Here is a 60948-nt window from a genome sequence, read left to right as displayed (position 1 = left end):
TTAATTTTCGATGAAAAAAAGTATCCCTCCTAGAAGCATATAGTTTAGTTCCTCTTTACTAATATCTGGATGACCTTTCTGTGGCATGTCAACTGACCTTGATATGGTGCTCCTACCTATCAAATTTTGTGAAAGGATTGTAACATCCAATTTTAGGGAAATAGAAACCATGATTCTATTCTCTTTTATTTCCTAGAAAGTGGATTATTTTCAGAGAAAGAAAGAACATTTGATAATCTTAAATGTGAGATTCATATGTCTCCAATCTGCAGGAGGTCCATATTGGTAGAGTTTAATTTTTAGCATCCCCAGTAATAGGACCATTGCTGAGAGAATTGTGGGAACCTTTAAAATCCAGAAAGTGCTTAGGTTCGGAAAGACTGTTCTAGATCACAGGTCCTTCAATGTTTGTTAGTTCTTTCTTTTTTTTTTTTTAATTTTCCCAGCTATTACTTTTTAAGCAGCTAATATAGTGTCTGTTTAAACCTAACTCTTGATTAAGGTCAAGAAGACTAAAAACTCGGTCTTCTGAATTGATTGCCCCAGTTCCAAAGCTGGGAACAAATGAAGCTGATCATAAAAAGAATCTACCCATGATGAGTACTGTGGGAACCCAGACATTTGAACCACTAGTACTTTCTCTTGCTTCTATGGCATCTGCTTCGTCAGCCCAGCCTGAGACATCTACATTGGAGCCTCCATTTACTGGCAGGTATTCATATCCTGGCATTATTAAGATTTGCTTAAAAAACTTGGAGACTCCTTGTTTATCTTATAATTGTGTGCAGCAGTTATGATAAGGCAGAAGACTAGCTACTATCTGCCTATCTTAGTTTTCTACCAAGGCAGAGATTAAAAAACAGTATTTACCTTCCGGAGTATCGGCATGCTCACATACAAGTATCTTCAGTAAAGATAAAATATTAGTAAAAAAAATACATATGAATGACTATTATTTCAGTAGCAGTAAGTCCTTCACCAAACAAACTCAATATAATAAATCTCTTTGAAACTTAATACTAAGCAGTAGCAACCTTCCCTACAGTATATTGATTTTTTCCTGGGAAGGCAGCATCTTGAAATTATATTTACTCCCAGAATTTCTTAAGAGAGAGTTGCTCAGCATAGCTTCATATGTTTTTCTTCATTACTACTTTTTTTGTCTGTGAGAGGTCAGCTACATTTTTAAACACCTGAAGTGAATTATTCTTTAAACATTATTAAGTATTGATCCAAATCATCTGAAATAAAATGTGCTATGTTAAACGCGGGGGAAGCGATCAGAGATTGCATGCTTTTTAAAAATATATATATATATTTGACGAGACCTTTGTGCTGACTTCAAGCTACAATTTAAGAATGCAAACATGTAGCTTAGATGTTGTTCTTCATTTTGGAATGATAAAAAAAAAATCCCTTCATTCAAACTCCCACACCTTAGTAACAATGGAAGAGCCTTATTTCTCTGCTATGAAAATTTCACAAAGCATCCAGACTAATCTGTTGGTGCCTGACATCTGGCAGGTAGGCAGAATCAAAGTGAAAGGATAGATAGGATCAAACCCATATCTTCTTTTTTCCCTACACTGTTTTTCTGCTCAATTTCTTCCTCCTTCTCCAGCTAGCTTCCAGAAGACAGTTATTTTTCTAAATATTTGAATTGATAAATGATATAGAGCAGGGGTGTCAAACTCTATTTCATTGAGGGCCCCATCAGGGTTGTGTTTGGTCTCGGGGAGCTGGGGTGGGCATAGTCAGGGTGGGCGTGGCCAGCTTGACATCACTCATGATGGGGGCCCGAGCACTTTGTCAGTGAAAACGGGCTCCCAATATCCGTTTTCAACTGGGACAGCCTCCTGCAATCCTCTGCCAGCTAAAATGGAGCTTAGGAGGGCTGCATGCTAGTGCTTTTCTGTTTCTCTGTGGGCCAGATTTAAGCACCCTGCAGGCCAGATCCCATCCGCAGGCCTTGAGTTTGACACCCCTATTATAGAGGATTTCTGAAATTAAGCTGGGGATTGTGTAAACTTAGACTGACATCTATATTCACTATGGAGTTGAAGACTTCTTATACTGTCGTACTGGCTTAGTGCAGTTCCAATCATACACCTACTGTATATAAATAACGGATGCTTCAACACCCTAATGAGGATGCTTTAAATTAGTACATATGTAACACCAGCCAGTTCCCCAGGCTGGTATTTGGGTCATGTATTTCAATCATAATCCAATGCACTTTTTTTAATTAAAAAGAGATTACATTATTAAGATCAGTGCTTAATAATGCGCTTCAAAGCAATACTGTTCAGGCTGCAAAACGAAGTCTATTACACGTTAACTGGATATAGGTCCCACTGAATAAATTAGGAAAACCAAGTCTATAAAGCTATGTTTCTAATGCTAGCCATTTGGAAGACTTCAGGCAACCTAAATGCAATTTTCCAAAAATGTCAAAGGTAGAAGGATACAAGAATATAAGATTCTGACTTATACACTTGCTAACATAGGCAAATTTCAAGGTGATGTTTCTATTAAGGAACAGTTTATCAATGTTTCTGAAAAAGTTGGTACGTTGGTGTGCTGCTATACCTTTCAGATTAGTTTTGAAATTGTATGCATAACCTCTGCTTATCTACAATTATCTCAGATTTGGTTTTGTTTTCTTCCTTTGGACTGAACCTTGTATCATAGGACATTGCTATCGGAAAATCCATTGGGAAGTTTTTTAACACGTCCTCAAATGCCCTTCACTTCAGTTCCAGTGAAGGCAACAAAACATGTTAGGAGCAGTGCTGCTGTTGCTGTATCTGCCGCTGTATCGATGCGTTCCAGGTAGACATTATGTCGGAAAGGAATATCAGAGAAGCTCAAATAGCACAGAAGCACAGGAATATGTGAGATGTAGTTCTGGGTACTTTTAAGATACGAAATATGCGCTAGCATTCTTAATGCAGTTAATTCAGTGTTGGATCATGTGATTAAGTCTCAATTTATGCCCCCTTTTTTTGGAATAGAGCAATTAATTACATTTACAGTAGAGAAAATTGTGGGGTCCTTGGTTCTCTCAGAACTTGGTTATTTTCTTTCAGACAGTTCATTTACCCAAGCTAGGTAACATCATCAGTGCCAGCCACTGAAAATTGTATCCACTAATATAATCTGTCACATATATGTACACATGTATGTATCTGACCCTTTCTATCCCAGTGAGTAGGATTTTATAATAATTCTGATTTTATCTTGAATTGATCTGAACAAAAACTCAAGTCTTTAGATTTTGTAAAGGAGTTATACTCAGGATATAAGGGGGAATCATTCTAATTATTTAAATGAATTCATAAGAAGGTAATTGAGCAGCCTCCGTGTTTGAAATTTAAATAACTGTTTGATCCAACTTTCTAATTTTGACATATCAATTTTGCTGAAATCCGAATTATCCTGTTGGCATATAATTCTAGCTAGGCAGTCTCCGAAGCTAAGTGGGGCTGGTCCCAATTAGCGCTTCGTCAAGGGACCAGCTGGTAGTTTACCTGGGAAATTGGAAGAGGCCCTGGATTGAATCAGTATAAATTGAACCTAAAGCTTTCTTTATGTATTTTAATAATAGTGCAGTATTTCATGAAATCATTAGGTCATCATATATAATTTCCAAGTTCATAATTCTCATAAACAGTAATATATTTTGCCAAGATATATTTAGATTGAACATGTCTTCATTGATGTGCTTAATATGTCAAGAAAAAAAACCAGGATGAGGAGACTTTTGCAGATTTAGTAAGATTTTAGTGAGATCTGAGGTACAGATTCTTTTATCCAAGATCAGGGAACCTTACTTGATAATATAAGTTGGTTGGTTGGTTGGTTGGTTGATTGACTAGCAATGAATGTTAGTATCGAGGAACTAGAAAATGAAAAAGGCTATTTTCCTTCTCAGTTTTAGCATGAATAGCTTTCTATTTATTTCATTATGATAACTATTTCCTTCTATTTTCTCTTTAAATACTTACTAGACTTCCAGATAGTAGTAGCTATCGTTCTCTGTTGGATGCTCTTCTCATTACTCCTATTATTAAACCCCCACTTCTGGAAAGCACAAGGCCATCAAGGAAATCTACAAGTGTTCTGGAAGTACAAAGGAAACGGAGGTAGTAAAAGTACAGCAAATTGTCTGGGCCACTTCTACCTCATCCTCATATTTGTATCTAACTCACTAGCTCTTTGGATTGTTTTGCATTTCAATCCCACTTACACTATTGTAGTAAAAGTTATACATTTCTTTTTGCTTAAGCTCTTCATTTTAAAAACCAAGAAAGGTATGTCACTGGTTTATTTGCACACAAACTTTTGTGCATGAGTAGCAGTCACTCACTACTAGCACAGTGTCTGTATCGGACTAATGGAGTGGGAGAGAAAAGTCACATTTTAATGTTAAGACTGTGCTAAAACATTTCAGTCATTATAGCAAAATGTTTTATAAATGGCTCGTGTCCATTGCTGGTACCAGTCATGTTATTCAAATCAGGTTAATTTAAGATATTTTAGGTTGGTGGTGGTCTTCCAACTCGTTTTGAATTTATGATGTGATTCATGGCACAGAACCATTTCGCCTTATTTAAAAAGTATGACCTTTCAGTTAACTCCAAGGTGGGAAAATATTACTAGAGTGGAATCAATAGGTCTGGACTGAGGTACTGGCAGAATTCCTCCAGTGTGGAAACCACATGTTGTTCTAAAGAAGTATTCTTAGAACAGAGAGCCTTTTTTTCTCCTATTCCCCTGATATTTTCTGACTTAGTCTGACTGCAATAGTTGGGAAACGGGACAGCAAATAAAAGATTATTCACACATTTGCCACCTACTCCATAAAGCGCTTCACGTTTCCTGGTGGGATGGTGAATTTTGCTTTGTGTCATATTTTCTGACCACAGCTATGATAACATGAGAAACCAACTTTTCTGGCATGTTTTATTTTAACCAACAAAGCAGAGGTTTTGATGATTTAGATGCAGCTCGCTCATTTATTGTGTCTAATACATTAGTTCCTTTGAGACACTTGGATGATTTCACTGTTAAAATGCTTCATAAGTACATATTATTCAGATTATCCAAATGTGAACATATAAAAGCTTATTTTGTGAAAATTTTAAAAACCTTCGTATCTTTTCCATATCAGTGGAAAGTCACTCTTTCTTTCTTTCTTTCTTTCTTTCTTTCTTTCTTTCTTTCTTTCTTTCTTTCTTTCTTTCTATCTATCTTTCTTTCTTTCTTTCTTTCTTTTTCTCTTTCTTTCTTTCTTTTTTTCTTTCTCTGCGTAAACCTTTGTATATGATCCTTTCCAATTCTGCGTTCATGTTACCTTTGAGTTAACGTCATAATGTATGAAAATGCTACTCTCTGTATTTAACAATAGCAAGATATAGAAAACTTTGGAAGAACAAAAAACCTTTTCTACTTGTGAATGAATAAGAAAATAGTGCAACTGTTTTCAACTATAAAATGCAATTTTGCCATGAAAGCAACACATCAACCAAACATAAACTTTATGGCCTGTGCCTTTTAACTAATAGTTATATCTGCCATGTTCTGACAGCACATACAATATATGCTTCTGACCACTGCAATATCTTCTGTAGTTTCGTATTCCTTGCTGATGGCTGCTTTGAACTGAGTGAATCTTTGAAGACTCTGAGAAACAATTCTTCATTTGCTCTTCCTGAATTTTGCTGTAGATACATCCAGAAAACATCGAGTTGTGCATTAGGCACGCCTTTTAGATGACTGTTGCATACAAAGTTTGCATGCCCATGTGTGTTTCAAGAAAACCCTAGGTGGATAAAAACTGATATGTGGTACAGAATTATTTACATGTTGCTACAGATTTGAATGTAAACCACTACTTATGTCCAGTTGCTTGTAGAATCAAGATCAGAAAACAGTGCAGATGTTTTCAATCTATTCTGTGTAATATACATTCTGCAGGGAGTCAACATGGTGTCTCCCACCCACCCATCCCTGGCCCATTCTTGTTTTTGGAATTGTTTCTTCCACTTCCACTGCACACCAGAACAACTAGACACAAGAACAGTTTTTTCTCAAACACCATCACTCTGCTAAACAAATAATTCCCTCAACACTGTCAAACTATTTACTAAGTCTGCACTACTGTTAATCTTCTCATCGTTCCTATCACCCATCTTCTCCCACTTTTGACTGTATGACTGTAACCTTGTTGCTGGTATCCTTACGATTTATATTGACTTTTTCCTAATATGATTTGATTGCTTATTTGTTCCCTATGACTATCATTAAGTGTTGTACCTTATGATTCTTGAGGAATGTATCTTTTCTTTTTATGTACACTGAGAGCGTATGCACCAAAGACAAATTCCTTGTGTGTCCAATCACACTTGGCCAATAAAGAATTCTATTCTATTCTATTCTATTCTATTCTATTCTATTCTATTCTATTCTATTCTATTCTATTCTATTCTACTCTACTCTACTCTACTCTACTCTACTCTACTCTACTCTACTCTATTCTCTTACAGCTCAAAAATAGTCTTAGACCTTTTTGCCTGGGTTGCATGATTGAGATTGCCCCAAAGATTTTTGATAATTCTGAAGATTTTCAATAATAGTCCTGGAAAATATACACAGGCTATTCCAAAATCCTTGGTTTTTTTCCCCATAGGTATTTCATTTTTATTTTATTTGTTAAATAATAATCTGCCTTTATTATTTTTACAAATAATTCAAGGCAGTGAACGTATCTAACACTCCTTCCTTTTCCTATCTTGACTGTTGGAGTGCTACAATGGCTTTGGGAAGCAGACATCGCTCCATTCGTTCAGCACCGTTATAATTTCAAATGGTTGCTGAACGAACGATTGTAAGTTGAGGACTACGTGTGATCCTACTGGCATCTTCGTAAATTTTAATTTCATACAAAAAAAAGTATTTTTGTTGTTTGGAATTATGTTAGAAAGCTGCTTTTCCAAAATGCTCTGTATCTGAGAAAAAGACATAATAGTTTTGAATGATTTGGATTTTCAGATTTTTTTTATCCGTACAGGAGGCAAAACAATCTTGTGTCATTTTGCCTTCTTATTTATCTTCCCCACTTCTATTTTTTTTCCATATGCCTAGCTGTTCTTTCTTTTACTTTAGATTCTGCTAGAACAATGTTGCCTTCAGCAATGTAAATATTAATTTTATAATTTTACAGTTATTTATAAGGAGAGAAATACGAATCTCTTCTGTAGAATTTCATCTTTGTGTTTTTTGTGAGTCTAGCACTCTAAGCATTTTTTATGTTGCCATATCCAGGCAATTTTTCCAAATAGTTTTCTCACAAGCGCAAACATTGTGAAACGATGGTTATATTTTAAGAATACTTTCCTTTGTTTAAAATTCAACAAATTGCAAAACACAGGATATTTTAAAATTTTATTAAAGTAAGTCTTTCAAAAATAACAATTTAGATGTATTTTAAGATGGATTTAAGTGAGGCCATTCTTTAATTTTTAGTTCAAAAGTTGATTCCACATTAACTCTTAAAACTGAAGAAATCTGGATAGCTTCAATCAATGGCCATTTAGAAATAGAAATAGAATAACAGAGTTGGAAGGGACCTTGGAGGTCTTTAGTCCAAACTCCTGCTTAGGCAGGAAATCCTACACCACTTCAGACAAATGGTTATCCAATCTCTTCTTAAAAACTTAACAGTGTGGGAGCATTTACAACTTCTGGAGGCAAGTTGTTCCACCGATCAATTGTTCTAAGTTGCTTCTCTACTTGATTAGTTTCCACCCACTGCTTCTTGTCCTGTCCTCAGGTGCTTTGGAGAATAGCTTGACTCTCTCTTCTTTGTGGCAGCCACAGAGATATTTGAACACTGCTATCATGTCACCCCTAGTCCTTCTTTTCATCAGACTAGTCATGCCCAGTTCCAGCAACCGTTCTTTATGTATCTGAAAAAACAAAAACAGCTTATTGGGGGGTCTGCGCACAGTTCCCTCCCCCCGAGCTCCATTTTCAGTGGCAGAGGGCAGCAGGAGGCCGTCACGGCCAAAATCGGAGCTCAGGTGCCCGTTTTCACTGGAAGAACGCTCGGGCCACCACAGACACCTCCGACAAGTGATGTCAAGCTGGCTGTGCCCACTCTGGCCATGCCCACCCTGGACCCCGAGGTCAAACACAACCCTGATGCGGCCCTCAATGAAATTAAATTTGACACCCTTGTACTAGATGTATACTAGATACTGGTATATTAGACACCAGCTTTTAAAAATACTTGTGTAGGAGATGTTTTTTGAGAAGACTAATCAGAACACACACATCATATTGGGTAATGGCTTTGTGTGTGTCTTTAGCTTGCAAAGGTCATTGAATCAGTTTTCCATTTTAAGGATTTTGCGTTTATGTAATTTACTTATTTCTGGAAATCTTCTAATTTTGGGAACATTCACTTGGAAAAAATACAGCAACATGGCCAGTTCCAGGCCAGACTGTTTATGGGGAAGCCAACTCCTCTTGGCAGAGGGCCTAACCTAGAAGAATTATGACATATAAAAACCAAAGTGGTGGTCCTACTGAAACGTTGGCACTTCCTTAGATTGTACACCCCTAGCAGATGTCTGACTATTTTCTGAAAATGGACGAATAGGTTTTGATAGTTTGCAGGGAAGAGGTATCTGGCTTACTAAATATCTCACAATTGGAATCTAAGTCAGTCTTCAACCTAAATTTCTCCATCTTAAAATGTCTTTCTTCCCTAAAAAGCAATATGGTCTTGCATTGCATTAGATCTTAATTCCTGAATTTGATGCACAGAAATTTAAGTGACTTGGGAAGTGACAGAATGTCTCTTTGTTCCCTTTTAAAAGACTTGTTCTTTAGAAAGAATATTATACTTTAGGACAATGGGAAATGAAACAAAAATTATTATCTGGAAAACTGTATCTGCTTGATAAATTTAATTCTACCTGGGGGAGATACAACAAATGGGAAAGTAGCTAGGATAGGGTTCAGTTCACATGTATCTCATTAACTTTGACTTACGTGTCTCTATTGCTCTAATTTATTAGTCACTGTAGCTAAGTTAAAATATACTAAATGTCATTAATGATGTTTTTTAGTAGTCCATTGCCAGACTGCTACACTTAGTTTTGATTTGATTTCTTGATAACTTAAAGCAAATTTCTTTATCTTGAAACCATGAATACAGTAACTTCACATATAACTTCAGATCAGTGGTGAAATTCAAAATTTTTTACTGCTGGTTCTGTGGGTGTGGCTTGGTGGGTGCGGCTTGATGGGCATGGCAGGGGAAGGATACTGCAAAATCTCCATTCCCACCCCGCTTCAGGGGAAGGATACTGCAAAATCCCCATTCCCTCCCCACTCCTGGGGGGAGGATATTGCAAAATCTCCATTCCTACCCCACTCTGGGGCCAGCCAGAGGTGATATTTGCCGGTTCTACGAACTACTCAAAATTTCCGCTATCGGTTCTCCAGAACCCGTCAGAACCTGCTGGATTTCATCCCTGCTTCAGATACAAGTGCTATGTTATTGAAATAGAGGTAGTTTGTTCACACATGAATTTCTGCTATAAATAAAGTTAGTTAGGTAAGAAATGAAGACCATTGTAGTGAGGACCCATAGCCCAAGTATCAAGGGGGCCTGAAACCTCAAACTAATTCAGATTAATATTTTTTTTGACCACACTGACATTTTGTCTTGTCTATGGCCACTTTTGAAGTTGGCCATTCAGAGTAGAGAACCCCTACTTTTCAGCTTCAATTCAGATTGGTAATTTAGGAATGCAAAGAAGGAATCTTTATCAAGAAAGTAATCAGTGTGTCTCTGCTTCTCTTTATTTCTTTTCCTATATGTGATGCACCTGTGTTTCCCCAAAAATAAGACTGGGTCTTGTTTTCCCCTGTATATGGGAGGCCCAGTTCTTCTGCTTGCTCATGGCGGGGCAGAAGACCACACGGCGCACTAGTACTGCCACCACAAGGCAGGGAGTGGAGTTGCCCCACGCACCTGGCACCGGCTTACCTCAGGGCCTCCGCAGCCAGACCACCCATTCTCCTAGGTAGCTCAGTGGCTAAAACACTGAGCTTATCGATCAGAAAGGTCAGCAGTTTAGCGGTTCGAATCCCAGGTCTCCTCCGTCAGCAGGGGGTTGGACTAGATGACCTCCAAGGTCCCTTCCAACTCTGTTACTGTTACGACACCTGCCTTGCCTTGCGGCCGTGGCACCAACACACCACTTAGTCTCCTGCTCCGCTGCGGCCATAAGCAACCAGAAGAAGTGGGCCGGCAGCCACGTGGGCTTCTGCTGCACATGACTGTCAGTGCTGCCACCATGAAGCAGGTGTCAGGGCACAGATGGCTTGGCTGCAGGAGCCCTAAGGTAAGCCGGTGCGGGGCACGTGGGATAGATCCACCACCCCCTGGCTTGCCTCGTGGCCACGGTGTTGTGGCCCCGCCTTCTGAGCCTATCTCATCGGAGGAAGAAAGCTCCGAACATGAGGAAGAGGAGTCAGCCAGGCCTCCCTCTCCAGGCTCCTCCCCTCTGGCACTGTCTCAGGTGCCGGCCGAGGGAGAGGAGATTAGCCAGGAGCCAGGTGTCTCGGATGAGAGCGAAGGAGAGCCGTCATTCCTGGATGCACGCCAACGAAGGCGTGATAAACGGTTGCAGCAGTTAAGGAGGCGTGCTAGGGATTAGAACTGAGTCACTGGACCACACCCCAGAGACTATATAAGAGAGGGTGGTGGCTGGTAAAACTCCGTGACGAACAAAAACGAACTTTGGCTAGTCACTTGAACAACGTCTGAAGCTGCCGAAAGGGATATTGTTTTTGCTGGACTATTTGCAATGCGTATGTAATTTATGTTATCTATTGCAGTAAAAGCTCTTGGCAGACGGTGATTATATTGCTGCCAAGTTTGAGATAACGACCTGTGTGCATGCCAAGTACTTTCTTAACCCTCGGCTGGCTGTGTTTGTGTGTGTGTGTGGACGGGGACAGATCACACGGCACCGCGAGTAACCAGACGGAATGGGCGCCTGGGTGGCTACGCAGGCTCTTAAATAGGGCTTATTTTTGGGCATAGGGCTTATATTAGGCGCATGCATAAAAACACTAGGGCTTATTTTTGAGATAGGGCTTATTTTCAGGGAAACAGGTTAGCCAACCAGAGAGTTTTCATTTCTGTCTTTTCCCATGCTGTTCAAAGGTTGCAAGATGTAGAACGCAAAATGTAAAACTGGAAGAAGGCCATTGTTCTGGCTGGGGAGCGCCATGGTGGATCCGAATAATTCATAGGGCTGGAATGACATGGATTCTCATTCTTTTACTTATCATACGTTTCGTCTTTATCCAGATGTAAAGGTGTCTGTGCAGAGGAAGGGTGAAAGAAAACGCGCTAGCATATTGCAGTTGGATCTTAGATAAATTAACAGATAGTCCATCTGTTATGGTTAGCAAAATTGTGATTAGATTAAAATACAGTAATTAATATACTCTAAATGGTTGATGGAGACTTTGAAGTTCCAGATAGGAATTTAAATTGAATAACCTGTTGCGCTCCAAAGGATTTGGAGCAGAAGAAAGAGAACTTCCTCCCTCCCTCCCTCTGAACTCTTTCACAATGATGAAAATAGCTTTTACTTGAAAAATATATCCAGTTGCCCTCATGTGAACTCTGGTATCTTTTTGCTGGATATGATAACTTGACAGATGCCCAATGCTTGTGCTCTTTTCTTCTCTTACACCACGATCCATTAATCAATCTCCAATGCACAGAATTATATTAGAAAGCAAACTGCTCTAGAAAGTAGCTGATTTTTTAAAAAATCGACATGTTACCTATTGATAACATTTCCACGATTACTTAAGCATAATATGAAGATTAACCCTGGAAGGAAACCCAGAGGGAATGCAGCCACAGGAACTCAAAATGTTCTCTGTTTTGGTAATGAACGCCTTAGTTCCAATATTATTGGTGTGTGAGGTCTACTGCAAATGTTGACAGAAGGACTTCTGCCAACCTCAACAGGCATAGCGTGTGCCATAAATCAAAAGTTTCATGTGAAGCCAATTGTTCGGCTAAATTTCAGCCGTTCCTCCCTCTAAAATACCCATAGTTTCTAGTTTCATGCCTAGGAGTTTAGCTTTACTAGCATGGCTGAGCCCACTTTTCACATTTCTTTCTGTATAAATTCACATGTTTACATGCTTTGGCAATATAGATAGTTCTCACCTCAGAACCATTCATTTAGTGCAGGGGTGGGTGCTACTTATCTTTACTACCAGTTTACAACGGGACCGTGTGCACTTCTGCGCATGCGCAGATAAGCCATGATGATGTGGCGGGTGGGCGGAGCCTCCCACCAGTTTTACTACCAATTCTATAGAACCGGACCGAACCGGGAGCAGCCCACCACTGATTTAGTGTCTGTTCAAAGTTGTAATGGTACTGAAAAAAGTGACTTATGACTCTTTTTCATAGTTACAACCATTGCAGCATTCCCATGGTCACGTGATCAAAATTCTGACCCTTGGCAACTGACTCATATTTACTGTACTTTTCGAAGTATAAGACACACCTTTCCCCCCCCTAAAAGTGGGGGACCGAATACAGGCATTTTTGGCCTCTCGAACCCTCTGCGCGTCATGTTTTTGCCGTTCCCGGCCCCCAGAAGCACTCTGCAGGCCAAACACGGGTGCGTTTTTGCCACTGGAGGCCTGGGAAGGCAAAAATACAACACATTGAGGCCAAAAACTATTTTTTTCTTTTCCTTCTGTAAATTTAGGTGCGTCTTATAGTCTGAAAAATATGATATGTCAGTTTCAGAGTCCTGGGGTCATGTAGGTTTTTCCTGGCGAGCTTAAGGCAGAAGGTTTCTGGCGAGCTTAAGGCAAACAAACTCAATAGGAAAGCCAGATTCACTTAACAGCCATGTTACTAATTTAACAACTGCAGGGATTCAGTTAACAACTGTGTCAGGACAGGTCACAAAATGGGACAAAACTCACTTAACTGTCTCACTTAACAGAAATTTTAACTGTCTCTTAACTCTAATATAACAACAGAAATTTTTGGGCTCAATTGTGGTTGTAAGTCGAGGACTACCTAATGTCTGGTCATAATTCCATTAAATTTGTGTATTGTTCAGTAGGCTTCGTGCCTGCTATATCTGGGTTAAGATAAAGCAATTTTCTCTTAACCCAGATATTGTAGGCATGAAACCTACTGAACAGTACACAAATTTAAACAAGAGTGGACAAAGAGACAGCAGCAGTCTTTATGTTAATATCAGCAAAATCATACTTGAAGCCAGTTTCATATTTGTTAGCCCATAGACTTAATACAGTCTTCGTTGCAGGACTTCCAAAGCAAATAAATGGGAAAAGGAAAAGGACTTTTCTTGCTACTTTTAAAAAATTATACATGTGCAGAGTGGATCTCGAGAGAGATATAAAAGACTTTCATGACGATAGGAACTTTTGTTCTACTAATCCTTTTGCGAAAACTGCCACCATCAGCCACATGCAGAAACTTAAAAGTCTACATAGCTTTATTACAGGTAGTCCTCGACTTACAACAGTTCATTTAGTGACCGTTCAAAGTTACAACGGCACTGAAAAAAAGTGACTTGTGACCATTTTTCACAGTTACAACCTTTGCAGCATCCCCATGATCACGTGATCAAGATTCAGATGTTCGGCAACTGGTTCGTATTGACAGTAGCCGTGTCCCAGGGTCATGTGATCACCTTTTGCGATCTTCTGACAAGCAAAGTTAATGGGGAAGCCAGATTCACTTAACAACCAGGTTGCAAACTTATCAATTGCAGTGATTCACTTAAAAGAGCCTTGGTGGCGCAGCAGACTAAAGTGCTGTTAAGTAACACCAGCTGCCTGCAATTACTGAAAGTTCAAATCTCACCAGGCTCAAGTTTGACTCAGCCTTCCATCCTTTCGAGGTAGGTAAAATGAGGACCCGATTTGTGGGGGCAATAAGCTGACTTTGTATAAAAAAGAACACCGCTTTTGGGGGGGGGGCGAAAGCCCTACTAAGCAGGTATATACAAAAGTATGAAGGCTATTGCTTAATGCATTGTAAGCCGCCCTGAGTCTCTGGAGAAGGGCGGCATATAAATCGACCTAACCAACCAATCAATAAAAATAAATAAATAAATAAATAAATAAATAAATAAATAAATAAATAAATAAATAAATAGTGGTAAAATGGGGAAAAACTCGCTTAACAAATGCCTCGCTTAACAACAGAAATTTTGGCTCAGTTGTGATCATAAATCAAGGATTACCTGTATTTAGAAAAGATCCCAAGACAGCAAGGCAAACACTCTAATTATTATAATGTATACTTTGAAGATGCTTTTATACAGTTACTTCTTTTCAAGCAGATTTACTAAATCAGACCAATGTTTTAACAGTGAAAATATAGAATTTCCAAAGTGACTTAACCTGTATGCAAACTTAGAACTAAATCCAAGAAAAACTTGTCCTTTCCCAAAATGTAAACTTATTTTTCCCCTAAATTGCTTCAGTTCTCCCTTTTTCTAAATCAGTAGATCTTACCAGTTTTATGTATACGATACACATAGTATTTTCTTGCTTTAAGGCTTGTTAACTTTCATATTTGCTGAATTGAAATTTTCATCAGATAAATGATGGCTATTAAATGCAATCTGTAAAATAATTCTGGCTGCACTAATGTTGGCAGAACCAAACTTTGAGGTGGAATAAATGAACAGGAAGGCCCTCAAATGTTATAGGCTTGGTTTGGCTTTCCTTATTTTAAAGAAAGTGTAATAGGAACACATGGACTGGGACACCATTATATTCATAATCTAAATTCTAAACTTTGTTTTATACACTGTAAAAATGAATTTTCTGGACTTTGAAGAAATGCCACCATATTTATTGTCAAAAACAATCAGAATATTTTCACATGAGCATGTGTTAGCATTAACTGTAAGCTCAGCATTCGGGGTTGTTAGTGCAAGTAGAAAGGCACCAACTTTAAATGAGATATTTATAAATTGCAGTTAATGATACAACTATCTGAAACATAGTTCACAGATGGATGACCTGCAAAGTATAGATTAGGGCAGGGGTCTTCAAACTTTTTAAACAGGGCCAATTCATGGTCCCTTAGATTGTTGGGGGGGCTGGATCGGCTGGGTGGGTGTGGGTAGGTGGGCGTGGGTAGGTCATGTGACCAGGTGAGTGTGGCCAATTTAACAGTCCATTGAACAATGCACACAAATTAAATTTTAATTTGTTTTGCTCCTGGGGGTGTTTTATTTGCATTTGTTTGCATGCTGCTCTTTTGGTTGCCTTTTCCTTTTACTAGATCGTTTTTTCAGTTGTTTAGGAGTCTAGTGGTCCACTTCAGGAAATTCAGTTTTGCAGCAATTCTTCTCAGCCTCAAGGAGCTTGAGAAATCTCTCTCTGTCTTTCTCTTCTCTCACTTTCTTCCTTTCTCTTTCTCTCTCTCTTTCTCTCTTCCCCCCTCTCTCTCTCCCTCTCTTTCTCTTTTTTCTCTCTCCCTCTTTCTCTCTTTTTTCTCTTCCTCTCTTTCGTTCTCTCTTTCCTTCTCTCCCTCCCTCCCTCTTTCTCTTTCTGTGTCTCCCTCCCTCTCTCTTTCTTTCTTTCTGTCTCTCTTTCTCCCTCCCTCCCTCCCTCTTTCTCTCTCTCTCTCTCTCTCATATCAGTGGTGGGTTCCTCCTGGTTCGGCCTGGTTCTCCAGAGCCAGTAGCGGTGACGATATGATGTCACCGAACCGGTTCTGCCCCCTGCTCCCCCCCCACCCCCACGTTATTCTTACCTTTTATTTGGCCCCACCCCAATCTATTGCTGCCTTCTGAGTCCCAGCTGATGGCTAGAGGGAAAAAAAACTGTTTAAACTCTTGCCGCAGGCCTTCAAAGGGCCGCTCTACAGCTGATCAGTGTTAAAAGAAAACAAATGAGTAGATCAGTGCCTGCAAAAATAAATGGGTAGATCGGTACAGCTCTGCAAGCATTTAAAAGCCTGGTAGACCAGTACCTCTGCTAAATCCTAAATAATTGTCACATGACCATCAAGCCTTGCCCACAAAATAAGCCACGCCCACAGAACCAGTAGTAAAAAATTTAGAACCCACCCCTGATATCTATCTATCTATCTATCTATCTATCTATCTATCTATCTATCTATCTATCTATCTATCTATCTATCTTCTGGAGGAGGGGAGGTGAAAAATGGGCCATTTTTGCCCGTCTTTTGGCCTCCTGAGGCATCTGTGCATCCCGTTTTTCACCCCCACACACACACCTCCAGAAGCATTTTGCAGTTAAAACGAGGCAAAAACAGCTCGTTTTTTGCCCAAAAAAGGCCCATTTTTGCCCATTTTTTGGCCTCCTTTCACCACCACCCCCAAGTCCTCCAGCAGCATTCTGCAGGCCAAAATGTTGGGCTTACCTTTCAGTTCCAGCCCGCAGGGCTCCCGAAGGCAAGTCCTGAGCTCTGCTGAAGGGTGGACGTGGAGATTTGGGTGGGGCAACCCCATGGTCCTGCATGGGCTGGATTAATGGCTTCAGTGGGCTGCATGCAGCCCATGGACCGCATTTTGAGGACCTATGGATTAGGGTGTCCTTTGCACAGGTGAGATTCACATACTGTAGCAACCGGTTTGCCCAGCACCAGATATGTGAGTGCGCAGCATCACAAAACACGGCAATTTGCTCAGGGGCGCCATTCACACCTGCGTGCGGTGTCAAAAACACAGCGATATAAGATGGGATTGTGCCCAGGTGGGTGAGCGGGCCCACCTGCTGGTTGCCACTACCACTTTGCCCGAACTGGTCCAAACTGGTTGAATACCACCTCTGGTCCTATGAGATTTGTAGCAATGTGTGCAAAATTGAGAACAAACAGTGAAGGATCAGTCTTTCTGCTAATAATTAAAAATAATTTTCTTTGTATTTATATAAAGGAACATTTTCATTGCAGCCTTGTGCTTGTTTGGGGATTGTGCTAAACTAATATTTTTTTTCTTCAAACAGTGATTCTTTGGAACCCACACAATTTACTACTTATACTGCTGCTGCTGTAAGAAGCATGCCTGAAAACCCAGAAAATGGTGCCAGTAGGCCTATTTCAGCCGAGTCTGGAGCAGGATTCAAGCCCACAGGACCTCAATATGCTGAGAAAACCTCAGGCTGGGAGGCTTCTAAGCAACCAGGTAAATTATTGAAAGTTTTGGTTTGGTTGCTGATTTTGAAATCAAATGTTTTATATACAAATATTGATGATGATACCTGATAAAATTTGATACCAAGTCCAGATTTATGCTTTACTTTGGATGAAATTTTTATTTTCGATTGCAATACAAAACTATAGAAAACAGAAAAGCATATCTTGGCCTCCGCACACCCTGTTTTCAGGCCTTTTTTGGCCTTTTTCAGGCCTTTTTTCAGCCTGTTTTTGAGGCTTTTTTGACCCGTTTTTGAGGCTATTTTCGGCCCGTTTTTGAGGTTTTTTTCGGCTCATTTATGAGGCTTTTTTCAGCCTGTTTTTGAGGGCTATTTTTTCCTAAAATAGCCCCCAAAATGGGCCAAAAAAAGGCAGGAAAAGGGCCGAAAATGGAGCACACATTGTTTTCCTCTTCTAAATTTAGGTGCGTCTTATGTGCGTCTTATAGTCCAAAAAATAAGGTAACAATTACACTTTTGCCACAAGCTACTAAGCCATTTGCAAATAAGGTAACCAGTCTGGCATATAAAACAACCAATATTGTGTTTAAAAAAAGCTTGCTAGATTTTTTAAAAGACGCTAATCATCGCAATAGTCTTGCTGCCTTTGCTGTCACCTGTAGAGCACTATGTAGGAACAAGTCCTCTAAGTTTGATTTTTCAGCAGTATGGATATTCTCTCCTTTGGTATTTGTGAGGCTGCTGTTTCAAAATTTTAGACTTATAGAGACCTTCGCTCTGTGAATGTTAGGTATGAATTGATTTTTCTCCTCCCTGAAAGTTCCACCCTGAACTTTCATTCAGTACAGTCTACAGTGAAGGTTTTAAGCAACAGTAATTTCATGCTGTCGTGTTTTAATCTTTTTTTTTTCCCATTCAATTGAGCTCCATGAACTTTACAGTGCTTCAACATAAGACAGCAGTCTAGAATTAAATTAAATTAAATAAATAAATAGGGTACCATTACACTAAAAATCAAGCTTGTAATTATTGCCCCCCCCCCCCTTATGATCATCTGTAGGTAGAACATACACTTATGCACATAGTAATTTGGTAATTCTAAAACGAGCATACTAGCAGTTTTCAGATCCTCCGTTTGTTTTTCCTTAGGCTGCAATAACACAGCAACAAAGCAAACTTATTAAAAGGTTGACTTCATTAACTCAGTGGGAAATTTCCAAGTGAAAATGTATTGGATTGTGCTGCTGAAATCTAATAAGGGAAGAAAACTATAGGCTGTTAAGCTAAGCAGGTGGTCCTTGACTTATAACCACAATTTGGACCAGAATTTCTATAGTAAACTGGTGCAGTCATAAAGCAAGTCATCACATAACTGGACCTGATTTTATGCCCAGTTTTACTGCATTTGTTAAGTGAATCACTGTGGTTGTTAAATGATTAATACTGGAAAAGTTACAAATCGAAATTATGCTTACTTAGGATGCTCTATCCAGTCATAAATGTGAGGTAGTTGAGAAGTGCCCAAATTGTGATCATGTGACTGTGAGAGATAGTGCAAGGGTCATAAGTGTGACAAAAGTCGTAAAACACTTTTTCCAGGACCGCTACAACTTTGAACCATTGTTAAACCAACAGTTGTAAACTGAATATTACCTTTAATAAATATATTTCCAATCAAAATTTTCAATTCATTTGCATAGTAAAATCATAAATTAAATGTACTTAATTGATTTTTGAGATGCTAATGTTTGACTTTTGTTTTAAGTACTTTCAGCTATATATAAACTGAATATAATATACATGGTTCTTTAAACTTTCTAAATTTAGTTCAGAGCTTTATTTATTTTAGAGTAATATTTTCTTTTGGTCTGGAACAATTTATTATGTGGAATTCAGATTCTTCACAAAAATTGTCAGAATTTATGCAGATTAATTTTCCTGATGTGCTTCTCATCTAAGGCTTTACAGATGTTTTCACGCATGATTTTACATTTTCAAATGGAGTGATGGCAAAACCAGGGGTGGGTTCCACTTACCTTTACTACCGGTTCGCAGTGGGAGCATGCACACTTCTGCACATGCGCAGATCACCCATGTTGATGTCATGGTGGGTGGGCGGAGCCTCCCGCCAGTTCTACTACCGGTTCTATAGAACCGGACCAAACCGGGAGCAACCCACCACTGGGCAAAACTAAGAAGGGAGCAATAAAGACAAGGAAAAACATATTTCTTTAGAAATTTGACAACAACTTCATGTCTGTTTGGCTGTTCTATGTTTTCACACAAAGGACTTTTTGCAAATCATCAGGGATGGTTCTGTGGTTGCGCAATGTGGAGTCACTATCTGACCATTGTAGGAGGGTCTGCTGACTGTAAAACTGTCGGACTGTCGGCTTGTTTTGAACATACACAGAAGAGGTATTTTCAGTATAAAATATCTCTTTGCCATCACACATTTTGTAAGATAAGCACTATGTTTTTTGTTTTCTCCACTGTGATTTTTAAAAGATTTTCTACTCTGAGGTGAAAGATTAAACCAATGCCCCCATCCCTTCCCCTCAAAAATCCCCTTTTGTAGAGGGCAAAATTTGGCAGAGAACTGTTTGGAACTCTCTGTGCTTCATACCAAAAGAAGAAAGACCTTCTGAGTTACTTTTTAAAAATACTAATTTACTCTTTCAGAGTATTTTTAATCTGTTTAGAACTGTTCTAGTTGTAAAGAGAGTCGGTTAAGGTTTTGAACTAGCATAGGCAAAGCCCAAGTTCTAGTTTACCTCAGATATTAGGTATTAGGTATTATTTGGACCAGTCAATCTGTCAATCCAACCAACCTCACGGAGTGACTATTATAGGGGAAAATGGAAGGTGGAATACTAAGTATGCCAAGTGCAGAAAAGAGAGGTTCTAAGTCAATCAATTCGTCAATCAATCAAAAAAAATAAAGCAATTAGATTCAACCACACTTGTGAAAGGATGCATTTCTTTTTTTGAAAAATTACATATTGATAGGGGAAGGATTCATAATGATTTCTAGGTACCAAAATGTATGTTTAATGTGGTAGGTAGTTTTAATTGTGTGGCCTGGTTGACCTATGGCTATTTTTGACAATAATGGGGAGGGGAGGGGGATTTGGAGGTGTGATACCTCAAAGTACCTTGAGGTGGCGATAAATCACTGCATTTGTACAATGGTTTTCTTTTTCTTTCTTTTTTCTCTTTCTAATGGGAAATGAAATGTGGGGGGGTTAACTTTGAAGAACAACTTATATTTTGAGTGCACAATGTTCTTTCATTTATGGTACATTTAACAGAAATGATCTTTAATGTTTAACCTGCAAGGTATTCTGGATGGTGGGAGAAGTAAGTGTGTAGCCCCATGTATTTTATAACACAGGCAGGGCAATATTTCAAATGGTGGTTTGTTTGTTTTTTTAAGTTTCTCACGAATCTCATTGCTTGTAATTTATATTTATCTGCTGAAGTTTTTTTCATTTGTTTTACTACTTTGTTTAATGGAATTAAGCTATTCCCAAGCAATGAGATTAGTTTTGGAAAGCTTGCCTTTTAAACTGAAAAGGACTAATACAGGAGTGAAAAAATATAAGAATGTTTGGGGCAGACAAATCTGTGTTTGGCTGAATATTAAGAGTACAATATAGGCATGTGATTCTGCTTGCTTTTTTTCCCGTCATTAATTATTCACTTTATTACTTTAAAAGATGTTTTGGCAGCAGTGATGCTAAGTGATAACCATATTTCTCCTCAAATTTACCAGAATTCGAGAATCTGATTATAACCAGAATTAAGTTTGGCCTCTATATAGCAGGCTGACGTGATATGTATTGCGATGCTCTGAAACATGCATTTCTTCTTAGGAGGCTTTTAAAAAGATTATTTATTTATGTAATTATTTTGTGTAGCTACCCATCTCACAATGGTAAGCACCTTCACCTCAGTTGAATCCTAAGCTACAAATATTCTTTTCTATCAATAAGCACCTTCTTATGTTGTCTCCCAGGCACCAGATCTGATGTAACAACCCGAGAGACACATATTTTTATAAAGTGGACTTTTAAAGTTTCCCCTCTCTTGAAAAGCATCAATGCAAACCAAGTATTTCAAAACTAAATAAAGAACCAAAGCATTTATTCAAGTCACAGCATTTTATCATTGCCTTCCTATTTCATTCATTGTATCTTAAGCTTCAGTCTCTTAGTTCAGTGGCCCCCAACATTTTTTGCACCATGGCCCAGTTTCAGGAAAAACAATTTTTCCATGGATCAGTGGTGGCGGTGGGGGGGAGGGAAGAATGATTTTGCGCACTATCTAGATCCCACACATGTGCAGACAAAATTTGCTTGCTTGCGTGGCCCAGTTCCTAACAGGCCACGAAACAGTACTAGACCATGGACCAGTATCAGGCCACGGTTAGGGTTGGGGACTCCTGCCTTAGTTCACTGTTTTCCCAGTGTTTGAAAATCTTACAAATTGACCTTTATAATTAACTCATGACTTATTTTATGTTAAAAAAAAAGGTGGAAAACATGAAAGGAGGAAAGGAACCAACAAACACATAGGCATATTGTATATTTATACTATTCAGACCAACATTAAATTCATTATTAACTAGTTGGAATAAATACTGATTGGAATATTTATGGAGAACTAATTCATTAAAGAGTATGTGAAGAGATATCGGTATGTTTATGAATTAATTTTGAATTTTTGATATGGTAATAGCCATATTGGTATGCAATTCAAGGGAATATTTTAATTTCTAAACCAAACCAGTCTTTGAAATGCCAAGTTAAAACTTAAGATTGTAAGAAGCATTCTTAACATGTTTTAAGGCCTTTATTCTTCAATTTGTTTATATGGGGATCTTCCAATCCCAGAGTTCTTGCAAAAACCATCCATATCCAATTTGGCAGAACTTTAAAGTGCTTATAAAAAATACTGTAGACATAAAACTATCCAAAACACATTCCAATAATGTGGGAATTCTACATGCTGCTTATATGCCTGGACCAATTAGTGAAACCAGAACAATGATTAGACTTAACAAGTTGCTGCTTTGTAGTGTTAGCTGATGCAGGACTAAATGTGCTGCAGAGAAGTGAAGAGGGTGTTATTTGACACAAGGGTGGGTTTGGGCACAATCGCAACCATTTCGAAAGACTGGATGTTGGTCATTCATCACAGGACTGCCAGCATAATATAGCCCAAAATATAACATCTATTTACTGTATCTGAATGCAAACAGATATGTTGTTTCCTCTAACTGATCCAATATATGAATAAAGATTCTACTTATCTTTATTCTCTTAATGGAAAAACATTTCCAAATAACGTACTGAATTTATCTCCCTGTTTTAAATTTCCAAATGCTTTTATTTGATACGAGGCTGAGCAGCATTTTTTTTTAAAAATTAGGATGGCAGTGTGGGGCTGGTTTTTTATATATACAGTTTGTAATTCATTTAATAAGCTTTTAAAGAGTGGACAGTTGAGAAGACCACAAGTGCCAAGGGTGGCAAACTACAGCTGTTTGGCTAGAATTCAGTACTTGTGAAGTTAAATTCATGGGATTAAAACCCATACAACATTGGCGGATTTGATTTTGACTTAGTTTTTACAAAGATTGTTTGCTGTATTCCATCATCATCAAATCTTTATTTGGTCATAGACCAGCAGCATGTATTTGCTGTATTTTGAAATTGAACAGGACATTAATTTAAATAAAAATGTCATGAAAGAGCTGAGTACATTTAAAGTTCAATAGCAACATCAGAAGAGTTTGTTCCTGAGAAATAGACAGCCCAGTATTAATAATACAAAATTGTTTTGCCGTAGCACCGGCTGGGATAGGTTAATGAATGTGAATTCCAGTGTAGCCAAGCAAAGTATTCTGAAACCACACCAAAGCTCTTCGTAAACATCACCTGTTGAAGCTGGGGCATTTCCTTGTGATGTGAGATGCTAACCTGTTGCAAGCATCGCAGAACAGAATAGATGTACCTTTGTTTTCATTTCTTTTCTTTTACCTATGTAAAATACGATTATGATTATGCAACTCTCTTCCCATCAGAAAAGCCAGTTGATAAGTTTTCACAGGTGGCTCTGGATATTTGCAATGGTTTTGTTTCAATTTGCAGATAACAAAACCATGGTTAACAAGACCTTTAAAAACTTGCTTTACTCATGTACAAAATCCATCCGCCATTTTGCACATGCAAAGAAAAAGACACAGAAAGAATTGCAAATATATGAAAGCCTTACCTGTTGCTAATGAGGTCTAGTCTATTTTTATTAACTGTAGGCTAAATCATGAGTAGTGGAGCCATGGATACAAAGGCTGTCAGAGTTTGTTGCAGCACACACAAGCAGACTATTAAGCAGTATTCAAAACGTCTTTCTATACATAACAACACATAAGGCATACAATAGTCTTGTAGGTTTTTCCACGTTGTAGAGAAGAGAAATAGCAAGTACAAACACAGCACAAAATGGAGAAGGCAAAATGGAGGAGAAAAGCTAATGCCCTCAAGGTTGTATACAGAACAGTTAAGCCACGCCCAAACTGTCTCTTATGGTCCCATGCAACAAATACTATGTTTCAGTTACCAAACAACCCTCATTGGCTGACCTGTTGCTATGCGCTATTCCAGTTCATGAATGTACTCTGACAAAGGCACCTATAAATAGTGGTCAAATGGATTTTAAAGATGTGTGTTATTCAGATCAAGTATCTTGCATAGACAATTTCAGAAAATTTTATTTGGAATAAGAGTTTTGAAATGCTCTTCTTTCTCACAATTTTCATCTCGTCCCACATCAGATGTAAATGGACTAGGTTAATATGTTCCACCTCGTTTTCCTCCTACTAACAATGTGCCACTCTCCCACCACAGCCTTTCTCCATCTTGTTCTCAAGGAAACCGCAGCTTCATTTCTTCATTAACTTTTTAAATAAGCCTCTCTATTCATTGTCTTGTTTACAGTCTGCCACTTTCAGCAGCCAGAGGGTATCAGCATTCTCCAGGTCAGCCCAAATACGGCAATTTGAAATTAATGTGTTTTGCAGGATTATTTTACATATGGCATAAGTAGTCATCTAGTTACAATAACTATAAGTCATTGTTTTTCAATCTAGATAACTTTCAGAGGGATGAATTTCAATTCATAGAATTCTCAGAAATGTCAGGTCCATATATCAGAAGGATCCACACAGGTTGGGGAAAATTACCATAGACTTAAAATCTCCAATGTGTGACTTCCTTCAGTTCATTTAATTACTGACTGTATAGTCAATAACCACCGCCCCATTTTCTCTCTCTCTCTCTCTCTCTCTCTCTCTCTCTCTCTCTCTCTCTCTCTCTGTGTGTGTGTGTGTGTGTGTGTGTGTGTACAACTTTGAGCCAGTGTTGACTCCTGGCAACTGCCTGGGTCAGTCCCTGCAGTGTTCTTGGTAAGATTTCAGAAGTGGTTTGCCATTGCTACGTGTTGTGGTCCACCAGCAGGCTGCGGAGCTGGCAGCAGAGTCGGACAGTGAGGAGGCTGGGGAGGACCATGGGCCAGTCCTGGAGTCTGGGGAAAGCTCGGACAAGGGGTCTGTGTCAGAGGCAGAGAAAGGGCCATCTGGGAGGTATGTACTGCCTTCGGAGCCTCCAGAGTCAGACCTCAGCGAGGCAGAGGAAGAGGGGGAGCCTATTCCCAGTGCGCACATGCACAGAGTTGCCAGAAGGCAAGAAAAGCTAAAACAAAAGGGACGATTCGGGAGTAGGGCTGGGAGATGATTGGCCCCTCCCATAAGATTTAAAAGAGGAGCAAAGGCACATGGGCCTTTGCAGGAAGCAACATTTGTTCATTCTGTTCAGCTTAAAGCCTGAAGCTCTGTTTGATTCTGGACTCCGTGTGGCTTTGCCAATTAGGTCTTTGGCAGCATGTCAAGGGAGATAAAGGTGGGTGATTATCCCGAAGGACTTCTCCCTAAGGACTCTTTACAACTAATTGGGACTCATCTGTGAATGAACAGAATTCACAGCTGTTGCAATAAAAGAGATTTTTGGGACTATTTGTGTGTTTTAATGACTCAGGAAGCCTAGGTCAGAACACTATGTTCCTAAGGCTGAGAGATATCAACTGGCCTAAAATCACCCAACCGGCTTTGTGCCTAAGGCAGGACTAGAACTCATGGTCTTCCAGTTTCTACTGGATTGTGCAATTATGGTTTAAAAGTTAAAGTGAAAAGATGTTGGAACCGCACTGGTTAAGTCTTGAGCCACTACAACCACAGTTATGGTGGCTGTTTTACAACAGTTATCCCTTATTATAAATCTTAAGAGATTTTCCTAGAAATCTTTATGATATAAAGCTGAATAAATAATCTAAAACAGATTCAGAAGAATGCATTCAGTTTTCCTTACTCACCTGGTAGAAAGGATGGATGACCAAAACTGTTATAATTAATTAGGTAATTATTCTGATGTCTTACAGTAGCATACACTTTTTCAAAAAGATTTATTGTCAGATCAAAAGGAAGCTGTCATTACCTAGGATTTCTGCACAACCAAAAGTGTCAGCACAGGAGAGGAATGGAGGACACCTAAAGATACACAGATGATCGTATCACCATAGAAATGCCATGGTTTACTTGTGTTAGGAACAATGAAATATTTTATTTTATTTATTTTATTTATTTATTTGTTCAACTTGTATGCCGCCTTTCTCCGAAGACTCAAAGCGGCTCAATATGGGTGACATCATGCATATCTCATCATTTTGATATACAGTACAGTGGTGGGTTGCTCCCGGTTCGGTCCGGTCTGGTTCTATAGAACTGGTAGTAAAACCGGTGTGAGGCTCCGCCCACCCGCCACGATGTCATCATGGGTGATCTGTGCATGCGCAGAAGTGTGTGCGCTCCTGCTGCAAGCCGGTAGTAAAGGTAAGTGGAACTCACCCCTGATACAGTAACTATAGTTTGGATTACAACTGGACACTTGGGTTACACTGGATATACAAGCAGTTCAAAATAAGGAGGATATGATACATAAAGGAATAAGATGCCAACTTTTTCCCCAGTTCCTTGAATCCCCGTATCATCTAACCAAGTTATCTCTTTCCTCAAAAGATTTGTAGAATTAGTTCTGTCCGTCTACCAGTCAACTCTATAATTCTTCCTTATCTTCTCAACCTTAAACCCAGTGATATTGTGTTTTAATTTGTTTTAAAATTGTTATCAGGCTAATTGTTCTAGTTCAGTACTAATGTGTTCCATGGTGGTTTCCAGAAAAATATCAAACTTTAATAATACAATTCATTAGTTATTTCTTTCATTTAAAATTTTGTAACCCTCCCACAAATAAATTTATTGCATTATATTTACAATATTGTGGAGGTAAGGCTCGCAAATTATTCAAGTCCTTGCCATAAAAACATCCCCATGCATTGAACTTCAATGCAGAATGATGATGTTGTACAGCAGGAGTGTCAAACATGCGGCCCGCGGGCCGGATGTGTCACTCGCAGGCCACGCCCACCCCAGCTCCGCAGAGGGGAAACATCACGAAACGTCATGTGATGGCAACGTGACGCGGTGAGTTTGACACCCAGGCTGTACAGCTTTAAGAGTTAAGTTCCTCCTTTGGCTCCAATGTTTATTATGTGGCTTATTGCAAATAATACTACAAGATGTAAACCACATGAATAGAAAGGCAATTGGATAGGCATTAGGGATATGCATCACTTCAGATTGAAAGGCAAAAAAGTTATCTGGGGCTTGTGGAGGGCAATCATGATACTCGTCCATCAATTCTTAAGCCAGTATATGATCCCTGGAGAAGGTGTGGCAGTTTTCAGGAATTGGAAAAGATCCTACATTCTCACTCCATGCTATTCCAGAACACCTTTTTGCCCTCCTGAACTGTAGCAGGCATGAATTTAATGGGATGATCCTCCCAATTTTCTTCCTTCTGAGACTGACTTTGGAAGGAACAAAGCAAATCCCTCAAATTTTACTGAATTTTGACTGACCCATAAATGCTGCAGATGAGAAAATGACTTGACCCAAGCCAGCCCAGAATGTTCATTTTAATTAAGAAACTTTACAGTCCATTTAATCTGAGCTCTTTAGAGATGAAAGCCTTAGCTGCTACAGCAGGAAACTAACCTCCTGAAATTGTAACCCGGCCTCTGATGCACCTGTTGTGATTTTTCATGGTGCACACATTCTAACTTTCCCAGACATTTTAAGAAATGATAACAGTATAATCCTTCCTGTTCTGCCTTTCATCGTAGGAGGATTTAAAGCTTTAATTATATTCCACAAATCTAGCAAAAAAAAAAAAAAAATGGCTGTTGAAGTCTTTGCTTTCTCTCATTGCCTAAGCCCATGCCTTTTAGGGAAATGTTCAGAGGCTGAAATTTAGTTGGTGGAGCTTTTTGTGGGAAGGAGGGAATATTAATAGCATTTAAAACTCATCAATATTCATTTGGCCTAGAAATAAGAGCCAAGGAGTTATAGTCTATTAAGTAATAGGAACATCTATTTTCGCCCATCTGTTGTACAGTAGTATGATTGTGGTTATATAAACCACTGGACGACAGCACTTTATAATGAAATTCTGGCACTTGTATGCCTAGAAGTATCTTTATTATTATTTATAGACTTCATATGATGCCTGATCTTATGTTTAAGTGAGTGTTAAATATTCAGTCTCAGTGGTTGCTACGGTCAGGAGAACATCTGTCAGAGAAGGGTTGGCTCAAGTAGTGGACTTTACTCTTGTCTTAAGTAAGATTTTAATTCATTATTAATGTTTAGCATTAGACTGTCCTATGAATAACACCTAGTGTGTTCTGAATATTCTCATGTTTCTCTAAAAAATAGAAGTATTTCCAGAAAAAATACTGTTCTTATAGAAGAATAATCACTCCATTTCAGTCCTCTGAAATAGAGTATTTTATTCCATTTTGGATGACAGCCATTATTAAAAGCCTTAACAAATTGAAGTGTACCCATTAAAAATTCCCCTAAAATAATGAAGGGTCTGTTCCAAGTCTTACAAAGAGCAGGAGAGAAGATTAAAAACAGAAAACCTTCATTATCTAAAGGGTTAAAGCTTACAATTGGTATATGATAGAGAACATTACTCCAGTGTTACTACAGAAAGTAAGTCAAGAACCAGGAGAGGAAAACTGCAGAATTACAGTATATATTTTGGCTAAAGCATAGAAGATACCTCTTATGAGAGCCAACATGGTGTATTGGTTAAGGTGCTGCGCCATGAACAGGGTGACTTGGGTTTTAGTTCTCTTCTACAAACAGAAGCCAGTTGGGTGATTTTGGGCTAGTTGTTTCCTCTCAGCTCTAATCATACCTTGGAACAAGCCAGCTGAAAAATACAAGCAAGTTTTTGAATCATTGATTACAGGATAAACACTTAAAAACATTAGGAGAAGTCAACTGGATGTCCATGGCCCAGCCAGTCCTCCTCAACCCAGTCTACCTCACAGGTTTGTTCTTGTGAGGGGAAAAAAGGAAGCAGGAATACTAATTTTTTTTGGGGGGGGTTGCTTTTAGTTTAATAAATAGTGTGTTATGGCTGTCATTGAAGACAGATCTAGACAGCTGTGGTTGTTGAAGATTAGCGTCTGGTTTTAGGAAAGCACTTGGGTGGCTAATAATCCTAGAATGGACTGGACAGTGTTACATTGCTGTACCTTTGTTGTGTTTGTTGGTTTGAGAGAAAACAAAGAGAAGGACCCACTGTGAAAAAAAATCTGTCCTGTAGTTTATCCACCAAAAATCCTAGCAATGGAAGATAAGAAGTTTACCTGCCAGAGAAAAACAGCTGCTTGCCTGGACTAACAAACAAATTGCCAACCAGTATGCTTAAGCCTTTCCGAAAATGTTACTTTATTTTGTGTTCTACGGTGAAGCTAATATCTTCTACAGACATCTTTATCTTTTATATCCCAAACAACAGGTGGTGTTTTGGGTTTGTCTCAGCATACGCTGCCCTTGAGAGTCAAAAGTATTTATGGAGTTGGGCTATTCAAGCAAAATCCCTCACATGCACACAACTGACACAAATATAACCAAAGTATTTACTACCTAATCAAAACACATATCTTGGTGTATTTTGCAAAGAAAATTTTAGTTAACTGAGACAACACTCTGTGCCCAACAGTTGAAGAAATTGTAGGGTAGTTTCTAAATGTATTAAATAAACTATGAAGCTGTTGCAGAGTTGCATGTATGGGTAGCATATAAGGATTCTAGGCTTAGTTTTAGGGTTCTATGATTAGTTTTAGGTTAATTGTCTTATCCTGGTGTAAAATTGTAAAGCCAGAATAGGTTCTAAGGTTCATCTTCCCATGAAATTTATGGGATTGCATATATGTATTTCAAATATTGTTCTCTTCAGATTGTCAGTAAGCTATCATAACAATGATAATTTTTTTCAGTGCTGTTGTAACATTCATTTTTCATACTTATGACCGTTGTAGCATCCCTATGATCATGTAATTGAAATGTGGACACTTGGCAACTGTATTTATGACGGCTGCAGTGTCCCAGGGTCATGTGATCACATTTTGCGACCTTCTGACAAGCAAAGGGGGAAACCAGATTCATTTAAAGTTGTATTACTAACTTAACAACTGCCGTGATTGATTCACTTGGTAAGAAAAGTTGTAAAAATGCAGGCAAAGCTCACTTAACACTTACCTGTCTTGCCTAGCAATAGAAATTTTAGGCTTAGTTGTGGTTGTAAATCAAGGACTACCTGTACTGGTAACTTTCCACCTTTTTCATGTGAACGATAAAGACAAGGACATTTTTCCTTTAGAACAAAATATTTGACACCAGCTGTAATACATTATGAATTCACATTTTTATTTAATGCTCCACTTCCCAAGTGCAGTTCAGAATTCATTACTGACTTTCACAAAAATGATGTGCAATAACATGTTTTTATTTCTAACCTAATTGAGGGAACAAAATCACAGAAGAGAAAGTGTGACTTTTGTGGGCTATTAATGAGTCTCATACCTCCCAAATCCAAAGACTGTCTATCTGTCCATTGCCTCTGAATTGTTCATAATTCCAGATGCTGCAACAATCCAGCAATTGAACAGTGCTAATTAGTTTTTTGTATTAATGGAAATCGTACATTTTAATTGCAAGCGTTGGGCCAATAACAAGACAAAGACATTTTTAAAAGGGATTGGAGAAACACTGAGGGGATGCAGCTCATCAAAGTTTCAGCGTCATCATCTATAATCATTTCCAGGGTTTTACCTGGAATATACGAAGAAAATGAGGTCCCACAGGTTCTTCTAGGTTTTAATGTTACCTGAGTAGCAACACTGTGCTCCTATAAAAATGTAACTTGGATAAAGTGCAACCTTTTAAAAGAGAACTTTTCAAACACAGTGAAAATTCTCAGCAAATGTGTTAGATTGCTACCTGGGGTGTTATAATCAGGAAAAATCCATAATTACATAGTTGCTTCAGTAATCTCAAGAATATGGTCTGACAATTTGCTGTTTGCTGGGAGTTGAAAATGAAGCGGTAAACTCTCAAAGGTGGTGCTCAAAAGTGCAATTTGACAGAAACAACAGTACCCTTCAACATTCTTTTTCTTCTTCCCCTCTTATCTGGTGTTTATTTGTAGACTTGAAGAGCATTTATAGTTCAAAATAAATTACTGTGATCACTGGGTCATAATGGAATGCCTCAGAGACAGAAAAGAGCCAATTTTAAAGAATACGGCATTTCTTGATAATGAAAAGCTGACCAATTACTTATTTATTGTACACATTTCTCTGGAAACCTTTCCTATTTCTTTTACTGTCGTTATTTATTTGTCAGGAGAAGGTTATCCTGATACTGGATCATAAATATCTACAGGTGTTTATCACACTTTAGTGAAAAGGGGGAAAGAAAAGCATCGACTGTTGTCACTTTAGGGCTGAAAACATTTCAGAAAGTGCCAGCCTTATCTCTTAACTTCAACAGTTTGTCAGACTTTGAAGTTTAATCAGGCAGAAAAGGTGGGTGACTAAACTGCCTTTTCAGTAGAATTGGCAAAGCACAAGCAGATAAATACACTTTAATGAATTTGACTATAGGCAGAGTTAAAAGCATGCAAGATATTATGGCAGGAAACAGAGCTGTTTTTGCATTGTTTCTAAAGGAAAAGATGCAAAATAGGGGCTGTAGGACAAAAAAATAAGGGATGGTCTGGTAGAATAAGATAGGTGCTGCTTGTGTTGAACCTCTGTTCAGATATGGTTATATAGTTAATGCTACTTATTACAAGGGCCTGTCAGAAAAATTGAAAAGCAAATAACACACTTAAGAATTTATGACACCTAATTAGTGTTATCTATTTCTTTGGATGTGGGTGGCACGTATGGCTCCGTGGTTAAGATGCTGAGCTTGTTGGCTGGAAAGCTGGCAGCTCACATTCAAAACCCGAGCACCACATGATGGGGTGAGTTCCAGTGGTGAATTCCAAATGTTTTTACTACTGGTTCTGTGGGTGTGGCTTGGTGGGTGTGGTATGGCTTGGTGGGTGTGGCAGGGGAAGGATACTGCAAAATCTCCATTCCCACCCCACTCCAGAGGAAGGATACTGCAAAATCTCCATTCCCTCCCCACTCCTGGGCGAAGGATATTGCAAAATCTCCATTCCCACCACACTCTTGGGCAAGCCAGAGGTGATATTTGCCGGTTACCCCGAACTACTCAAAATTTCCACTACCGGTTCTCTGAACTGCTCAAAATTTCTGCTACTGGTTCTCCAGAACCTGTCAGAACTTGCTGGATTCACTGGTGAGTTCCCATCCACGCCCCAGCTTCTGCTCACCTAGCAGTTCGAAAGCATGGAAATGCAAGTATTTCGGAGGGAAGTTAACAATTCTCCGTGATTACCACAGAAATGTCTTCATACTGCATGGATCAATGTCCTTGAAACGGAGATAAGCACCCCCCCCCACCCCCACAGTTGGCAATGTCTAGTGGAGTAATCTGCAGGGACTCCTTTACCTTAGCTTTACTTTATTTCTTTGGACTAGCAGTAGCTTTGTAGTGTTTCCAACTAGATATTTTTCCAGATCCCTTGTAGAGATGAGAAGGTTTACACCTGGACTTCTTTTGCATACAAAGTATTTCTACTTCTACTGATGTTCTTTACTTTGAATTTATTTTTGTATTATGTTCATTTATTAACCCTCTTGTATGTTATGGTTATCTGCCAGTAATTCAGCATTTCAGACATGGTTGACTTTTACCCTGCTTTTTTTTGTTGAAATCCTTTGTTGCTTGTTCTTTAATTTCGCTTTTAGCTGCATGCAGTGTTGTGTGGATTTTTAAAAATTCACTGGGATGTTCCCAAGGGTAAAAGCACTATTTTCAAAGTACACCATCCTTAATGCGAAGATCCTCTATGAAGGAATTTATTTTTGATGCATATTTCAAATATTTCACCACTTGGATTTCTTCTTAGTGTACAATAAAGAACTATATTAGTTCTTTGCCTGCTAATGGGTACATTTTTCTTATTTGCTTCATGTAATTGTCTAGCTGGAGATAGACTAAAGCTTATTTAAGAAATCTTTCTTTATTAGAATATGACAATTCTAGATAAACTTTTTAATGGGAGCTAGCCTTTAAAGTCAAAGTAATGCAGGTTAGCTAGAATACTGCGGTATAATATACTAGAAATATCTTACCAATTACAGTTTTTTTAAAAATGAATTCAATTCCCCTGCCCAGTTTGAAGGGCATTTTTGCAATAGAACTAAACTCTAAACTCCATTCAGAAACATAGTCTTTATCTACTTTTTAAAAAGTACAGTTACATTCCAAAGATTTAGCCTTGAATCTTAGATCAGAAATTCCCTATTCCCTTTTTTTCTGATGATTACCCATTGTACCCATTGGCCATCAGATTCTATAGAATCAAAGAATGAATGTATAAAATATGTTAATGATAAAATACAGATGGTCTTGGAGGATAGAGATAATCCGGATTCATGACAGTCTGTTCTCAGGTCCAGGCATGGGGTGAGAACATCCATAGGAAGCAAGGAATTCCTGTCAAGGAATAATTTATATTTATTTATTTATTTTATTTATATTTAAATTTCTATACCGCCCTTCTCCCGAAGGACTCAGGGCGGTGTACAGCCAAGATAAAACCCACAAATATAAAAGTTAAAAGCAAATTAAAAGTATTAAATAATTTGGCCGAAACTAAAATAACATAAAACAACCCATTAAAATTACATTTAGGCCAGTCTTGCCTGCTGAAACAAAAGCGTTTTGAGGGCGCGGCGGAAGGTGCGAAGGTCGGGAATCCTACGAATCTCCGGGGGCAGCTCATTGCATAGGACAGGTGCCCCCACAGAGAAGGCTCTCCCCCTGGTGGTTGCCAGTCAACACTGTTTGACCAACGGCACCCCGAGGAGTCCCTCTCTGTGGGAACGTACTGGTCCCAAGCATATAAATCATGTCCTCAGCATTATCTCTCTGCAAAGGATTTGAGATACTTTTTAACCCGAGAGAATGTGAATCAAGCACCATCACAGTTTATTTGCATCTCTTGATTTGTAGTTTTGAAAGTATCTCTGCCCATAAAGGGCATTCATGCAGAGGCAACCAGAAACATCTTTAAAAATGGTCACATAAGTCTTGCAAAAGATGTGCTCGAATTCATCATTCAAAGATGCTCACGGGTACTGAGTGAAGCAAATCATTTGAATGCTAGATACATCCCTAACGATCGCAAACTTATTTCTATCAATAAATTTATTTATAATATTTCTGCATTTATGTACTAAAACATTGAGATTGCTGGCATTTTCTCCTTGCAAGCTCAATTTTGTCCCATTTCAATTCACAGCAGCTGGAAGTGGATGGATTTCCAACAACAATACAACCTCTGGTGAGAAAGCTACAGCCGCACAGCTGCAAACCAATGAAGATACTTTGGTTCAGAGAGCAGAGCATATTCCAGCAGGCAAGCGGACTCCAATGTGTGCTCAGTGCAATCAAGTCATCAGGTTGGTACTATTTTCTATATACAGTACATGGTTGCTTTACATGAGGTGCAGGACGTATCTCTTATTCTACAAGGAACTTGTATTTGAGTAATTGTAACCCATTGATTGAAACTACTTCGGTGCTATTCTTGAGTTGAACTCTTGAGCACGCTGATTGAAGAGCTTTGGTGGCGCAGCAGACTAAAGTGCTGTTAAATAGCACCAGCTGCCTGCAATTACTGCAAATTCAAATCTCACCAGGCTCAAGGTTGATTCAGCCTTCCATCCTTTCGAGGTAGGTAAAATGAGGACACGGATTGTGGGGGCAATAAGCTGACTTTGTATAAAAAAGAACACCGCTTGGGGGGGGGGCGAAAGCCCTACTAAGCAAGTATATACAAAAGTATGAAGGCTATTGCTTAACGCATTGTAAGACGCCCTGAGTCTCTGGAGAAGGGCGGCATATAAATCAAACCAATAAATAAACAATAAATAAATTCATAAAACAAATAAATGCTAATTAATCAGGTTCATACAATATGGTCAGTAAAATTAATGCATGCTTTCATCTGGAATATACAGTAGTGGCCAAAATTGTGGAAACCTTTTGGAAAAAGTGTATTTTCTAAAACTAGCTAAAAACTCCACTTTGGGGGGGCAGCAGTAGTACCATAAAATTATATATCAATGGAAAGATAATTTAATCAAGAATGTAATGCAATCACTTTTATGAAGGATTTGCTATTAGAATAGCAATTACAGTATAAAGCAGAAAAGTAAAACACATAGAAAAAACTATATGCAAAAATTATGACCATAGAAAAAATGAGCTATACAAAAATTATTACATTAGTTAATACTTTGTTGGGTAACTTTTAGCATGAATTATGGCCTTACAACTTCTTCCCATGGAGTGAACCAAGTCTTTTAGTTCTACGGTTGTTATAATGTGAAACCAAGGTTGAATAATTACTTCTATTCACTGGGTTTTATTGCTGGGTTGCTTCTGACTAACAAGCTTCTTTAGTCGGCTCCATAGATTTTCAATTGGGTCAAGGTCTGGGCTATTCCCAGGCCATTCCAGCAGTGGAATATGATAATCTTTAAACTCCCCCCCCCAAAAAAGTGGTGTTATTTAGCCTCAAAAATACACTTTTCCCAAAAGGTTTCCACTATTTTGGCCCCTACTGTAACAGAAAGTTGAGAAAGTGTTTACTTCGGTTTTCTGGAAATTGTGCAAGCATGTGAGTTGTTATATAATGGAAATACTGTAAGTACTTTTACTGGTTCTCATAATTCTGTCAATCATAGACTCCAGGAATTTTCAGAAGAATAGTTTTATTGAGTATTGATTGGTATAATATCAAGCTTATGGCTTTTATGGGCATATTACTAGAAGCAGATATTCACACAGGTTCAGAAAGTAAAATAAAAGACAAGTGAGAAGGTTATATAGAATCACCTTGCATTCTTATAAAGATTATATCATGTTGTTTCTCTCTGTTGCAGTATAATACTTTGGGAAGCTTATGATAGCCTTCAGCTTTTGGGGTTAAGGTTTTAGGATAATTACAGTTCATGCCCTTTGAGGCAGTATTACCTGTGAAAAGGTAAGAACTGGATCAAGTGACATTCCATAGCACACCTGTGTTGCAGCCAAATGCATTGTACACCTGGTTACTTTACACTAATACATAAAATAACCATGATGTGCAAGTCTCCCAAATTTAAGAGGGAGTATCTCATAACTTTTTAATTGACATCCTTAAATTATTGATACGTTTATCTAAAACTTATCACACTTTTTTGCAATCTTATTATAGGCTCTCATTCTATCTTGCAATACCAAGATGCTAAACTACCTGGTTTTTCCCATGTATAACATCTGTGAAATATTTGTAGTTAAATTTTGATAGATTGCTATATGCAACAGTTGAGATGTCTCAGAATATCATTGAATAAAATAATTAAATGTGTCAATTTATATAGTATTAATATATTTCTGAATCATTTTCATGGAAGGGATTTTTTTTTAAAGTATGAGTTTCTTTAAATTCTTTTTCTCCCTAAGTAATCATGGCATTACAATTACTGACAAAGAGAAATTTTCTGCAAGATAAATGAGAAATTAAAGTGCGATTTAACTGCCACAAGAAGTAGAAAAGCTGTGTTGTTGGAAAAAGATACTTGAGATAAAGTTTGCATTTTTATCATGCTTTCATGAACCTTTAAAAATCAGGACAACTTCTAGTCGTACTTTGTGCTTACTTAATAGTATAAAAAACGCCTATCTAACCTGCTGTCATCCACAGAATATGGATTTTCCATATATACCTTTTTACGCATTGTCTTGCATAAATATTAACAGTTCCAGCAAATGACCTCTACAGAAGCATTTTTTCCCAACTAAGGGAGCACATCCGTGACTTAACTTAACTCAATATTTTACTTTCCATTGACATAGTCATAGTTGGCTACCTCTAACTACAAAACAGCTGTGCATTTATGCATTTCATCCAAATTATTTTCATTCATGAAACAGGACGTTGACTGATTTACATAAATTTCATATTTAAAAGGATTACTGCTGATGCTGTCCATCTTTGCTCAGAATATAAATCCAATTGATGTTTTTCTGTCAACTATATTATGTTTTCTTGCCCGCATGTGATTTCCACTGAGTTCATGCACAGTATTTATAATAAAATCATTGGGGGAAAAAATTCTATGTTCACTTCTTTAGTGGCATTGCGTGTGGTAGTCTCAGCTGCAGAATTCATTGATTCATTCAAAATTCAAAATACTGGAAATAATAATTTTGCTTTTTCCACACTGGAGCTTTATTTCTCTTCAGGTATAAGCTTCAAAATATTAAAATTCTTAAATGGCTGAAGAAAATTAAAGCACACCAAGTCTAAATATTCTCTGCTATACGTAGCTGGTAATATCAAAATACTTAGCCTTCCTTCCAGATTCCTATTATGTTTTCTTCCAAGACTGTACTTTTAGTGCAGACAATTGGAAACTTGATCCTAAGTAGGGCCAGAAGTTCTCCTCAGACGTGGTCTTTTCTAATGAGCCTCATAAATTACTGTGCTATGGGAAGAGAGCAGTTTGTTATACATAAGGACTTAAATTGGATTCTTACGTAGCTGAAAGAGCATTGACGTTAAAGATGCTTGTACAGAGGTTAGAGGGTATCGGGTTAGACCAAATGTTCTGATATCTACAAGGCAGCAAGGTTACCTGTAGAATTCAGGTGTTTCTATTTATCAAATGATTTTTAATAGGTGCAAACGTGCTTTGTAAACACTGTAAACATAAATATTACAAATATTAAAACACTGCTTTGTAATATTTTGAGAAATAGTTACCCTGTAACTATGTGTTTTACATATAGGCAGAAAATGGTTCTACAGATGAAATGGCATGCATTCTTTTTTTTTTCTTTTTTTTTTTTTTTTTTTGAAACTTTTTTTCACTTTGGTTGATTTAATTCTGCTTTTTGATTTGGAGGAACTAAATGAAAACAATGCATTCAATCCTTATGGTGAACGCATCAGAGTATAAGAATTTTCTATCACATGTCTAGATGTATCTTGGGTAGAACCAGAAAGTTCTACATTGAGCTAGAACCTTTTTTTATTTTATGTTTCATTTTAATTGTATTAAAGCATAAGCATTCTGTTCCAAGGCGAAGCCCATTGTGAAACCTGTATTTATTCCACTCTTGGATAACATATAAGGTAAAGGTTCCCCTCGCACATATGTGCTAATCATTCCCGACTCTAGGGGGCGGTGCTCATCTCCATTTCAAAGCCGAAGACTAGCACTGTCTGAAGACATCTCTGTGGTCATATGGCCCGCATGACTAAACACCAAAGGCACACAGAATGCTGTTACCTTCCCACCAAAGGCCATCCCTATTTTTCTACTTGCATTTTTTACCTGCTTTCTAACTGCTAGGTTGGCAGAAGCTGGGACAAGTAACGGAAGCTCACCCCGTTACGTGACACTAGGGAACCACTGAACTGCTGACCTTTTGATCGACAAGCTCAGCGTCTTACCCACTGAGCCACTGCGTCCCTTAGATAACATATAGTGTAATTATCCATTAAAAGCTTACTCTGAATGATATTAAGACAAGTGCTTGTTAATGGAGTTAAATGTAAGTACTGATACCTCGATCTAAAAAAAAAAAATCCAGTAGAAGTTTCTTCTCTCTTTAGCTTTTTTTTGCTAAAGCTAATTTTGCTTTCTGTCTGCTGAAAGAAGATAGGAAGTAGATGTTTGACTGCATTTCATTAAACATGGAGTTTAAAATGAATGTTTATTTTTATTTGAAACAGAGGGCCTTTCCTCGTAGCATTGGGAAAATCCTGGCACCCTGAAGAGTTCAATTGTGCTCATTGCAAAACTTCCATGGCTTATATTGGTTTTGTGGAAGAGAAGGGAGCATTTTACTGCGAGGGTTGCTATGAGAAGTTCTTTGCTCCAGAATGCGCCCGATGCCAGAGGAAGATACTTGGAGTAAGTAAGATGTCAATTTGTAATTAACATTATGGAGTAGATAACTCACATACTCAAACCAGCTGTTTCTATAAATAGTATTTATTGATGCAGGAGCACTAAAATAATTTCTTTATCTCGGTTCCAAAATTAGAATTTATCTTTAAAGTTATGCATTGTCTTTCTCTAGTTCTTCCATTCCAGAATATTTTATTGTATCTTAATCCCAGTCTCAACAGCTGGCTACTGTTCTCTGGGATTGGAAGCAATTTGGATCTGGTTATTACTTGAATGGAAAACACCAGGAATTCCAGAGCAATGGATAAGCCTGGGAAATAGAAAAACATCCCAGAAGGAGGCAATCACAAAACTACTGTGATATTACTGCATAGATGTATCAGTAGAGTCACAAGGAGTTGAGTTTGAGAGTAACTTTATCATGTAGAGGAGCCATGATGGCCCAGTGGTTAGAATGCAGTATTGCAGGCTAATTCTGCCCATTACCAGAAGTTTGATCCTGACCAGCTCAAGGTTGACTCAGCCTTCCATCCTTCCAAGGTTGGTAGAATGAGGACCCAGATTGATGGGGGCAATATGCTGATATTATAAACCACCCCAGACAGTGCTGTAAAGCATTGTGGGACAGTATATAAGTCTAAGTTATTGCTAATGCTTGGTAATTTGGGAAAGGCTATACTGGATGTGAAAGCCAAAGTTTTAGCATCAGCTCTTTTAAGTAGAGTTCAAAGAGGCGAATAGACTCATTGAGAATATGTATGCTTACATAAAGCCTATTTCTTGCTTGCTAATGGTAATTGAAAATCCAAACTAATTTATTTTTTATTTTATTTTATTTTATTTTGAATTTGTATACCGCCCTTCTCCCTGAGGACTCAGGGCGGTGAACAGCCAAGTAAAAACATCAAGTACAAATATTAAAATACAGTTAAAATATACATATATAAATTTGGCCCCATTAATTAAAAACAATAAACAAAACACTTAAAAACACTTAAAAAAAAAAATTAGGCCAGCCCGGCTTGCTGGAAAAGGAAGGTTTTAAGGGCACGGCGGAAGGCACCGAGGTCTTGGATTCTCCTTATCTCTGGAGGCAATTGATTCCAGAGGGTAGGTGCCCCCACAGAGAAGGCCCTCCCCCTGGGGGTCACCAGCCTGCACTGTTTGGCTGATGGCACCCCGAGGAGGCCCTCTCTGTGGGAGCGCACGGGTCGATGGGAGATTGTCGGTGGCAGCAGGCGGTCTCGAAGATAGCTAGGCCCTATGCCATGGAGCGTTTTAAAGGTGATAACCAACACCTTGAAGCGCACCCGGAAGACCACTGGGAGCCAGTGCAGCTCGCGCAGGAGCGGTGTTACATGGGAGCGCCAGGCTGCTCCCATCACTACCCGCGCTGCTGCATTTTGGACCAGTTGGAGCCTCCGGGTGCTCCTCAAGGGGAGCCCCATGTAGAGAGCGTTGCAGTAGTCAAGGCGAGAGGTGACGAGGGCATGAGTGACTGTGCACAGGGAATCCCGATCAAGAAAGGGCCGCAACTGGCGGATCAGGCGAACCTGACAAAAGGTCCCCCTGGTTACAGCCGTCAGATGTTCCTCCAAGGACAGCTGCCTATCCAGGAGGACTCCCAGATTGCGAGCCCTCTCTGTGGGGGCCAACGACTCGCCCCCAATAGTCAGTGATGGAGTCAACTGACTATATCGGGATTCCGGGAGCCACAGCCACTCAGTCTTGGAAGGGTTGAGCCTGAGCCTGTTCCTCCCCATACAGATCCGCACAGCCTCCAGGCACTGGGACATCACTTCAAGGGCATCGTTGGGGTGGCCTGGGGTGGAGATGTACAGCTGGGTGTCATCAACGTACTGGTGGTATCTCACCCCAAAGCCACGGATGATCTCGCCCAGCGGCTTCACATAAATGTTGAACAGGAGGGGCGAGAGGACCGACCCCTGAGGCACTCCACATATAAGAGGCCTTGAGGTCGACCTCTGCCCACCTGCCAACACGAACTGCGACCGGTCGGAGAGAAAGGAGGAGAACCACCGTAATACGGTGCCCCCCATCCCCAACTCTTCCAGCCGGTGCAGCATGATACCATGGTCGATGGTATCAAAAGCCGCTGAGAGGTCTAACAGGACCAGAACAGAGGAACAACCCCTGTCCCAAGCCCTCCAGAGATCATCAACCAACGCGACCAATGCCGTTTCCGTGCTGTGTCCAGGCCTGAAACCCGACTGGAACGGATCTAGATAGGATGTTTCCTCCAAGAATTGTGGAAACTGTCGCGCGACCACACTCTCAACAACCTTCGCCAGGAAGCGAAGGTTGGAGACAGGACGATAGTTGGCCAATATTGCCGGATCCAGGGACGGCTTCTTGAGGAGAGGCCTCACCACCGCTTCTTTCAAGGCGGCGGGGAAGTGACCCTCACTCAACGAAGCGTTGATAACACCCTGGAGCCAGCCTCGTGTAACCTCCCGGGAGGCCAGTACCAACCAGGAGGGACACGGGTCCAGTAAACATGTGGCCGCACTAAGTCTCCCCAAAATCCTGTCCACATCATCCGGAGTCACAGCATCAAACTCCTCCCAGGTAACATTCTCAAGACTATTCCTCGTCACCCTGCCCTGATCTACCCAGTCAGAGTCCAAATCCCCCCGGATCTGAGCGATTTTGTCATACAGGTATTGTCCGAAATCCTCCGCCCTGCCTTCCAAGGGATCCTCCCGCGCTTCCGGATGGAGCAGGGAGCGGGTTACCCTGAACAGGGCGGCCAGACGATTCCCTGATGACGCAATAGAGGCGGAAAAGTAGTTAAACTTTGCCGTCTTTATCGCCACTAGGTAGGTCTTAATATGCGACCTTACCAGTGTTCGGTCAGATTCAGCGAGACTGGCCCTCCAACCGCTCTCTAGGCGTCTTTTCCGGCGTTTCATCTCCCTCAGCTCCTCGGTGAACCAAGGAGCCGCGAGGGATCGACACCGGGTCAGAGGCCGCAAAGGCACGACTCGATCCAAGGCCCCACCAGCCGCCCGATCCCAGGCAGCTACCAGGTCCTCGGCCGAGTCGTGTGCCAGATCTTCAGGAATTGGCCCAAGCTCCGTCTGGAACCTATCAGGATCCATCAGGCGCCTGGGGCGGATCCATCTAATTGGGTCCGCCTCCCTGCGGCGGGGTGTAGCGGTTCGAAGGTCCAGACGAAGGAGTGAGTGATCTGACCATGACAAGGGTTTCATGTCTATATCCCCTATAATAAGACCACTCAACCACTGGCCAGAGACAAAAATCAGGTCCAGCGTGTGTCCCCCCCTGTGAATGGGGCCATGAACTAACTGGGTCAGGTCCATGGCCATCATGGAAGCCATGAACTCCCGAGCCATCTCTGACGTTTCACCAACGGACGGCAGATTGAAATCACCCATGACCATAAGCCTGGGTGTATCAACTGCCACCGTGGCTATCACGTCGAGTAGCTCGGGCAGGGCCGTTGCCACGCGGCAGGGAGCCAGGTACGTAAGCAGCAAGCCCATCTGAACCCCATGACCCCATCTCACAAAGAGGGACTCACACCCGGCAATCTGTGGCACAGTGGTCTCCCTCGGACCCAGACCTTCGTTAATAATAACCGCCACCCCCCGCCCCTCCCCTGGGCCCTCGGCTGATGGAATGCTCTGAAGCCTGGTGGACACATCTCAACCAGAGGGACCCCTCCCTCCGGGCCCAACCAGGTCTCCGTAATATTTGTAATTATTCAGTAATGAACCCTGAATTATGATTATCCCAAGAAGCTGGAAAATAATAATAATTTTTGAAATGTATTTTCTAATGTCAGGTGGAAAGACTTTCCAGCATTTAAAAAGGTTTCGAATTCTAAAATATCATAACTGCATTTTGTGGTATTTAAAGTACAAAGTGTCTAGGACTCATCCAGGTCCTTCTACCAGAATTACAATTTTTAGCTTTTCCTTGAACAGTAGCTGTAGAGTTGATAACATCAATGCGCAAGGCATGCATTTTCCAGTTTTTATGCTATTCCAAAAATATACAGAAAAATGTAAGCTATCTAATTCAAATATTCAAGTACTGACACATAAACCCTGTTTGCTTTGCTTTCAATGCTAGGAAGTAATAAATGCTTTGAAACAAACTTGGCATTTCTCCTGCTTTGTGTGTGTGGCCTGTCACAAGCCCATTCGCAACAATATTTTCCACTTGGAAGATGGTGACCCTTACTGTGAGACAGGTGAGTGTTACCTATAGCAACCCAAATAAGGGGAATAAAGGGATGAGAAGACATTTATATAAAAAAGACTGGGCTATTCTTTCCTTGCTGATGGGAATCTACCAGTTCAGCTGGTAGATTCTATTTTTAAAATAACATTTGAAAACAGGTCAGTTTCATGCTGCTAGCACCATCTACAGTGAAGCAGAATGTCCCCCAGTTCATTTGAACTGAAATGCCGTTCTTGGTTAGATACAAAATAGGAGGACAGTTTAGAATTATTAAATCTGGAATTTAAAGTGAGTCATCACATATACTGCTGTCTGTAGAATTGAAAATATTGAAATAAAAGATTAATATATCTAAAATGGGAAGTTATGTATGTACTGTATATATGAGGACCCAGCTTGTTGGGGGCAGTATGCTGACTCTGTAAACCACTTAGCGAGGGCTGTAAAGCACTGTGAAGCGGTATATAAGTCTATAAGTCTAAGAACTATTGCTACTGCTATATGGAATTTCCTACAGCAGTATATTAGTCATTTACTGTATATAATGTATGTCACTTTCATTGATTTTTTAAAAATTAGTTATTGCTTGGATTTGCTTTCCTATTTCATTTTTTTTCCTTTTTCTTTTTTATAGACGGTTCTACTGTATTCCCTTTCTTTTATTGCCATCCTCTCTTTGTAAGGAAAATAGTCACACTCTTGCTTGCATGCAATTGAATAAGCAAAAACCAATGGGCATTTTTCCTGGCAAAAGGCAATAATTGCTTCACAAACAAAACAGATGCCACAAAGTTGGTAAATTAAAGAAAAAGTATAACCCAGATAAAATAGAATACAGGTGGTCCTCGACCACAATTAAGCCCAACATTTCTGTTGCTAAGTGAGACATTTGTTAAGGGAGGTTTGCCCATTTTACGACCATTCTTGCCACAGTTGTTAAGTGAATCATTGAAGTTGATAAATTAGTAACCCAGTTGTTAAGTGAATCTAGCTTCCTCGTTGACTTTGCTTATCAGAAAGTCGCAAAAGGAGATCACATGACTTTGGGACACAGCAACGGTCATAACCAGAACCAGTTTCTAAGCATCCGAATTTTGTTCCCATGATCATGGGGATGCTACAAAAGTCACAGCTTTGAAAAATGATCATAAATTGCTTTTTTTCAGTGCCGTTGTAACTTTCAACGGTCAGTAAGTGAACTGTCGTAAGTCAAGGACTATCTGTATTTGTAGTTTAGGGTTGAGGGGTCCAACCAAGCTGAGCTTGGTTGTTTACTTGCAGATGTTTCATTACCCAAACTAGGTAACATCATCAGTGGTAGTAGGAACTGGGGTTTAACCAGGTGTGGTATTCACTTACTTTCCCTATCAGTTCACAAATGTGAGCATGTGCATTCCCACATGCCGCGTCCACACATGCGCCCAGCCTTCCATGCATACACTTTGCTGGTGCGCGCGCCTTCAGCACATGCACCCAGCCTCAAAAACATGCCTAAATAGCATCCTATTTAGGCATGTTTTTGAGGCTGGGTGCATGTGCAGAATAGAGCCAGGGCAGGTGGGCGGGGCAGGCCCACCTGTGATTTCCGCTACAGGTTCGGGCGAACTGGGGCAAATCGGCTGAATACCACCTCTGGGTTTAACCCAGTTTCACAAGTTGAATGGAAGTAACATTCAACAAATAACAAAAACAATTGAAATATTCATCCCATGAGTTTTCATGGGAGGTTTCTCTTCAACTGGAATTTCAGGTGACATTACAGAATCAAAGCTACAAGTTCAGTGTCTACACTTAGAAATCGTACATCTCTGATCTGCCTTTTGTGACCTGTCCTTGCACAAATTATTTTAGGCTGCTGTTACCATGGTTAATGTAACAGGAGAAAAATCTTAAGACTGTGTGTCTGGGGTTGAAAAGGAAAGAAAACAGAAGCACTTCACTCTGTTCTGGCTACTGTTCCGTCAAAAGCTTGTAAACCTCTTAAAAGTCTAAGCGGGAGCCAAGTTAAACAGATCTACATTCGTTTTCAGTATGATATTGTGAAATAGAGATGAAAGAGCTTGTCAGATTGAAAATAAATATATTTGAATAATGTGTCACATCAAAGATAGCATACAAATTTGGCAAGCTCCTTGAGTTGATAAAGTAGTTCTCGTTTAACTTCAAGCATTGAGTTGGTAGCTGGAGAAATAGGTGTACTTGATTGTTTATATAAATTGCGACCTATCTTAAATAAATTGTGCATAATTTTAATTTGGCCCCTTCACCTCTGCAATAAATAGGTTATTGGAGGACATGCCTACAGTGTGTATAGAATATAAAAAGAATTGTGCAAAACAGTCACATGGCTTAGGAAAATCTTTGATAAATTCCACTTTGCATGTGATTCTTTTATTATATCCATTACCATTTGAATGGTATTTCATCTTGGTCTTTTTACAGAATCAAATTGTTGTTGCAAAAAAAAAAAAAGTTTATTTGGAAAATTACAATGACCCTAATAATTCCCATATATTTGGGGATTCCTTAGCTGTGATTTTTATGCATTTTACCAAATCAGGGCAGACATTGGAGAGCAGCAAAGAATTCTCTCTATTTTCTTTGCTGCCATCTGGTGGTGATAACTAATTTTGTACCCTTAGATTAATCAGATTGCCAAATAGCCAAATATTTAATCCTCCTACAAGGAAGAGTGGGTTGTTAAACTACAAAAAGAAAAAAATCTTCAAGAATTTTGCTCACTGTTGTAGGCATTATTCTCTTGTAGATTTTGCTGAAATTGCTGGTATTCTGTTAAGTGTCCATGTTATGTATTCTACAGATTATTATGCATTATTTGGTTCCATGTGCCATGGATGTGAGTTCCCTATTGAAGCTGGGGACAGGTTTCTGGAAGCCTTGGGCCATACTTGGCATGATACCTGTTTTGTGTGCTCAGTAAGTATAAAAACTGTATTATGAATCATGTATGGAGGAATGTGCAGGAGGTGGAAAGATAAGAACAAACCAAGCTGGTAGAGCAAAATATCCAGCATCTAGTCCAGCATTCTGTATTCCACAGATTCTAATGAAAAGCCCACAAGCAGATCATGAATGTAACTGCAGCTTCTCGTTAACAAGAACATGAAGTTTAAATGTGCAAGCAGTAGTCATTTAACACAGAACTCCATCGTTAAGTTCATCAGGGATTATCAGTTGTTGCTACTCCGTTACTCATGCTTTGATCCTGTCCAGGCAACATGTAATGTGTTAGATGTTGGGCTGCTATTACAAGGAGGTTTAAAATTTCAGCTGCTTATGAAAGCTTAGTATTTAGTATTGGTCATTCCTACATTGTGTTCAACATTAAAAACAATTATTTTATTTCCAAACCTATTCGTGGTGCTAGTGTTGACTTTCAAAGACTAAAAAAATATAATGTAACGCCTAGTGTTCGATTGTGGTCTTAGTATTTGATTTTTATTGTACAATTTTTGATTGATTTTCGTTTTACCATGCATCACTTCGGCATGATTGCAATTGTAAAATGCAGTTTAGAAACATTTAATAGCAACAATCGGGAAAAGTAGTATAGAATAATTAGAAAACTATGCAGAATTCAACAATAAACACTCCTTTTTTACGACCCTGTAATCCCTTAATTTGGGGTAGAGCTGGGACAACTGGATGGAGTGAGAGTTTACTAGCCAGATGCCCTTCCTGATGCCATGTGTAGTGCAGCAGATATATTTTCTTTATGCCCTAGAACAGGGGTCCCCAACTCCCAGTCTACAGACTGGAACCCATCTGCAGCATGCCAAAAACCCGGCCGCGCAAACAAACAAAATCCCATTCATGGGATAAGGGCAGCACGTGAAACCACGCTCCCTATGTCCATGGAAAAACCTCTCTCCTTGGAACCGGTCCCTGGTGCCCAAAAGTGGAGGCCACTGCCCTAGTAGAATAACATCTGAATTCTCAACCTTCTGCATGGAAGGTGAGCGCCTTCACCACTAGGCCACCCCCCACCCCCAGAAGTCAACAATATACTTAGCAAAAATTCTTTAAAAATGGAACAGAATTCTCAACTGCCCATAGAAAATGAAAAATCGTTAGTGGCCATGGAATGTGGTTGATTCTCAATCAGAAAAAAAAGAAGAAAACTCAAGAAGATGATAAATAGATTACAGAGCGTGGAAGTCAATATCAAGATCTGAACCAAGGCACCACTTTTCTTGCAGATCCCATTTTTATACAATAATTCACAATGACAAAAAGCAAAGAAATCTAGTTACCGTATTTTTCAGAGTATAAGACACACTGGAGTATAAAACGCACTGGAGTATAAGACACAGGGAGAAAAACAGAGGGAAAAATCTGCCTACCAGGTATTCATCTGGCTAGCGTCCTTAGTCTGGTCAGCTTCAGCACATTAGTTTGCTGGTTTTTTATTCCCTGCTTGGGGATAAAAAACAGCTTCTAAGGCACAGCTGAGAGGAAGCAGCAATGAGAAAAGCAGGCAAAGCACCGGGGGGGGGGGGGGGGGGGGGGGGAGATCGCTTCGCTCGGCTAGTGCCTAGTTAGGGCTGAAAAAACAGCTGAGAGTCGGAGCAAATCATGAAGATCGCTTCACTCGCTAGCACCTCGTTAAAGCGGAGAGGAGAGGAGAGGGAGCAGGCAAAGCTGAGAAGATCATTCGCTAGTGCCTTGTTAGTGCCTCGTTAGTGCTGAAAAAAAGCTTCAAAAAAGCTACATTTGAAGTATAAGGTGCACCCAAATTTTCAGCCTCTTTTGGGGGGGCGGAGGTGCATCTTATACTCCGAAAAATACGGTAGTTCAATAAGGCACTGAATAGTGAAAGGTCCTATATTTTATGTATGTATATAAAGTTTTAGAACACTGGCCTTTAATTCATTTTATGCTATTTCAGGTATGCTGTGAGAGTTTGGAGGGCCAGACTTTCTTCTCCAAGAAGGATAAGCCTCTGTGCAAGAAACATGCTCACTCTGTGAACATCTGAAACATTAAAGGTTACTCCAACAAATGGGAAGACAAGAAAAGAACATGGCCGGGTGTTGGTTTTCAAGATGTATTTATATAAACTTTAAATTTGTAGAAGCAAAGACATGGGAAGAAATAGGGTTTATGCCTTCACATGAAATAGAAAGGGGAATAACTAATTAGCTTTGGTCTGAGAGCTTCTTGTTGCGTTTCAGTTGTGAAACTGAAAATTTCAATCCAGAATTTTATTTGGAGGGCACCAGGTTGGAAATAGCTGAGTTAAAGTATATAATAAAAGATTGAAGCTAGGCATTTGTTGTTAATGAGAGTAAATCTTTTTAAAAAGTGGACGTTGCTGATTGGTTTTTATAATCAAGTAATACTTTGCCTTAATCCAATACTTTGTAGCAAATTTCGCATTATTATTTAAATACTGTAAGCAATAACGCAGCTTCTTGGATACTGCAGAAAGTAAAGAGGATGGACCCTGATACCTAGCAAATTTAGAACTGCGTTTGTAGTTGCTTTGCAGGTAGGGACAAACATTTTGGTTAATTGATCAGTTCAGGTAGAATACAGCTCTTTATCAAAGAAAGATTTGTCAGTGAACTGAGAAGAGCAATCTTCATTAGATCTCTTCTGACTTCAGACATCTTTGCGGGTCCAATTCTGCATAGTAGGGTTTCCAAATCCCTTTGGAAGGCAGAATTCTTATGCTTGTATTCTGCCCAATGAACTGTTAGATATTTAGATTTTTTGTTAGAAAATAAAGCTAGCAAATACAACTGCTGGCACAAAAGAGAGCATTAACGTTTTTGAGAAAATTTGAAAAAAGTTATCTGTCCACATAGTTCCTTTAATTCCCACTGGGCATACAATTTGCTTTTTGCCTTTACTTTTTTTTTTAAATTTCAGAAATAATGCCAAAAAAGGTAAAATAAACTTTACCCATCAAGTAATTGAAGTACTCACTGTGATGAAAAGTTCTGTAAGTGTTCAGGAAGCATATGCACATGATCTTGAAATAATGGCAGATATTAAAAGAAGTCTAAGTAGTACACATAGATAGAATTGAGGTACACTCAGATTTATATGAATTAAGTCCTTACTTATCATTTACATTGTGTGCACATAGCACTTACTTTGTTGTTGTAACATATAAAAAAGAGTAGCGGATTTTAATTCCAGCTTTCTTAGGTAGCGAGCTGTGGTGGCACAGTGGTTAGAGTGCAGTACTTCAAGCTACTTCTGCTGACTGCCGGCTGCCAGAAGTTTGGCAATTTGAGTCTCACCAGCTCAAGGTTGACTCAGCCTTCCATCCTTCTGAGGTCGGTAAAATGAGGACCCAGATTGATGGGGGCAATATGCTGACTTTGCAAACCGCTTAGAAAGGGCTGCAAAGCACTATGAAGCGGTATATAAGTCTAACTTATTGCTACTATATTGCTATACTAAATACTGAAGATTTTCTTTTCTTTTATGGTTTTGTCATCAGCTGCTTTTATCATAAGTATGTAAAATACATACTGAATTATGTTGAAATGCTTGTTTGCTTCCTGTACGTGCATTTGTGTGTGTGTATAAGTAAACTTATGAACTAATTTTTCATCCTGTATATCTCACCTCCTCTTTTGATAACAGTAGGAAGAAGAGAGAAAAAGGAAAGACAACTGATAACGTAATATGTTCTTTAATACAAAGATTTAAAAGAATAAGTGGATAGATTCCCAAATGACCAAAGAATTTAAATAAACTGTAAGTGGTCTGAGAAGGCTGTGTCAAGGATCTTTATGCGGATAGGGGGAAGGTCACGTTTTGCAAAATGGTGAGCTTAGTGTCATGATTCACGCCTCCCATTTTTGTCTGACATTGACACTTTACACAAATGGGATGGAGTTTGGTTGCTACACCACATTGCTACACCTGCCATTTACACCTGCCATTTACAGCTGTTGACCTTGGGAATTCAGAGAGTAGAGCCATTGGCTACTACTAGTTTTTTTGGAAATGCTAACCTTAAGAAATTAAAAATTATGATACCTGAGGACAAAACTGAAGCATTAAAACAAAAAAAAAAAGCATAATTTGAATACATTAACATTTACAACTTGAAGCCCTCTTGTAGTCAAGATGCCCTCCATAATATGTTTTCAGAATGGCCACTGGACTCATAGTGGATGCTTTTTGTGTGTACTATGGATCAGTCAGAGCTGAACTATGATAATTTTGTGTAATAAACTATAGTATTTCCATATTGGAACCAATCTAGAGTTCCCAAGTATTTACTAAAGAAAGGAAGATTATATTGAATTTTGTGTAAGTTGTGTCATGTGATGACATCACAAAGTAAAAGGAGGGTTTGGTATTAAATCTTCAATAGTATTCATTCCAGTGTTGTAAGTATTCCAGCATTTTCACTTGAGAAGCATGGAATAAATGGACAGGATCAGAGTTATCCAAAATAGTCTATTATAATCAAAGGAATTTAAATTAACCATATTTAATTTAGATTCTATTGTTTTTTATGGATCTGCTCTAAGTCTGTATCTAGCCCCTACACATGAGGTTTATTCTCTATTCCTTAGCTTCTTTAGATTTATTTTTTTTCATTCATTAATAAATATGATTCATTCATATATAAATACCATATTTATGTATTGTAGGAGAAATATGGTTACCAATCAGCATTTCACAGGGCAAATTACAATTTGTAGAATAAGGTGACTTTGACTTTCGTGGCAAATGTCCAGAATTTGAGAAGTTATTTTACTCTGCATTCAGGAAATGCATAACCTTCCCATGACTGAGAATTTGGAGAATTGAAATTTCAGCCTCTGCCAGATTGAGTAAGATTTGAGCTAGCTGCTCTCATTAAAAATGGAAAATAGAACACAGGAGGAGAGGAAGGTAGTTGAGTGGGTAGTTTATGTATACTTTCCATAGATAACAAGCCACTTATTTTATCAGACAGGTTGGAAATTCACCTTATTTATGAAAGCCTAGATGAAGAACAAGCTGTTGCATATTGTAATTAATTAGTACATCATCCTTTGTAAATAATGTCCCTCTATTACAAGAGCTAAAGCAAAAATTAAAGATGGTTTGGTCTTCATATCCTGCTAATCAAGAGTTTTGGGCTGATTTTCAAAAAGCAAAGATGAATAAAGTTGGACTTGGTTATTCTGTACTCTTTGTGAAGTTAGTTTGGTTTCAATCAATTTATATTCTAATGATCTTGATACCAGTTCTCATTTTATTACATTGCTCTGTTTTAAAACAAGTGGTTTTCTTCCATCTTCAGCCTAAACACATAACTGCTTCTGTTGTCATTGTCTATCAGTTCAGTTGTTGTAAAAAGCCTAGTCATTAACTTGACCTGATGTACACATCAATAAACACAACCTGTGGAATTATATATTCAATGCTTTGTTTTAATGCCTCTGAGTTTAATACCATCACAGCAAAGTAGCCATATACCTTTACTTGTAACAAATTACAGGAAGTCCTTGACTTACAACAGTTCATCTAGTTCGAAATTATAACGGCATTGAAAAAAGTGAGTTTTGACCATTTTTCATACTTACGACCGTTGCAGCATCCCCATGGTCACGTGATTGTCAGCTTGACAACTGACTTATAGTTATGACCATTGCTGTGTCCCCGGGATCATGTGCTCATATTTGCGATCTGCTGCCAAGATGGGGAAACCAGATCCACCTAACAACTGCGTCACTGATTTACACTGCATTGATTCACTTAACACAGGGGTCTGCAACCTGCGGCTCTGGAGTCGCGTGTGGCTCTTTCATCCCTCTGCTGCGGCTCCCTGTCACTCAAAAATATGCATCACAACTGCCAATGTGAGACACCTGCTGGCACACGATTTATTGAAGTTTTTGACCCATCTTTTTTTTTTTTTGAGTTCAAAATGTTTTTGTTGCATGCAGAAATAAAAAAAATATTCATTGATTTCATAAATGCAACATACAAGCATAAAAGTAAAAAAATGATATATGCAGTGTTATCTTCATTTTAGATGTCAAAAGGGTTTTGTGGCTCCCGGTGTTTTCTTTTTTGTGGGTCCAAATGGCTCTTTGAGTGTTCAAAGTTGCCAACCCCTGACTTAACAAATGTAGCAAGAAAAGTTGTAATATGGAGCAAAACTCACTTAACAAATTTCTCACTTAACAACATAAATTCTGGGTGGAGGACTGCTTGAATTTGGTTTTACTTCTGTTTTTTTTCTCATGAGCTGGCAGAAAACACAATAGCTGACAAAGTTGCGTACAAAGATTGCCTGATGTTCTTTCCAAGCCGGAGATCCATCAATAGGAACTGCAATTCTATCTTTTCCAACGAGGTTTATCTGATACTGTATTTAGCCTTAGCACAAAGCATTCTCTGATTTCACTTTACGATACTTAACCATCTATAGTAACGTGGTCAATTACTTCATGATAATAGTAGCTCCTGGGATTTTAATGAGCTTGGTATTTTTTCCTCTAGGAGAATGTACTGTTGCTTTCAACCTTGTTTGTACAACGAAGAGGGAACACTGCATATGACTATAAAAAGCTAGAGGTAGCTTTACAGGAATCCGGCCTCTGTTGCAAGTGTTTAGGCTACTATGATGATTAACGCAAGTCTATTTAAACAGTATATTAAACTCCAAAAGTAAAATTATGAAAGGCATCAAGACGATGTTCAAAGCTTTGACACAGAGAGTAGGTTTTTGTATCATTTTAGCAACAAGAAACAGAAATATTCATTTATTCATTAGGAAATTGTAATCTAGAATAATATCTATACCCTTGAAGCTAAATTTCAAAATGTAAGCCAGTCATTGTTCAACACAAGAAAAGTCTTTCAGTCGGCTGACTGGTTGAACTGTACTATATTAAGGGTGTCTTCAAAGTTTTCCTTACAGAACTTGGCATAAATTCCTTTATTCGATAAAAACCTTAGTTTAGGTTGAAGTTTAACTTTTCTGGGAATATTCATATCTGGCTTCAGACAAGGTCTGGGTAATATTAGAAACTATCTGGAGCCCCGTGCTTTGCTATGAAACTCTGTGATCGGGCTTGATAAATCGACACTTACAGCTTGAATCCTCCCTTATCCTATCCCCTTCTCTCCCTCAGGCTTTCTAACTCCTTCTCTCCCTCAGGCTTGCCCCACAGAAACTTCTATCCTAGCCCCTTCTCTCCTCAGGCTTGCCCCACAGAAACATCTCCTATCCTAGCCCCTTCTCTCCCTCAGGCTTTCTAGCCCCTTCTCTCCCTCAGGCTTGCCCCACAGAAACTTCTATCCTAGCCCCTTCTCTCCCTCAGGCTTTCTAGCCCCTTCTCTCCATGAGGCTTGCCCCACAGAAGCCTGCCCTATGCTATCCCATTCTCTCCAGAGTTATTTTCAAGTTGGGAGGGGGAGTAGAACATCTAACTAATTAGCATCAGAGCGTGTTATAATAATATAGGAAATATTAGTGCTCTGATGGTCATTTCGAAAAATCCTTTCTTAGTGAGCACCTAGAAGCCAAGAGGAACATATGTGGCAAATTTCAAGTTTGTAGGCTTTACAGTTCTGGAGATTTCGTGATTAATGCGTGAGTGGTTCACGCACGCATATAGAGAGATTCATTGAGATTTTATTATTAATTTTCTAGTGTTCATTAGGAGTTACCAGAAATAGCATGATGAAAAAATATTAGAAAATTACACTTTACTAAGGGCAAAATAGAAGTCACCGAAAGATAGTAGCTTTCACTAAAACCACTTAATAGGGCATTACATTTCCTCTAAGAAACATTTGTTGTCATGGGACCTCTCAATCAACAGTATACTTTGTGCTATTTAAATTTCAAAAGTGAAAAAAAAACCCTGCCACTTTCTATCAAAGCTTCCAAAATGACTCCATTCTGAGAAGTCCTTGTCTTGCACTTGGTACAGAAGTCTTGATTTTACAGTCAAAAATCAGCATGTAGTAAGTATCCTGACTTATTAATTTTTTTTATTTCATACAGATAAATTATTATAACATCTGAATTATTTTCAGAAATGTACTAAAAATAAATTTTGGATGTTTCTTTCACTGATCATGAATCATAGTGAAGTTTTATTAATCCTTATTTGAATTTCGAAATCTTAAATTTTCTTTAGAAATTGCATGTAATGTTTTTAGAAAATGGTTAGTTGGTTTAAAATGTTTTAATACAGTTTATTCATTCAAATACTTGTTTTCATAGTTCTTCAAGAACTGAGACTGTTCTTGAAGATTATGTGACTTTTAAAAGACACATAAAATGATGTGCTGATTTTCCGTTAGACATTAATAGCACAGAGGAATATGTAATCAAAATAGCATTTTAGTTTCGCTGGTCATAAAGTGCCCTATCGTTATTGTTCCTCTTCTTCCACAGCTAAACGTTTGGTTCTTCATGCCTATATTAAAACAGTAAAATATGCCACTTCAAAAATAATTGCTCTCCTCTGTATGATTATTCAAAAATTGATCAGGTTTTACAGAGATCTAGCTATTAAAATTGTCAAAGATTTGAAGCCTATGGTGCTGGAGAAGACTCCTGCAAGTTCTCGTTGATCCTGGCTCCAGTGGTCAGGATTGGGTAGTGACACGCTCCAATTATTGATTGAGTCTGCAAAGCTGAGAAGCTCCTCCCCTTTGCCTTGCCTCCCAGCTTTCTGACTCAATCCGGTTGTGAAAGGCACGTTTGAGCCTAGCTCTGGCAAAAGTTTCCCTTTTGCCACCAAATTTCATCTACAGCTCCCAAAAATTTTTTGGTAGAGCTCCCAGCGCGAAGGGGTTCGTACCCGAGACCGCTGGAGGCCAATTTTTGGCTGGCGAGGACTGTAGGTTCCCAGCTGGTTGAGCCTGGTCCTCACCCTAGCGTGGAGGGCCTGTTCCCTCTACTGCTGCATACAAGGGGCTAGCCTCTTGCCTGCCAGGCAGAGGCTTTGGAGAGGCTATCGGGGATCCGATAGCCAGCAAATTGCGGCGATTTTATCAACGGAGCCGCTTTGGAGGCTGACCACGAGGCCTGAGGCCCCTGTTAGCCGCAGCCCCTGCCGGGCGGCTTCTGGGCTCAACACAGCAGCGGAGACCCTCGTTCTGCAGCCCCAGCCCCTCGGGTGGATCGGCTCTGCTGATCATCTCCCAATCGCCGGATTCCAAATGTAAGTAAGAGGGGAGTTGGATTAAGAGTCCGGGCGGCCATTAGGGTTTCCTAGGCCATTCGTAATGTTCCGGCGGCCATTTTGAGTGTCCCGGCGGCCATTTTAAGTCCCGGCGGCCATTTTGAGTGTACCGGCGGCCATTTTGGGAAGGTCCGGCGGCCATTTTAAGTGTACCGGTGGCCAATTTGGGAAGGCCCGGCGGCCATTTTAAGTGTACCGGCGGCCATTTTGGGAAGGCCCAGCGGCCATTTTAAGTGTACCGGCGGCCATTTTGGGAAGGCCTCGTTGCGACTAGAGGCCTTGTGAGGGCTAAAGGCCTCTTTAACTGTCGGCCTTGCCCTTTCTTTCAGCTTTCCCTCTGAATCCTGCCCTTCCCTCAGGGGAATTGAGGAGTTCTCATGGCTTCCCATCGGCCTTCCAGATCAGCCAAGCAACCCTTACAGCAGGAAGAACCTGGATCTTCTGACCCTGTTCCTGCTAAGAAAAGCAGAAAAACCCATCATACCACAAAGGGGTCTAAGCCTTCCCAATCATCTGCTTTGTCCAGAGAAGAGCTAAAGCGCCATAAGGCTATTGAAAAGGCGATCCAGAAGGCCATCCAGGCAGCCTCCTTGCAGGAGAAAGCCTCCATTAGCCCCCATCCATCTCCTGGGGTGGCCCCTTCTGCAGGTTCAATACCTGCTCCTGCAGGTCCAGCAAATCCGGATCCCCAGGTTCAGCCTGAGAAAGGGGATAATCCGGGCCAAGTTCTATCTCCTGCCTTGTCCCCAGATAGGGACATCCCATCATCTGAAGGGCCTAAGGAGGTCAATGTAACATTATTTGGACCTCAACCTGAAGCTTCTCCTGTCCAGCCTCAACCCCAAGAAAATCCTGCACAGGCCCCCGCCCCTATGGCCCCTCCTTCCTTGGCCTCAGGCAATCAGATCACCTCTGATCTGGCTTCTTTCATCAGGGAAGCCATCAAAATGGGGGTTAGGGAGGAGTTGCAGAAAACCTCCTCTTGGGGCTCCAGTCACTCTTGCTCACAGGTTGATATTGAAGGCTCCATTGTCTCGGCTGCTGAGGCAGCTCTTCATGGACCAGAGTCTCTAGCCCAGGCAGGGTCACCTGATCATTCGGACAGGGAATCCTTAGGAGCTCCTGATCCTCTGGACCAGGATTTGTCGGATGACGAAGGTCTGGCCCCAGACCAACCAGCATTTGTGGGTCTTTTTAAGCCCCAGCTTTTCCGTTCCCTGCTCCACAAGGCCAAGGCTGTCACAGGTCTGGGTTCCTCTCATACCTCATCGATGAATGCGGGGGAAGGCCCTTCCTCTTCCATTCCCCTCTTTGAGGAACCTGCCATTGAATCTGAGGAGATCCCTGGCCCCAAGATATTTAAGGATGTTCTTCAAAGACAATGGGCGGCCCCTGCTTCTGGACCCAGCCCCAATGCTAATGACAGACGTCTCTATAATTTGGCACCTGAACTGTCCTCTCTTTTGCAGGTCCCTTCAGTAGACCAACCGGTAGCGGAATTGTCAGCCCCCTCTAATTTGACGGGGCCTCCTGATGAAGGTCTACGCCCGGAGGATAGACGGCTGGAGCATTCCCTAGTTAGATCACACCAGGCTACTGCCTGGTCGGTCAAGGCCTCCTTGGCCGCCTCCTTTTTTAACCGAGCCTCTATCTTATGGCTTCGCCAACTCCAGGCCAGACTCCCGGTCTCCGACCTGAGGACCCACCAAGATATAAGCAAAGTTATAGTGGCCCTAGACTTTTCAGCGGATGCTACCTTAAATTCTTCTCGCTTCGCTGCCAAGGCCATCGGTTCCTCTATAGCTGCTAGACGCTTGCTCTGGCTCCGACAGTGGCAAGCTGATGCTAAATCTAAATGGCGCCTCGCTTCTTCCCCATTTGAAGGGCCCAAGCTTTTCGGCGCTCCTCTGGAGCCCCTTTTGGTGGAGTCCAAGGACAAACGCCGCATCCTTCCTAGCTTGTCCCGGCGATCTGACTTCAGGTCCCAATCCTCCTTCCGCCCATTCCGGTCTCCTGAGGGTGGTTTCTCAGGAAGCCGTCGTCAACGGTTTCCCCCGCCTAGACAGTTTCGACCTCAGGACCGTCCAGGTCACCCTCCTAGAGGTCCTCCCAGACGGCCCTTTCGAGGGGGCAGGGGGCGGGGATTCCGTAAGTCTCGCTGACGGCCTGGTCCAGCTACCCATTGGAGGCCGCCTGGCGTCCTTCGCCAGCCAGTGGGCAGCTACCTCGTCGGACGCCTGGGTCAGAAGGACTATCAGTTCTGGCCTCTCTCTCGAATTCCTCTCCTCCCCCCCAGAGAGGTTTCTTCGCTGTCCCATCTCGCAGAGCCGACCATCCAGGCTCTTGGTGGCCTCTGCCATCCGTCACCTACTAGAGATTCGGGCCATCGAACCGGTGCCCCAGGGGCAGCGCGGACAAGGCTTCTATTCACGCTTGTTCGTTATTCGAAAGTCCTCAGGGGGGTGGAGGGCGATTTTAGACCTCAAATCCCTGAACCGCCGGATCGTCTACCGGCGGTTCAAGATGCAGTCCCTCCAGACCATCTTGGAGGGCATCAGGGTCGGAGATTACCTCTCGTCAATCGACCTGACGGAGGCGTATCTCCACGTCCCCATCCTCCCGGCCCACCGCAGGTTCCTTCGATTCTGCTTCTCGAACCAACACTACCAGTACAGGGCTCTCCCATTCGGCCTCTCATCGGCCCCCAGGGTATTCACGAAATTGATGGCCGCCATAGCGGGCCATCTCAGGGCCATCCCAATCCGGATGCAGTTCTATCTGGACGATCTTCTGGTCCAGTCAGTCTCGGAGCCCCAGGCTCTTCGGGATCTCTCGACCACTATCCGGGTTCTGGAGGCCCATGGGTTCTCCATAAATCAGGCCAAAAGTCATCTGGTCCCGACCACTCGTCTCCAGCATCTAGGTGCCGTCATCGACACGGGTCAATGCAAGGTCTATCTTTCCCGGGATCGCCTGACCAGTCTGCGGTCTCTGGTCAGGGCAGTGAGGACAGCGAAGGGCTCTTCCCTGGCCTCCCTCTCCCAACTCCTGGGGAAGATGGTATCTTGCATTGGCATAGTTCCCTGGGCCCGTCTCCACTGCAGGCTCCTGCAGTGGTTCCTCCTCCCTTACCAGAAACAGGGGTTGGGGTCCTCCCATCGATTTGTCCACCTTCCCTCCAAAGTGCTCAGGTCCTTCGATTGGTGGAACTCGGGGGCCCTCCTCCAGGGGAGGGAGTTCAGGGATCATCAGTGTCTGATCCTGACTACGGACGCCAGCCTTCACGGCTGGGGGGGCCCACCTTTCCTCTTCCCTCGCTCAGGGTCGATGGACTCGAGCGGATTTAGAGCACAACATAAACTGGTTGGAGCTCCGGGCCATCCACCTGGCCCTTCGGGTCTTTGCCCACAAGGTACAGGGCAAGCATGTCCTCGTCAGGACGGACAACGTGGCCGCCAAGGCCCACGTAAACCGCCTAGGAGGGACCCGATCTCGACACCTCATGGAGGAGGCCGAGAGACTGGGCTCCTGGGCGGAGACACACCTCAAATCTTTGAAGGCAGCCCACATCTCCGGTCTCCAGAATTCTCAGGCGGATTGGCTGAGCAGGACCACGGTGGACCCCGGGGAGTGGTCTCTGGACCCTCCGCTCTTTGCGGAAGTCACATCCTTGATGGGGGTTCCAGTCCTGGACCTTTTCGCCACACAGTCCAATCAACAGACCCAGAGGTTCTTTTCACGGTTTCCGGAACCAGGAGCGGAGGCCGTGGACGCTCTCCACAGCGCATGGCCCCCAGGCCTTCTGTATGCCTTCCCTCCACTCCCGGTCATCGCCAAGGTCATCAGGAAGATGCTACAGGAGAAGGCGGAACTGCTGCTCATCGCCCCCCATTGGCCTCGCCGGCCTTGGTTCGCAGATCTGATGGCCCTCTCGGTTCGGCCTCCATGGCGTCTTCCTCCGGACAGAGTCGTCCTCCGTCAAGGCTCTCTTCTTCATCCGGACGCCGCATGGCTACAACTAACCGCCTGGCGATTGAGCGGCATCTCCTGAGTTCCCGTCGTCTTCCGCCCAGAGTCGTCGCGACTATCCAGGCGGCTCGTAGGCCTTCAACCACTAGGATCTACGACTCCACCTGGAGAGCATTTTCGTCTTGGTGTGACAGACATTCCATCACCTCTACGGCAGCCTCCACGGAGCAGGTCCTCATCTATCTTCAGGATCGCCTTGACTCAGGTTTGGCTCCCAACACACTCCGCAGGCAAGTAGCGGCAATTTCCTCCATTCTTTGCTGTGGTTCACGGGGTTCCCTAGCCTCCCGCCCGCTTATTCGGCAATTTCTCAGGGGAGCCTCCAACCTTCGGCCTGCTCCTCTCCATAGATATCCCACCTGGGATCTTCCTCGGGTCCTGGATGCCCTGACCAGGGCCCCGTTTGAGCCCCTTAGGGAAGTAGGATTACGGTTCCTATCGTATAAGGTAGCCTTCCTTCTGGCCATCACATCAGCCAGGAGGGTGTCGGATTTGGCTGCCCTCTCAGCCCGAGAGGACCTATGTATCTTCCATCCCGACAGGGTTGTTCTCCGATTGGACCCCACCTTCCTTCCCAAGATTAATTCCCCTTACCATAGGGCCCTGGAATTAGTCCTTCCCGACTTCTGCCCTCATCCTACTCATCCACTCAAGAGGGCTTGGCACACACTAGACGTCAGAAGGGCTCTCCGCATTTACCTCCGACGCACCTCTTCTCTGCACCAGACTGAAGCCCTCCTGGTTTCATTTCAGCCATCCTCCTTAGGCAAGAAGGTATCGGCAGCCACTTTGGGGCGTTGGATCCGCGCCACCATCGCAAAGGCTTATGAGGCCCTCTCCATCCCGGTTCCTCGCCGTATCACGGCGCACTCTACCCGTAGTGCGGCCACTTCGGTCGCTTGGGCTACTCAGGCTTCCCTGGAGGAAATCTGCAGGGCTGCCGCCTGGACTTCCCCCACTCCCTTTGTTAGACACTATCGTCTCGATCGGTTTGCCTCGGCCGAGGCTGCCTTCGGGCGCAGGGTCCTCCAACAGGTTCATCTGGGAACTTCCCCACCCCCTCGGGCGGGTCCCTCCCTACAGAGTTAGGCTTGGGCATGTCCCAATCCTGACCACTGGAGCCAGGATCAACGAGAATGGGCGTTGACTTACCTGAACGCTTCTTCTCGTTGCACTGGCTCCAGTGGTCAGCCCCTCCCTGTTGGTGCCCTCGTTGGTGGGGAAGATTCTGTGGATCTCTCTTTCGTTACCTTACAGCTCAAAGTGCCTGTCTGCGTTGCTGTCTTTCATCAGAAAGCTGGGAGGCAAGGCAAAGGGGAGGAGCTTCTCAGCTTTGCAGACTCAATCAATAATTGGAGCGTGTCACTACCCAATCCTGACCACTGGAGCCAGTGCAACGAGAAGAAGCGTTCAGGTAAGTCAACGCCCATTCCTTGGACTGCAAGGCGATCAGTCCTAGAGGAAATCAACCCTCTTTAAAAGGCCAGATCCTGAAGATGAAACTCAAATACTTTGGCCACTTAATGAGAAGGAAGGACTCACTGGAGGAGAGCCTAATGCTGAGAAAGATTGAGGGCAAAAGAAGAAGAGGATGTCAGAGAATGAGACGGTTGGATGAAATCACTGAAGCAGTCGGCGTGAGCTTAAATGGTCTCCGGGGGATGATAGAGGACAGGAAGGC

The 60948-nt window shown here is 40.8% G+C and overlaps 1 protein-coding gene across 1 annotated transcript; it reads left to right on the top strand.

The window, feature by feature from the left end:
- Positions 1–619: 619 nt before the first annotated feature.
- Positions 620–51445, top strand: LOC139320485 (PDZ and LIM domain protein 5-like). Its single transcript, XM_070948828.1, has 9 exons — positions 620–708; positions 2692–2832; positions 4011–4145; positions 17089–17267; positions 34155–34314; positions 38643–38823; positions 42940–43060; positions 45872–45987; positions 47960–51445. Exons 2-9 carry the CDS (start codon positions 2741–2743, stop codon positions 48047–48049), a joined length of 1074 nt encoding a protein of 357 aa, XP_070804929.1. The 5' UTR covers positions 620–708; positions 2692–2740; the 3' UTR covers positions 48050–51445.
- The last annotated feature ends 9503 nt before the right edge of the window (positions 51446–60948 follow it).

Source organism: Pituophis catenifer, unplaced genomic scaffold (genome assembly GCF_029215685.1).
Source record: "Pituophis catenifer annectens isolate HBS135680 unplaced genomic scaffold, rPitCat1.0.hap2 SCAF_8, whole genome shotgun sequence".
Taxonomy (NCBI): domain Eukaryota; kingdom Metazoa; phylum Chordata; class Lepidosauria; order Squamata; family Colubridae; genus Pituophis; species Pituophis catenifer.
Note: the sequence above shows the minus strand (reverse complement) of the source record. Positions and strands in the feature narration are given on the sequence as shown.

Coding starts and splice junctions, on each gene's coding strand:
- LOC139320485 (XM_070948828.1), top strand. CDS start 2,741: ATGCCCTTCACTTCAGTTCCAGTGAAGGCAACAAAACATGTTAGGAGC. Junction 38,824..42,939: donor GCCAGAGGAAGATACTTGGA/GTAAGTAAGATG, acceptor TTTCAATGCTAG/GAAGTAATAAATGCTTTGAA. Junction 43,061..45,871: donor TGACCCTTACTGTGAGACAG/GTGAGTGTTACC, acceptor TGTATTCTACAG/ATTATTATGCATTATTTGGT.